Source organism: Bidens hawaiensis, unplaced genomic scaffold (genome assembly GCF_021521415.1).
Source record: "Bidens hawaiensis isolate Kalapana, Puna unplaced genomic scaffold, B.hawaiensis_p1.1 tig00000536_1, whole genome shotgun sequence".
Taxonomy (NCBI): domain Eukaryota; kingdom Viridiplantae; phylum Streptophyta; class Magnoliopsida; order Asterales; family Asteraceae; genus Bidens; species Bidens hawaiensis.
In genome coordinates, this window is record NW_027491034.1 from 5,376,560 (window position 1) to 5,448,648 (window position 72,089).

At 37.8% G+C, this 72,089-nt stretch overlaps 1 long non-coding RNA gene and 1 pseudogene across 1 annotated transcript; one reads left to right on the forward strand and one right to left on the reverse strand.

Annotated features, from left to right (window-relative positions):
* Window positions 1–35,239: 35,239 nt before the first annotated feature.
* Window positions 35,240–51,493, forward strand: LOC143635127 (chlorophyll a-b binding protein CP24 10A, chloroplastic-like; annotated as a pseudogene).
* A 741-nt stretch (window positions 51,494–52,234) lies between these two features.
* On the reverse strand, window positions 52,235–52,950 carry LOC143635677 (uncharacterized). The gene is made up of 2 exons (XR_013154106.1): window positions 52,752–52,950; window positions 52,235–52,641 (listed from the first exon to the last, which is right to left on the reverse strand). It is a non-coding gene; the product is annotated as an uncharacterized LOC143635677 (long non-coding RNA).
* Window positions 52,951–72,089: the final 19,139 nt, after the last annotated feature.

Genomic DNA, 72,089 nt, shown 5'->3' on the forward strand with positions numbered 1-72,089 from the left:
GTGACGTGGAGGTTACGCAAGGGACACGTAGCCTGCCACGTGGCGTGCCACGTAGCATGCCTAGGGCTAACTCAGCAAACCTATAAGGATTCTTCGCGATACGCGACGCCCTTTCCCATGGCCGTCGCATACCGCGACGGGGACCAAAATCAGCTATAAATAGGTTGATCATCAGACATTCTTCCTCGCTCAAAATCTTTTCTTTCTCTGAATTCACACACACATGTATTAATACACATATTAAGAATATAATACCAAGTTATCATAACGATACCCGATCGAAAGAAATATACACGAATCCAAAAGCTCTGACTGTTAAGGTAAGACATTGTGCCATCGTGTAAAGTTTCTACTCTCGTGATTATTGTTATGATTATTGGTTTTATACTAATCTAGAGATACTACATTGTGCTTATCCTAGGTGCTTAATACCAAGAGGCGTTTTCTTTAATTATACACCACTCACATTTGCGTGAGTTTTTGTACCACTCACATTTGCGTGAGACAATTTCCGACACTGTCATGATGATTTCAAAACCTATAAAACTCATGACATATGGTCTAAATGTTTTCAAATATATTTTTAAAGTATTTTAAATACATTACAGTGATTAAGTCTCTGTAGACTTATGGGATGGTTACTACTGGTATTGTGGGGTTTTGTATACAAGGCTTGCCTACTGGGCCATTACACGTTACTTATTGGACAAGTGTTAGCCAATAAGTAATATGGCCACAATCATAGATACGGTCGAGTGACAACTACCTTTCGGTAATTTATAAGCAGGCAGGTGTAAAAACATCTTAATGTTGTAACTGTAAAATGTGTCATTTACAAATGAATGTACTCATCAGTATTTCTTGCTGATCAAATATTTTAAACATGTTTCAGGTGACTTGTTAGAGACAAAGGAATGATGTCTGCAGGCTTCCAGCTTAAATAAGTGGCTTGTCACCAGAATAAAGAAACGTGTTTTGTAAATTAGTGTTTAACCCTATAAAACTTATGTTTGTATCAAAAGGGATTAAATTCCCGGTTTATCATAATAATAATCATGGTGTTTTTATAACTCTGATCATTTTTCCAAACTACTGTTCTGATGAAATTTCCTGCTGCAAAATAATTTAATAAACACCGATACCATCAATCAATGTTCACGGCTCCCCTCCCGTGGTATAGGGGTCGAGGGCCGTGACATCAGAGGTGTTAGATTATATAGAGGATTCGGTTAAGCATGTTTAATTAACGAGATTTGGTGAATAACTCGATTATGGAAGAAATGAATGCAAATCAACCAAATCCGTCCAACTTTTATAACAAGTTAATGAATTGATATAGCATAAACATCCACATACATCCCTTGGAGGTTACTTCCAAATATTTGGTCGAATGAGGATCAATCGCCGACAGCCCCGTTGGTCGCATAGCACGACGGGCTAAGGCTCTATCCGCCATGTAACTCGACCAACAAAATGTCCTGAGGAAACCTCGCCTGCTGTGTAGCGCGACGAGGAAAGAAAAACAAAGTTTTTGATTGTAAAGTTTTTAGCCCCTGGATTTAGATTAATTGCAATATTAGGCCAAAATTAACGAGTCTAGGTTCGATAATTGGTCCACATCTCATATAAACATTAAATAATAAACACACCAATATATACTCAATAAATGCATAATTTGATGCGGATAATCCGAATAACAAACCCAGGGTCGAGTATACAACACAAATACAAAATATGGAAAAACCGAAATGTTACAAAAGTGACGTTGAAGGCTTAGAATGGACCTAAGGATGTGAAACCGGTGTACTATTGATTACGATCTCAATACATTTACGGATCTAATGGATCTAGTCGATGGATATGATTACGATTTGTTCTGTTTGATATACGTTAATCGTGCGTTGAGAGAACAATTAGGCAGAGTAACGGGATGTAAGAGATACTAATAATAAGAACTCTGTTAATTTACTCAATACATTACAAGTATATATAGACGATGAACTCATTCGTTATACAAGACATAACGAATGAGCTTCATACGTTATCAAATGTTAACACTAATACTTTAGACTAACGAATAAGCACATTCGTACTCCTCATTCGTTAACAAGCCTAACGAATGGACCCGAATAAACACGCGCGGACACCTTCGTTATTATCTACGTTGACAAATGTGTCTTACAATAGCGAATGTGCTTTAATACAATTACCAAAATACCCTTATACTTTATACAAAGACCAATTACGTTAAATAAAGACCGAGACACACAAAATGTGTACTAACAAACCCCCCTCGTCTCGTGCTCTTTGTCATTGTCACATGAACCTCTTGGTCTTCCAAACTGCACAATTATGAATCCCGAATGCACGGCAAACACGAACCACGCGTTAAAATTGCATAGCAGCTTCATTAGCTTTAACATATGCCCAACGTATCCAATTCTTGTAAAGGATTTCGTTGTCAGATTCTGATAAGTTAACTAACCACATAGGGTTGATAACTCAAGCGAACTCAGACTTTAGCCCAAATCCCATCACAATAACGGCTTCACTTGTTCGATTATACTAGTACTACCTATTGAATTTCTTGTAAATACTTTGGGGGAAAGTCTTCATAGGAACTTTCTTCAATGTGTGGGGCGGTTTTACCTTAAGCACCAGATTCCTCCAACCCATTCTTGGATCGATCTCGTCGATGTACTTCCATGTCAGAACTTGCAGCTTGAATTACTTAAACCCATACTTACCTCGTGTAGCAGATGCCTAAAAAACCAATCAGCCATCTGGTTTCCACCACAATTACCGAATGGTCTATTGGCCAATGTACACAATCCCACCACAGCAGTGTAAGAACATCTGTAATACGCTGAATGTATTGTATGTCGTGTTCCCATTTGATAATACATACCTTCAACTCCGAATCTTATAACCATGAGATTATATCACCTTGCACCGTCTTAAGGCGACGAACTTCTTCATCTGATAAGCTGAAGCACGAGCCTTCAGTTGCTTATCATCCTCTTATTCTGCTTACCTTAACACACCAATAATCTTGTTCATTCTCGACTTATTATTCGTAAACATTCCCGCGAACATGTCTAAGGTTCTCGTATCCGCCTCACTTACTTTAGCTTTATCCTTCTTCTTCTTCTTTTCTTTCTCCAAATGCTCTTTGGCTGCTTGATAATGCCCTGTAGTAAAGAATGGAATTCCTTCATTGGTATTTGTACGAGTGTAAAATCAGGATATTCCTCAACCGTCACGTCTTCAACCTCCACATCATCATAATTAAACGACGTATTACTAGTTGGAATACTCGTGTCAAACCTCGCATCCTCATCATCCAAGACCTCCACGTCATCATCCTCTTTCTCTAACTCATCCATATAATTCTCATTCAAACCCAGAAGCAAGGAGATTTGATCTTTTGTTAACGAATGGTCAACAAATTCAGCTTCTTCAATCCTGTCCGTATTCACCATACTCATCACTATACCCTTATCACAATCCATAAACAGGATCATGTTATCCTTTACATAACCAATCGGTTGCACATTAGTAGTATCACGATACCCACTAATATCTTTCTACAAGCGTCTTCAACACCAACACCATATCCAGATGCACCAGCACCTGGTTGATGATCACCACTAGTACCAGCCTCAGGGTCTTTATCGTCGTTTTACCTTTCAGTTTTTTCAACATATCAACTTTACAAGTAAGCTGAAGGATACATTCATCATGTTTCTTGATTTTCTCCCCCTGAGTAGTAACCTGAGCACGTAATTCTTGGTTTTCGCGTTGCACATAAGATAGTTGGCTCACCATTTTTAGTTGATTGGCACGCATCTGCTCTTGAAATAAACGATCAGCCGCCATTTGATTTTCTTGCAGATGTATCAAGTTCAACAAATGCATCATCTTTTGCTGAATTGGCAAGTTGAAAAACATAGGATTGACAAGCTGCATTGGACCTTCCAGATGATTGAATAATATGTAAGAGAAGCCCGGTCGTTGAATAGGACTTGTAGTTGCAACAATTTTTTTGAGCAGTCGACCTCGAAGATAGCATAGTTTGTGGAATAGATGCGAACCTCAGATCAGTCGAAACCAAAGTTGATAATGTAACCACCAGGGTACTCGTTGGAGTAGTAACCACCGATTTTGTTTAGATGTTACATTAGTTTTTGGACGTGGTTGTGATTCCATAATTTCAAAACCAGAACCTCTACGGGTTCTACGTTTAGCAGGCTTATCAGTTGCCACAGCCTGAATGTGTCAGATCTGAATGAGCCTCTGTCCCATTCAGCAACAACAATGAGTCTGAATGATTCAGACCTAATTTTAACCATTCAGATGTTTTTTTGTTTGAAACCAAATAGTCTGAAGTCTGAATGAATCAGATGTTTACATCTGAATGGTTCCATTCAGATGCAAACACACAGCCCATTACCCTTATACTTACGTTCAACAGCTTCCCGAGCTGCACCACCATCATGTCCATCACAACCATCATTCCACCGTTACCGTTCCCACCTTCACGTTCGGAATCCGAATCGTTATGGATCCAATTATCATTAGGTGGAGCTACATAATCTACTTGAGCAACATGGCCGATTAATCTCTTAAACCTCGGCTTGTTTTCTAGAGTTTGACCATGATAACTCCTCAAATGTCTCATCGTCTCTTCACTCATATGATCCATAACCATAATATCATCAGTCAGCTCTGGGTCATTCACCAGATTTGGTTCTAAGTGGTCAGTAATCAGCTGCAAGAACCTTGGATACATTAAGAATTTGTTCTTCACATGGCGTGTAGTACAATTTTTCTTCAGATGGTAGAATACAAGCTCTAAGAAATTGAAAGACTTGTTTAGAACTGAAGCGACAACTGTATATTAAAGGATTATACGAAATTCATCGAAACCTCCTTTACACCCACCGAGACAATGTGTAAGTACATGTAAGAGATAGTTATAATGCGCTCATAAATACGCCTTGTTGTCTTGGGACTTCTCAAGCTCGCCTTTATACTTTAAACGTTTGAATAATGATATGCATCTATTTATACATCTCGAATCCCTTGTAAAGCTATGTTTATTTAATGTTTTGAGTTCGTTTTAGTTCGTTTTTTGTTCTTCTTTTATTATTTGAGGTTTTTGGGTCAAGTATTGTATATTTATCATGTTTTAAATCTATTGGTGTCTTGCATGTTAAGCTTTAATTATTTCTATCATTTCATGTGAAGTTTAAGTTCGTTTTTGCTCATCATTGGTTACATGATTAGTTCAGTTAGAGTTTTGATTTGTTTTCATGTAGATGGTGGCTTGCGAGTCAAGGAAAAGAAGTTATAGACAGTTCTCAACGTTGCTTGAAGTTCAAGAAAGAAATTTATCAAGATCTAGCATGTTTATGCAATAAATAAAAAGCAAAAAACGAAGCTCTCCCATAACACATGCCGCGCCGCGCGAATAGGGAGGCCAAGGCCCGTAGCGCGGCTCCTAGCACTTCTGTTCAGCCCAAATTTTGCAAACCAAGGTCCAGCTCGCGTTATATAAAAATATTTTAAACCTAAACGAAAAAACAAGCCATTCCAGCCGATTTTGAGAGAGAAACCAAGGTTTTGAAGGATTTTTGAAGCTAGGAATCAAAGAGGATCAAGAGTTCTTTCAAGGAGGTGTTCGAGGTCAATTACAAAGGGTTTTATCGCTCTGACTTTGATTCCTTGTTCATTATCATGTCTTTCTTCTTTGTTTTTGATACTTGCTTGGGATTGTTTTTAATAATGATTATAGGCTAGACTTCATGTCTACCTAGGTTTGATGAACATGTTTGATTCTTGATTCTTGCTTTAGATTATGTTTTGATTATGGATTTGTTGATTTAATAGAAAAGACTGGATTTTGCTTTCATGATGCATATGAGTATTTATTATATTGATTGATTGTTAACAATTGCTTCACATAGATCTTTTATTTATTGATTGTGTTCTTTAGATTTTGGGTTTATGTTTAATAATTACATGATGTTTTGATTATTGTGATTGAATAGGCCTATTAGATCATAGAAGCTTGTTGATAGTTAATTTAGGATTTTGAATGTTCTGCTAAATTCCAATAGCTGTAAAGTGAGGAGTTGTTCATGTGTCTTGGTCAATCGCATTCTAGGTTAGATTAGTGACTGTATTTTTTCTTGGTTATTCTGTTGATACTTGTTCATGATGTCATGATAAGTTTATCAAGTTATCTAGGGTTTAGTGTTTCATGAGATTGCTTGCTTTAGATACTATTAATTAAACCTATTTGATAACTGTGAGGAAATCAATATAACCAATTGCTTAATAATCTAATAATTATTCTTTGGGATTTCTTTTGATTCGGTCAAGGGTCCTATAGGGTTTGTTAGATGAATATGTTTAGAAATCAGTTTCCATATCATGTTATTTGTCCATTGCTTGATGATTGCTGATGCATGGGATTCTTACCTAGGTAGATTCCTTCTCTTATTGGTTTCAATCTTGTGTTTGATTGCTTGTTTTCTAGTTTACTTATTTATTTACTTTCTTAGTTTAATATTAGTTTAAAAACCCCTTAAAACATTAATAATAAATAGTCGTGTCTTAAGTTGAGTCTAATTAGTTAATTAACATAATTTATAGAGTCCTGTGGGTTCGATATTTGGTACTTATTTAGCTTTGGTACAATTGATCGGTTCACTTGCCGGTGTTTTGTGTAGTTAACTCTTAAGTCTAGTTTTTATTAATTGTTTAATTTAGTTAATATTTAATTGACTGTTTTTTGCACATCAAATAACCCTTTGATAATGTCCTTATCAAACTCACAATGATCATCCACTTTATCAGGAAACTGTAAGACCTTTCGTATCAAGCTCTAACAATCTTCTTTATCTGAATCTCCGCCTCAATCTGCTTCTCATCTGAGTTATACTTGCCAGTATTCCACAATGGTCGAATGATACTGAAGTATACTGGAACGTTTGTCGAGATAGCATAAAAGATCCTAGATCAATTGAGAAACACGATCATACATCCAAACATTGATATACTGAAGAAATCTTCATTTAAGAAGGCACAAATGTTATGCTTCTTGTCATACAGCCATTCAATAATTTAAGCTTCTTCCTCTGTTTTTTTAACAACAAGCTCTTCTTAATCAGGAGCATCGGCATGCATATCCTCAGCCATTTCTGTAAAACGAACTTATTAGTTTTGATTTTATACATTAAAATCCTAAAAATATCAACACTTGATAATCTTTTGAATTCTGATCAAATTGTTACCCTTTCATTCGTTAATATAAGTTACTCATTCGTTAAAATCATCAACGAATGGTCTCATTCGTTAAAAAAAATTAAACGAATGAATACATTCTTTAATATTCTCAAACGAACGAACACATTCTTTAACAATTAAGCCCCATTCGTTAAACAAATTACGAGTGACACGTATTCGTTACATATGACAACGAATGTGTATTCGTTATCAGTAACATGAATGAAATGTTCATTTGTTACTGAGTACGAATGCAAACGAATGAATGTTCTCTTTGACGTAATTAGTCAAAGAGTCAAAATTATCTAGCAAAATAAAAAGTCAAACATTGAAATTTGAATATGCAGTCCATCCCAAACATCAAATTTATACATTAAAACGGATATCAATAGCATCGTTATGACATAGATAACAAACCCAAACCATTGATTTGATTAATCTGATTAGTTTTAATGATTAATTGTTCAAATTTTTGCTCGATACGTATTTTGTTCAATTAACCTTCAATACTGGATCAAATAGTAAAATAAAAACATCAACGAACTTGTGTTTACCTTCTGATGCAGCGGTAAAATGAAAATGAAGATCAAAACACGTTGATTCTATGAATTCCCGTGTTGAACTTCCGAACTCCCAAATATCATCCAAAAGGCTAGGGAAAATGAAGAGAAAATATGTATTAATCAAAATTTAAGTCTGTCTTTTCCAATTACATAAGAAAGATATAAATAGACATTCTAATACGAAATGAGCCCAAAAAGGCCATGGGCCAAACAGAAACCCAAAATGAAAAAGACAAAAACCGACAAAAAACAATAAAAAGCCCATAACTTTATTTAGGACGCGTTTTTGGGCTTCGGACTTGGGCCAAGCCGCCGTCGGCGTTACTAAAATGTGTGCCTCGTCTCAAGCTTCGATTTGACCGGTAATGGGCTTGAAATGGAGCTTCGTGGGCCATGTAATGCCCATTTTCGTGGGCCACATTTGAAAGCGGGATCTTGGGCCTCCAAATACAACATGGCACGTTTTTCAATACTTGGGCCTCCATCACCTTCTGATAAGTATTCAATGACTCAAACAAGGCTAAATTAATGTTTACAAATTCTAAAAAAATTGGCTAGACTTTCTCTATGTTCTCTCAATTCTCAATGCAAACAGTTGTGAACGAATGGGAGTCTATTTGTTCATCTAGGGTTTACAGATCTCGTACAACTTGGCACAAACCCCTAGACAACGAATAGCCTCACTGGTTACTAATAATTAAACGAATAACATTTCATCCGTCTGTCCATTCATTAGCATGGTTAACAAATGTCCCTCAGTTGTTAAGAATAACGAATAGCCTTTAATTAGTTACTCATTCGTTAAAACATTTTAACTAATAAACACTCATTCGTTGTTAGATAGCGGAAGCAATTGTGAATGTGTAACGAATGTAATACATTTGTTGTTTACTTTCATGAATGGGTGCTTATTCGTTACTACAATGTAATGAATGGTGTGTTTACTGTTAGTGCACGGTTTCGGTGTCTGTAGCGATCGAATAAGTTATAGGCGGTTTAGTCTTTGTATTTAATGTATATTGTAAATATCCTATAAATAGGGAGCTCATGCTTATAATTTAGTAGAGAACTTGTACATAGATCTAAATTATCCTCTCCATAACTTATTATTCTCTCTAATGTATTCATCCATATTTATCAATAAAGTATATATTTAAAGTATCGATTTCGTATTGATGTATCGTATTAGCGGCCAGATCTTGGTCTCTATGACATTCTCTCATTTACCTTTAAAAAATTGATTTTTTTTATCATTTCAAAACAATAAATTAACCATCAACACCAAAGTTTTGATATATTTGCATTAACAAATACTTTAAAATTTACCCAAAGGTAAAAATTTTATGTTAAAAATTTTTACTTTAACAAACTTAGATTAAAATTTTGGAAAATCTTTTTCGTTTCAAACTTTTTATCCACTTAGCTCGGTAACCGAAAACGATCCAAAAATAAAACCTTTTTGAATTTTTAAGTATTTTCAAACTAAAACAAGAATAAAAACTAAGCATAAACGGGAAAAAATTGAAATGTAAACTACGAAATTAGTATATATTTTTTCTGAGCTAAGCATGGAATCATATTGATCAAGAAATTCGTCCATAACAGTTTTATATTTTGGCTTTATTATGACTGGTTTTAAGTCAGTCATTGATATTGTTATTCACTTAAATCTTATAAAAAATGTTTCAGTAATTTCTGTGATATGATTAAAGTTCAATTATGGCACAAGATATCGGAAACTATCAGCCTCAAATTTCGACTCAGGCTTAATTTGATTTTTACCATGTCACCCCAACTTGACTTGAACCTTGAAATCAATAAGTCAAAATTCATTGATTTTCAATTTTAGCAATCTAAAAAATAATCCCCACTACAAGATATACCCCCGTTATCAAGAAATACTTCGAGTTCCTTTCCCACGGATGAGTATGCACGATATAATCTGTATGGCTTACTCACACTGTATCCCTTGTGGTTCGTTTCTTATTGGTATTAAGACGCTAGCAAGGGAGGAATATTTGTATGAATCAAAGCTTGGTTTGATCAAGTCAGAAGTGAATGTTGTACAAAGTACATTTGTGATCAAGTTTAATGACTTATAATGGGCAGTAAAATTGCGAGTTCTCCTTTTGAGCAAAATAATATTCACAATGTCATTACCCGGATAGAAAACCGCATAAAGACCCAATGGAGTCCGAAATTCTCGAAGCATCCAATAAATACAGGATTTAATGCCATAACACCATACGTCGTTGCAGTGTTAACCAATAAGTAAACGCTTATTTAAAATTTTATTTTGGTGATCAAACAGATTTAAGGCTTGAGTATGACACAGCTATTACATTTCTTCCTTCATCACCAAGACTTTGTAAGAGACTATCACATCTTTCAATTTGGCAATGTTATGTTTATATCACATACTCTACCATACCCGTTTGTTAAATACCTATCAATGCACTAATACAGTTAAGCACACAATGTTTTGTGCATATTTTTTTACTGAATTTAGAATATAAATGATCAATGTACAATCATTTTCCCTTTTTGCTTCAAAACTCATTTTGAGGAGCAATTTTCAATGTTTTTGAATTTTAAAATATCTAAATGTTTTTAGATTTTACCAATATTTTTGGATTTTACATGTACAAACAAAATACACAATATTTTTGTATTTTTCCATTTTTCTCCTCCTAAACACCAAAATATTAAATGAATAACAAAATTTAAAAACAAACACTGTACAAAAACAATAAGATGATTTCTCGAGCTTAGGGTTATGAGAAAATGATTTTAAACCATTTAAACCAAGCAAAAAATTTTGAATCTCGTTTTATCAAAAGCTTTGGTAAAAATGTCTGTCTTTTAATGATTCGTGTGAACTTTTTCAATGCCAGTTAATTTCTTTTCCTAGCAATCACAAATAAAATGGTTTCAAATTTCTATAAGTATTGTTTTAGAGCGGTGCACAAGGTTCTTTGTGATACATATTGCATCAGAGTTATCAATAAAAATTGGAATAGTAAGAAACTTCAAACCGTAATCCTGCAGATGTTGCTGGATCCATAAAACTTATGAACAACGACTCGAGGCTGCCATGTATTCGGCTTCAGCGGTTGAAGTAGAGACCGTTGTATGCTTCTTACACTGGCAGGAAACAAGCCGGTTTCGTAAAAACTGAAAACCCGTCGTTGTATACTTGAATTTGATCTTGCATCCTCCATAATCGGAATCAAAGAAAGAAGTAAGATCAAAACTTTCATTCTTTGGATACCATAACCTGATGTCAGGATTACCCCTCAGATAGTGGAAAATACGCTTCACACCCGCCAGATGAGTCACTCGAGGACTCACTTGATAACTAGCACAATGACAAATAACAAACATTATATCATAACGCGATGCAGTTCAATACATTAACGAACCAACCATTGCTCGGTAAAGGGTCGAATCAATGGTATCCTCTAATTCGTCTGGTGGCAAATTTTGACCAACGAGAAGAGGAGTATATGGGACTTTTCCGGTAGTTATTTTGAATTAGCTCAAGACATCGTTCACATACTTCGTCTAATGGATAAAGATCCCATCAACAGACTTATAAACTTTCAACCCCTAAAAGAAACTCATTTCTCCCATCGAGCTCATCTCGAACTTTGTCTGCATCGAATTCTCGAAGTCCTTACATAACGTGCCGTTTGTTGAGCCCAAATATGATGTCATCGACATAAATCTGGACAAGGAGCAAATCTCCCTAATTTGAAACCACTATCGATCAAATGGTCAGCAAGTATGCTATACCAAGCTCTCAGGGCTTGGTGAAGACCATATAGAGCCTTGTTTAATCGGTAGACATGCTCGGGATAGTCAGGATCTTCAAAACCAGGAGGCTGCTTCACATACACCTCTTCATGAAGTTCTTCATCAAGAAACACACTCTTAGCATCCAAAATAAAGAGAAAAATAAAATACCGGGTGGTTATTTGCAAACCGGAAAAACCTGCTTTGAACCGACAAATGATAAGTTTGATGTACAATCTCTTATAGTTGTCGGTTTCTTCTTTAATTTTTCCCTAAAGCAATGTGGGATAGGAAATAGTTTCTTTTTAATCTTAAGATGTCAAATGATATAAATATAGTCTAAGTATGTGTCAAGTGACACAACCATGTCTTTAATAATTATGTTAAGGACTAGTAACCCACCACCCATAAAATGTTACATGTTTTTAAAATTTATTTTTGGTGTGTTTCATAAAAGGATATTATATGTTTTAAATTCAATTTTAAAGTGTGTTTTTTTCTAACAATTGTTTTATATTAGTTAATTTATTTATATATATACAAAATATAAAATAAATAGTTATAAAATATATAAATTGTTATAGATTAAATAAAGTGAAAAGTATATGATGAGATGGATGGTGAGATGACAGTTTGAAATAAGGACGTGTAATAACCAATGGATGAGAAATAAAAGTTTTTGTAGGTTAGTAGGAAATCTAATCGGGCATGTTAGGTTGATGTTTTGAAATAAGAACAAATTTGTTACATTGGAGATGCTCTAAATTCCTAAATAATTTATATTTATACGTACGTAATTTGGGTTTTTTCAAATTGTTGGGAGTGTGTGTTGATTGATAATAATGCAAACACAATGATAGAGGAATCATAGATTCATAGGATTGAAATTATTTTATTATTATTTTTTTTAACAAAAATGATCCTAATTTCATTATCAGCTTTGGGTCTTAAGAAGTTTTAGCCGGCCATGTCTTATAATTTATTTTCTAGAACGACTATTTTTCAACACCCCTAATCCTATTTATAAATCTACACATTGTGTTCATACATGAATAATTTAAAGGAAAATTTTTAAAATGCACCAAAACTAGAGTGAGAAAATCAAAATGGACCGAAAAATTTAAAAATTCCAGAAATGTCATACGAAATTTGGACCGGGGCGACGCATAGGGAAAACATCCGACGGGATATCATCCACGAATTAGATTCTACCACGTGTAAAGTTTCTAACATTTCCAAACGAAAAGTTTTTTAATCAAGTCTTAGCCGGCCATAGTCACCCCTTAAATTTTCTTGGGGGAAACCGTCTTGGCCAATTGTTTTCCTATGATTTCTTCCGGCCTTGTCCATATTTCAATAATCATCATCATTAACCTCATATCCTTCTTTTTCTTCCTTGTCTTCATCATCATCTTCAACTTCTTCTTCATCATCATCAACATTAAGATGGCGGGTGGTGGTGATAATGATGATGCTCCCCGTCCAAATTTCCGATGACATTTCAGAAATCTATCTATTCTAATAAAAGACTACCTATTTTTGCCACTTGTCATTCTCATAGCTCTCCTCATTTCTTTTCCAACTTATTTCAATATATGGTCCTTATTTTTTAAGCTCTAAGTCATTTCAATATATGAATTCAAGTTTGTTTTTATTAAATGTAAATCTTAATTGATTCATTCATTAACATTAATGGTGAAATAAGAAGATAAGGAAATATTAAGATTAAAGTTTTAGGTTAGATAAAAAGTTGAAAGTCACATGCAATTGCAAATTAAAGAAAGTAAATGTGCATCATTGTTGAAGAATTTGAATATTTTTGGTACGCTATAAATTATTTTTAAACTAGGATTTGAGCAATAGTGCAGAATTTTTATTTAAGATTAATTTCAAATTTGGATTTAAAATTTTCTCAAATGCATTTGAACTCAGGAAATGTATATTTTCTTAATTTTCTCCAAACATCTTGTATAAATATTTCAAACATGAAGAATACCTATTATATATATATATATATATATATATATATATATATATATATATATATATATATATATATATATATATCTTGGTGTTTAGTATTAAATTATTGAAGTTGGATATCATTGTCAAACCCCATCCTACGGCGGACCAAGCCGGGCCGCGACATTTATTGTATCATAGCTCAGAAGATACTAAGTGAAAAACACGTTTCAATATCTAAATTATTCATTCATATATCAAGTTCAAAAGCACAAACATCCTTTCAAATGAAATACCGTTACAAATAAATATTCAAAACATAAATAACTTAAAATAAAAGTTTTTTTCAATCATCAAGCAACCTAAGGTCTCATCTAACTTCCAATACTTGGTTCATCCGATAAAGCTACCTGCGCCATGCATGAAAATATATATTTTGTCAACATAAAGTTGGGCAAGTAAACCACAGTTTTGAGTATATTTAATAATAAAATACAATTCAATGCGATAATTGTAAATCGCTACAACTAGTAACAATAAATAAAAGTTGTCTTTTCACTCGAATCATATTGATAATGAGCTAGTTCGAAGGCGTATGATCATACTAATGAGGATGAGGATGAGGATGAGGATGAGGTACCAACCAACATTAAAATAAACACATAGTCATATTCACACATAACAATTAATCGAGCAATTACACTTATGCATATTACAGAATTGTAGTGAAAACAATAAATTGATTTTGAGCGCATAACGCCCCCAAAATTGTAAAGTGGTAAAAAGGTAGATGTGAATTTACTTACCTTATTGAGTACGGTAAACGAGGACGAGATAAATAAAGAAGAGTCTAGGATGAAAATGGTCAAGCTCCTCGAGATTCACCGACAAATCTTCCTAGATGTTAATAACAAGAATTAAATATAATCTTAGCGAAATACTAATATTTATGACGGGTTATGAGATTCGATATGGTTGTGTAATATTACAATATTATTAGGTACATTTTTGTTAATTATAAGGGTAAAATTAACGTTATTGTCGTTGTTGTTATCCTTATTATTATTATTATTATTAATAAATGTGGTAATAGAGATAATAATTTATAAGTGATATTAATAATACTTGTAATAATAAATATTAATAGTAATAATAACAGTTAACAAAACCCAAAACCGGTTTTAAGATGACGGAAAATGACTCAAAAGTCTCGATTTATAATGTTTAGTTGAGTAGATATTTAAAAATAAATGTTAAAAGAAATAAAGTAACAAAGAAAGAAGAAAAAAATATATTAAAAACAGGCTGGGTCGGGCTCGAACCCGTGACCCAGCCATGGTTATTTGTGTACCAAACCAACTGAGCGAAGCCTTAAATTTGTTAACATTACAAAAACGAAAAAATATAAACATAATTAAAAGGGGTTAAGATTCCTAGATTATCCAATTGGATGATCCATGTTTGATTATACCAAGTTGGGGCTATTTATCTATCACAAATCGCGATTCTAGCCATACCTCTTAATTGAATTATAACGCTTGGTACGATGGTGAACTTGATCCAACATGTTGCGGCCAAGGGAGGTTAATTTAGGTGACGGGATGCGATTGTAAATGAAATTTAGTTTAGGGGAAATGTTGGCGACGCGGAGGAGGTAGTTTCTGCAGGTCTAATTGATTCGTAACGAGGGGTTTATATAAGATCACAATTTAGGGTTTGTTTAGGCTTAAAAATGGTTAATTGGTCAAATTACGGACGAATTAACACGTGTTTACTATAACTGAGTGTCGGTTAAGCGTTTATTCGACGGAATATGCTACTTGCCAAAGTTAATCGATCATAAACAAGCGAGAATTGGAGATTTGAAGGATTTCGGGTGCGCGGGTCGGGTTTTTGGGTCAACTGGTTGGACCAGGAGGTGGTTTGGGTTATAATATATTATTTTAATATCAGAATTTACATATCAGATCCATGGATTTTATAGGTGGAAACGAGAATGAGTTATAGCTTAAGTTTGGGTGGAAAATGTCAAGTTTTGTAAGTTTGAATATTTAAACCATTTAATAATAAAACTTAAACAATTTAAAAGAAAATATACTCAATAAATGCGTCGATTTTATTAAATGAGTGACCTAAACCCTTAAACGGGTCGGGTATAATAAAAGAATATAAAAACGAAAACCCGAAATGTTACAGCATTAACTACTTTAGGAAATTTGGTCCCGAAATTAGGTATTATGCCGTAACGAAGAGATGCGGGTACTTGGACTCCATTTGATCTTTACGTTCCCAAGTGAACTCGGGACCACGTTTAGATTCCCAACGAACTTTGACAAGCGGAATACGGATACGCTTGGTTTCCTTGTCCATATGATCCATGATTTCAATAGGTTTTTCGACAACGCACATAGATTCATCAATTCGAACTTCGTAGAGGGGTATGTGGAGATTCCCCTAGGCTAAGCACTTCTTGAGATTGGAAACATGAAAAGTTGGATGAACACTGGAGAGCTCTTCGGGGATATTGAGACAATACGCAACTTTACCAACCCATTCAACGATCTCAAACGGGCCAACAAAACGAAGAGATAGTTTATTCCTTTTGCCAAAACGAACTACCCCTTTCCAATGAGATACATTAAGGAGAACTCGATTGCCAACATTAAACTCGAGAGGTTTACGGCGCTTATCGGCGTAGCTCTTTTGACGGCTACGAACGGCAAGAAGATTTTGAAGAATGAGAGCGATTCGATCGGAAGTTTCTTGAACAAGCTCGGGACCGGTGATTTGCGATTCACCCACCTCGTTCCAACAAATCGGGGAATGACATTTTCGGCCATAGAGAGCTTCAAAGGGTTCCATGCCAATACTAGTGTGAAAACTATTATTGTAGGAAAACTCTACAAGTGGTAAGTGAGTATCCCAATTTCCACCAAAATCTAGTATGCAAGAGCGGAGCATATCTTCGAGAGTTTGAATTGTTCTCTCAGATTGACCATCGGTTTGCGGGTGATAAGCGGTGCTTAGATCAATACGAGTACCCAAGGCGGTTTGCAATGATTTCCAAAAATGAGAGGTAAACCGACCATCACGATCTAAGATAATGGTCAACGGTGTTCCATGGCAACAAATGATGTTCTTGACATAGAGTCGGGCTAATTCGCTTACGGAGGACTTTTCACGGAATGGTATGAAATGAGCTGACTTGATCAAATGATCAACAATCACCGAAATACTATCATTGCGACTTTGAGTAGTGGGGAGTTTGGTAACAAAATCCATGGCTATGTCTTCCCATTTCCAAACGGGGATCGGAGGTTGCTTGAGCAAACCAAACGGCTTTTGATTCTTGGCATTAACCTTAGAGAAAGTGAGGCATTTAAATACATACACCGCAATATATTTCTTCATTCCATGCCACCAAAACATGGTACGAAGATCGTCATACATTTTATCCGCACCGGGATGAATAGAGTATCGTGACTTATGAGCTTCATCGAGGATGAACATGTGAAGACCATCACGATTGGGGACCCATAAACGGTCCAAATAATAGAGTAAGCTATTACATTTGGTTTCAAGTTGGAGTTCGGCGCCACACGACATCTCGTCATGTAAGTTACCATCGGTGACGGAGACGTGTTGTGCGTCGAAGATGCGGATTTGGAGGTCAGATTGGATGGTGACACAATGGAGCAAGACGGATTTAACATGACTCTTTCGACTAAGAGCATCAGCCATGACATTCGCTTTCCCGGGGTGGTAGCGAATTTCGCAATCATAATCGCTTAACAATTCGGCCCATCGTTTTTGTCTCATATTGAGGTCCTTTTGGTCGAAAATGTGTTGTAAACTTTTATAGTCGGTGAAGACCACACATTTCGTACCGTAAAGGTAGTGTCTCTATATTTTCAAGGAGAACACGACCGCACCAAGTTCGAGGTCGTGCGTCGTGTAATTTTTCTCATGCACCTTGAGTATACGCGAAGCGTAAGCAATGACCTTGTCTCGTTGCATAAGAACACGACCAAGGCCTTGAATAGACGCGTCACAAAAGATAACAAAATCTTCATTGCCCTGGGAAAGAGCAAGGATTGGAGCATTGCAAAGCATGTCCTTAAGAGTTTGAAACGCTTCCTCTTGATCGGAACCCCATTCGTAAACTTTCCCTTTGTGGGTTAGTGCGGTAAGGGGCGAAGCAATCTTCGAAATGTTGCGGATAAAACGACAGTAATACCCCGCTAAACCAGGAAATGAACGAACCTCCGTTGGAGAGGACGGGGTCATCCAATTTTTAACGGCCTCAATTTTAGCAGGATCAACGTGAATACCCTTGTCGTTAACGATGTGGCCCAAGAATTGAACTTGCTTTAACCAAAATTCACATTTGGAGAACTTGCGTAAAGTTGTTCTTTTCGTAACAAGTCGAGAATGGCGCGCAAATGGTCTTTGTGCTCGGTCTTGAATTTAGAGTATATCAAGATATCGTCGATGAAAACAATCACGAACTTGTCAAGGTAGGGATTACAAACACGATTCATAAGGTCCATGAAAATGGTAGGAGCATTAGTCAACCCAAAAGGCATAACTCGGAACTCAAAGTGACCACAACGAGTACGAAAGGCGGTCTTGGGTATGTCATCTTCGTGGACACGGAGTTGGTGATAACCCGAACGGAGATCAATCTTAGAGAAAATGCGGCTCCTTGGAGTTGATCGAAGAGATCATCGATAAGTGGAAGGGGATAACGGTTCTTGATAGTAAGCTTGTTAAGCTCCCGATAATCAATACACATATGAAGAGTACCGTCTTTCTTCTTAACAAACAAGACAGGTGCGCCCCATGGAGACGAACTCGGGCGAATAAACCTTTTTCCACGAGTTCTTGGATTTGGTTGGAGAGTTCTTGCATCTCCGAATGTGCAAGGCGATAAGGTGCTTTGGCTACGGGGTTTGCTTCGGGTACAAGATCAATACGTAACTCCACTTGGCGAATGGGAGGGAATTCGGCAACGTCATCGAAAAGACTTCGGGGAAGTCACGGACAATTGGGATGTCAGAAAGTTTCTTCTCTTAATCGGTTTTCGAGATGACGTGGGCTAAGAAAGCGACATAATTCTTGCGTAAGTAACGTTGGGCTTCAAGACACGACATGTGGTTTAGCTTTGAGAAGGGTCTTTCTCCGCGAACGTTTAGAATCACGCCCTCATCGATAGGGGTTCGAATGGGTTTCTCGAAACATAAAATTTCAGCATGGTGGAGGGAGAGCCAATCCATACCAATAATAACGTCGAAGCTACCCATTTGCATAGGAATAAGATCGATAAGGAACTTTTTCCCATTTAGAGTAATCGTGCAATTCCGAATGACGGAGTGAGTGGTGATCGAACTACCGTTGGCTATCTCTACCGTGAAGGGCTTAGATAATTTACTACAGGGCACATCAAGTATGTATTCAAAATCAAAGGAAATAAAACTCCTATAGGCTCCCGAATCAAATAGTACCGAGGCATGATGCTTATTGACCAGAAACGTACCGTTCACCACATCATTTGAGTTTCGGGATTGATGAGCGTTGATGGTGAAAACTTGACCTTGAGTTCTTTGAGGTGCTTGGATTTGAGAAGTTGAAGCTTGAGGGGTTGGAGCTTGATAAGCTTGCATGACCATGGGTTGAGCTTGAAGAGTTGGAGGAGCCATGAGTTGGGGTACTTGGGGTTAATAAGTTTGCACTTGATAGGCTTGGAAGGTGTAGTAGGGTTGTGGTGCAACATGGGCTTGGTGAACTTGGGCGAGTCGAGGACACGCGTTGCGAAGGTGATTTGGTTCACCGCAGTTGTAGCAAGCCCTTGCGGGGTTAATGGTTGGAGCACGAGGGATGGCTCGGTTGGGTTGGTTTGATGGTGCGAACCGCAATGGAGTGGCTTGCACACGAGGTGCCTCTCGACAGTATTGGGTATGGTGGCCAAATAGATGGCAATTGGTGCACACCCGACAAGTGGCTTGGGCCGGGTGGTAGCGTTGGCAAGTGTTGCAATACGAGTGTGGGCCTGTGTAGGGCTTCTTGTTTGGAGGGCCTTGTTGGGCTTGAGGTTGGGCTAAGACATAATTTTGGGAGTTGGGTTTTCTCTTGTTGTTGCAGTAGTGAGATGAGTTATTGTGGTTGTTATTCTTGGAGGATTCGGTCTTAGAGGATTCGGGCTTGGAATCCTTAGTGGGCTCAGGTGTGGGCTTATCATTGAGCTTCTTGGAATTCTTGCGCGTCAAGGTCCCGGCCTTAACGTGGTTCTTGGTGAGGGTACCGTCTAAAGTGAAGAATCATGGAGGGTTTGAGGGTCACGACTTAGAACGGAATCTTGGATTTGCATAGGCAAACCCAGATGTACTTATCGATTGCACGTTCAAGGGGAGTGACCATGTGGGGAATGAGAAGGCTTAGTTCATGGAAACGATCGTTGTAGACGGTGTCATTTCCACTTTCTTGTTTCAAGTTCCTAAACTATTCTTCCAACCTCCGAAGCTTAGGTTTCGGGAAAAACTTCTTGAGCAGGAGTTTCTTGAGGTCGTCCCATGGCAAGGTCATGGCAACCTACCCGCCAAGCGTGCGCTTCTCACCGTTCCACCAATTGAGGGCATTCTTCTTAAGCATGCTCGAGGCGTCAGTGGTCTTCTTGTCCTCGGGACATTCACAATGGAGGAATATGCTATCCATTTCTTTGAACCATTAGAGGAGAACGGTAGCACCATCGATACCGAAGTATTCGGGCGTGTTGGCACTCTTGAATTGTTTGAGGGGGTAAGCAATTGGATTCGGAGTTGTGGGTGATGAAGATTCATGCACAGTTTGCAATTGAGAGATGATCGTTGGGAGGGCTTCCACGATGCCCTTAGCAATGCGGGACGACATGTGGCGGCCAGAGTTGCCGGTGCGACGGCTACGGTTGATGAGGCGAGAAGACATACTGCAGGGGTAAAAGGTGTAAAGTTCGTAAGACTCGGGTGAATGTAGCAAGTATAAATAATTGATGAAATATAGAAATCGTGCATTGAGGTTGGGATTGTGTTTGAGGTTGAGAATTTCATTACTTACAAGACTTGATTGTATAACATTTGATCATTTTTAACATTTTGAGAAAAAATAGATTTGTATAACAACATAACTTGAGTTAAAATACATGGGTTCATATGTCGGTTAAGGCTTCATGAACCACCATGGGTCCTTCCAACAAATGAAAAATATCAAACACCAAATAAACAAAATCAATCGAAAATCGAATTTGAGGGGGGTGTTGAGGTAGATGGTTGAAGTAGTTCGGGAACCACCCCATTGAACATACTTCATCCATCCGATCAACAAAACACAATATGGAAAAACCGAGTTTAGCCACGACTCACCGTGAATTCGGTTATAAATTTAAGGATGTGATCGTCACATGACCACATTGATACAATGAGGGCAGTAGATTCGGGTACGTTTGGTGTGATATGCTTTGGCCTAGTAAGTTCCACACCCTTACCGAACATTCCAGGAAGGCAACCAGGTCTCGCGGTTGATGGAGATTTATGCGCATTGCACTTCCTTAGGCTCGCAAGCCTTAGTGTCAAGGGTTCGATAAACAAGTGTGTCCCTCTTCCATTTACTATATATCCGTCCCACGAATCATCCTCAAGGAGAGGGGAGAAAAAAGGTGGGATTTCCTAAGGAATTTTCCAATAAAAATCGTCCTAGAGTTTAAAAAAAATAATTTTGGAGGGTGAGGCATAGCCTCAGATTAAGTGTGTGCTTTTATATACAATTGAATATGATGAACAATATAAATATGCTAAGTTATGTAAAAAAAAATTAACAAGTAGGGTGCACGTATAGGAACACGTATATGGACCCTAAACATGCTACTAGGTCGTTACGTCTAACCACCTATCTTATAGCCTTTGGCTCTGATACTAATCTGTCACACCCCAACCTACGGCGTAACATGCCGGGGCGCGACAATGATTGTATCATAGCTCAGAAGACACTAAGTGAAAAACACGTGTCAATATCTAAATTATTCATTCATATATCAAGTTCAAAAGCACAAACATCGTTTTAAACGAAATACCGTTACAAATAAATATTCAAAACATAAATAACTTAAAATAAATGATTTTTTCAATCATCAAGCAACCTAAGGTCTCATCTAACTTCCAATACTTAGTTCATCCGATAAAGCTACCTGTGCCACGCGTGAAAATATATATTTTGTCAACATAAAGTTGGCAGGTAAACCACAGTTTTGAGTATATTTAATAATAAAAGACAATTCCATGCGATAATTGCAAATCGCTATAACTAGTATAACAATAAAAAAAGTTGTCTTTTCACTCGAATCATATTGATAACGAGCTAATTTGACAGAGTATGATCATACTAATGAGGATGAGGTACCAACCAACATAAAAATAAAAACATAGTCATATTCGCATATAACAACTAATCAAGAAATTACACTTATGCATATAATGGAATTGTAGTGAAAACAATAAATTGATTTTGAACAACGCCCCCAAAATTGTAAAGCGGTAAAAAGGGGGATGTGGATTTACTTACCTTATTGAGTATGGTAAACGAGGACGAGATAAATAAAGAAGAGTCTAGGATGAAAATGGTCAAGCTCCTCGAGTTTCACCGACAAATCTTCCTAGATGTTAATAACAAGAATTAAATATAATCTTAGCGAAATACTAATATATATGACGGGTTATGAGATTCGATATGGTTGTGTTACATTATAATATTATTAGGTACATTTTCGTTAATTACAGGGGTAAAATTAACGTTATTGTTGTTGTTATCCTTATTATTATTACTATTACTATTAATAATAATAATAATAAATGAGATAATAGAGATAATAATTTATAAGTGATATTAATAATACTTGTAATAATAAATATTAATAGTAATAATAAAAGTTAACAAAACCCAAAACCAGTTTTAAGATGACGGAAAAATAGTTCAAAGTCTTGGTTTATGATGTTTAGTTGAGTAGATATTTAAAAATAAATGTTAAAAGAAATAAAGTAACAAACAAAGAAGAAAAAAATATATTAACGGGCTGGGTCGGGCTCGAACCCGCGACCCAGCCATGGTTATTTGTGTACTAAACCAACTGAGCCAAGCCATCAATTTGTTAACATTACAAAAACGAAAAAATATAAACATAATTAAAAGGGATTAAGAACCCTAGATTATCCAATTGGATAATCTGATCCATGTTTTATTAAACCAAGTTGGGGCTATTTATCTATCACAAATCGCGATTCTAGCCATAACCCTTAATTGAATTATAATGCTTGGTACGATGGTGAACTTGATCCAACAGGTTGCGGCCAAGGGAGGTTAATTTGGGTGACGAGATGCGATTGTAAATGAAATTGAGTTTAGGGGAAATGTTGGCGACGAGGAGGAGGTGGTTTCTGCAAGTCTAATTCATTCGTAACGAGGGGTTTATATAAGATCACAATTTAAGGTTTGTTTAGGCTTAAGGTTAATTGGTAAAATTACGGACAAATTAACACGTGTTTACTATAATTGAGTGTCGGTTATGCGTTTATTCGACGGAATAAGCCACATGCCAAAGTTAATCGATCATAAACGAGCGGGAATTGGAGGTTTGAAGGATTTCGGGTGCGCGGGTCGGGTTTTTGGGCCAACAGGTCGGACCAGGAGGTGGTTTGGGTTATAATATATTATTTTAATATCAGAATTTACATATCGGGTCCCTGGAGTTTATAGGTGGAAACGAGAATGGGTTATAGTTTGAGTTTGGGTGAAAAATTTCAAGTTTTGTAAGTTTGAATATTTAAAACATTTAATATTAAAACTAAAACTTTTTAAAAGAGAATATACTCAATAAATGTGTCGGTTTTATTAAATGAGTGACCCGAACCCTTAAACGGGTCGGGTATAATTACTGTAAGTCCCGAATCTAGATCACTACAATTATGATATCAATATAACAAGTATAGGTGCGGAATACCTATACTCGGTGATTCAAGAACACGAAGTTAACACAAGACGAGAACACAATATTGCTTCAAAACACATGTATATATTTAGAAATACGTCGGGTGCTTAAGCACTTACAATACTTGATCACAATAACTAGGAATGAACAACCAAACCCTATACATCATAACACCTATATATAGGGATACCAACAACCTGGCCGGCCCAAACAACCAAAAGCCCACCGAGAACACATAGGTGTTCTCGGCTCACATACAAACCCAAAACCCCAAGCCCAAATAAAGTTAAGCTAAATACAAACTAAGCTCAAACCACAAAACTAGGCCCAACAATCTCCCTCATGGTTTGTAGCTTTGTCCTTTAATCATGCTCCATGTAATCAATGTCAGCATCTTTCAAAGCGCCTGCCCAAAACTTACATCGGATAATAGTGGCTACCATACTTATGAATTCTTTAGCAGCCGTTTCAAAAATCAGATCAGCAACTATCTGAAAAGTACTAAGCGTCTTGATGTCTCTTTCTCCCAGCTTCAATAAGTCTCTTGGATCAACAAATCGGTATTGACCCTTTCCATTTACCATCTTAATAACGACAGTGGCAATAACACTATCATATATCCAGAATCACATGTTATCCAACGTGCCATCTGGAATCTTTTCAGGAACAGGAATGTGAGTAGCCTTGTCCGTGGCAGGCCACATGACATTTACCATTGTCTTCCCTGTCTTTGGATCTTGAACTCCTTTTCCCTTCTTCAGAAAAGACCCAGTTGTCTTCATATCAGGGAAACCTCTGTCGACTTTTCTTCTTAGAAAATTCCAGAAATTCAAACCACGCTTATCATTTGTCGGATTGGTGAATGGAGCATTAATCAGGTCACTAAGATCTACTTTGGTCCAGGAACCAAAGTTTTTCATTTTCTGGTAGTATTCAATTGCTCCTGACTTCCTCTTAACCCACCACATATTCTTATCTGCATCAAAACCCCACGACAGAACTCCCGATCGATCACCATATTTATCATTAAAACCCTTTTGAAATTCAATGACAAACTTGTCTGGATGATCTGACGATTCAACATTCTGATTTGAGTTTTTCATTACATGCAGCTTTTTCTTTCCCTTTTCGAGAAGATTCTTTCTAATTCTGTCATATTTCTCTTTGGAGACGGGGGGGAGCATCCAAATACTGTTGCAGTGATTCCGAGTCATCAATTTTTACAACAGGGCGAGCAGCAGAACTGCCACCTTGACTCTCGTTGGGTGCTTTAGAAACTACATCATCACTTCCTTTAAACTCATCTCCAAACTTTTGAAACAAATTTTGTTGGAGGTCGTGATACAAGGCCGTTAGTTCTCCCATGTTTGACTGTAGTTCTTTAATCTTGGAATCTTTATCAGAGTTGCCTGCTTCCAATTCTTGAATACGAACATCTTTGACTACCGAATCTTGTTCGAGTTCAAAGACTCAACGTTATAGTGCATGAACATCAACAGGAGCATCTTCAAGAACCACACCTTTACCTTTATTCCGAAGGTAAGCTTCTTGCATGGCCAGAATCTGGGCAACCTTGTCTGATGTACAGGAGCTTGACGGGCCTTGAGTGTCTGGTCCAGATGAACCAGAGGGAATATCTGTAGCGTCGGTGTGTGGAATATCAGTCTCAAAATCAAAATCATAATCATCACTAAAATCACTAGTCAATAAATCATGGAATGATGAATCATGGAATGATGGTTCTGCAGGAGATGTATCTTGTTCAGCTTGTATTTCTGGGGCAGGTGTCTCAGATTGAGCTGTGTGTTGAACTGGGTTGTTTGTTTCATCTATAGTTGGTGGAGCGGTTGTTTCAGATTCACTAATCAGTATGCCATGCCTCGGGTCTTTCTTTCTTCGCTTACGAGGACCGAGGTCTGCAGCTGGATCCTCAGCTATGCCTTCTTCATCAATTTCAGCAACAGTTTGAGGAGGCTTCAGAGCAGTTGACTGTAACAAAGCTTTCACAGCTTCCAAAGCACTTAAGTTTTCAGTACTTTGAGGGGTATCCGACTGACGGTGTTCAGTCTCATCATCTTCATCATCAGAAATCTCGAAAGTTGCAATACGCGGTTGAGCTGGTGTCGCGTGTTCGTCAGCAACCTGAGCTAAGACAGGTTCAGCTTCTGTCTCAGAAAATCATCCAAATTTTACCAGATCAGGAAGACCCCGTTAAACAATTTTGGCGCCTTTCCTATTTTGCTTCATCAACCCAAAGGTGTTGGGTCCCAATGACTTCATATCCATGGTATCAACAGATTTCACAAGGTCTGGAAAGTGAGAGTCAAAAATCATCTGAAGGAACCTTGAATACATAAGAAACATCTCCTTCTTCTTCCATTTCAGATTGGTCATCATTTCATTGAAAACGAACTTAGAATAATTGTAATCCCAAACCATGATCAGAGCAGCAATAGCGGACATCTGAGTGTGACTAATCTCATCAGAGCCCCCTTTCCTACCGGACACGCAAGTGAAAAACGTGTGAATCAAGAACCTCCAATATGGGTGAAACAGTTTCTTGATTGCCGGAGGATAGGTGCCCTCGTAACCCATCCTTGTAAGAACCTCTGTGACAGCCGCAGGAGAATACTCAGTCGGGTAATCAGGTTGATCACCAAACAATAACACCTCTCTCACAATCGCCTCAGTGATGCTAACTGGCTTCTTCTGTATTTTGGAATCTATGGATATGACTCTGTCTTGTCCGAGTGGATTGATTGAGGCGTTGTTCCAGAAATCAGTGATCATCTTATTGCAAATGACAGGATTTTCTCGTAGTGCACGAGATATCCTGCATGTGTTGAGGCCGACAATCATAGAGTTGAATTCCTTGTGAGTTAGAGGTGGATCATATAAGTATCCAGCCACGTTGTGTGAGTCAGCAATCGTAATCTTCAGTGATTTGGACGTGGGAGGAGACGAGTCCGCCTTTTTCTCCTGTTTGGGTTTAGTCTTAGTGTTTATATTAGAATTTGAATATGATACATCCTTTCTGACCATTCTTTTGGACATGTTAGGTTTGGTCTGATGAGGACTAAACCTGCCAAATTTGTTTAAATTCCAATCATCGTCAAAGGAACTAGCTGGAAAATGCCTGAACCCTTGTCTGTACACATTATGAGGCACATATGGCATATTCCTTTGATAAACATGACCAGGAGTGCCATGTGGCACATTATGAGTCACATATGGCATATTCCTTTAATATGACCAGGAGTGCCACAGTTAAAACATGTCTGACGTTTTATGAAAAACTCATTCTGGGCAGCTCCTTGTCTGGACTGGTTGTGTGGACCAGTCTGCTTAGATTTGCGAGAATTCATGTTCCCATTTTTGAACTTATCACCTTGTTTGTCATTAGAGCATCCCTCCTTAACAAACTTAGGTGCAACATATTTTTCTGATGTTTTTGAAATTTTTGAAGTTTTAGTTTTATTAGAAACCACATTATTAAAGTTTAAAGTTTCAACCGAATCAACCACACAAGTATCCTTGCTCTTTAAAACAGAGCCCACACAAACAGTCGGAATAACATAATTCAAAACAGGAAGTTCTAAAGAAACATTAGAAACAAAGTTATTATCAAAATTAAATCTAGGGTCGTCATCCTCATCAGTCCACTCCTACACAATTACTTTTTCTGCACATGAAGTAGATACATTAGAATCGTTCATATTTGAGGTGGACGGACCGGCACTCGCAGAACTGGTCTCACTACCTTTGTTTTGTTTACCATACTTCATATCCTTTATCTTTTCTTCCTGTTCCTTGGTGACAGGGGTAGGAACATAATTGTGGTTATACGGTGGGGGAACTTGACTGAATTTTATCCCCTCACCTTCATTTTCTTTCCACCACAGTTGGTTTTCAATCATTGAGTTGACTACTTTACTGGAGCCTTCAAATTTTTTAAAATTAAACTCAGACTTTTCAAATTTGCTAGTTAGATTTAAGATTTCTGACTTGGAGGCTTCCAGTTTAGCAGTTAATTCAGCGATTTCTTGTTGGGCATCTAGATAATGACAGCCTTTTATACTAAGATCAGACTTAAGTTTTTTAATATCCTTGTTTTGAGCTTCTATTTTGTCTATAAAACCCTTTTCATCTTTCTTATGTTTAAAGTTCTCTGATTTTTTTCTTTCCATATCTCTACTTAGACTGTCATTATGAAGCTTGTACATACATTTCTATTTTTTCACCACAATTTAAGGAGCATGGTTGAAAACGTACCTCTGATGAATCCGAAGAAGTGAACGCCATGTATGCAAACTGGAGCTCCTTGACCTTCTCCTCAAAAGTGTTTTCTTCTTCAGAGTCTTCTACCATTGCGAAATTTGCAGTCTGATTTCAAATGTTTAGTGCAACCATCTGACCTTCCCAAGAAAACGTTTGAGCAACCATACCTCTTTCTCCATTACCCGAACTACCTCCAGCTTCACCCCGAGCATTTCCAACTGGAACCAAAGCCCTTTCCGTATTCCCGTCCTTAGCTGGATTAGTGCATTCACGAGCAAAATTACCCGGCTCGTAACAGTTGTAGCAAGTCTCTTTGTTAAAGCATACCTTTTGATTATTTGGCATGTTCTAATTATTTCTACCCGTCCTTTTGGTAAACTTCTTTGCACGGAAAACTGCCTTGGCAATTTGCCATGAGATGTCCATTTCTTCAACATCATCAGGATGAATATGATCTAGTTCAGCAGTGTCCACAGGTTGAACCAAGTCTCCGGCCAGAAAAGCATGATAACAATTAATAAAAACCGCCATTAGAGCTATATTCTCTTGAGTCTCTTTTGGTATGGTGGGAATCTGGCTGAATTTCTGACTTGGAGTGGTTTTACCAGAGTCATTTGTATACTGACCAGATTTGGTGAAAATGCAGGAGCTGGATTGGGCGAGTTGGATGATGATGATTGACCTAGAGTGGATTAAAACATCTGAAAATTTCCCTGTGGTGTTTGCTGAGTAGGCTTGAACAGTGAGAAGCTATCTTGAGACATAAGAGCACTGTTAGAAGCAACGTTATATCCCGCAGCACTGTAAGAACTATCGTGATTTCTTGCTCGCTGTTTATCGTCCATATCACAGGCTTTAATAGTGGCTATCATTTCAGTCATACTCATTCTGTTCAGATCCTGGTCTTTTTGATAACCACAACATTCATGTCCCAATTTTTCGGCAGAGAGTTCACCAACTTGTTGTTAATTTCTGAGGTTTGCAGAAAGATTCTTGCAGTTCTCATTTCAGTTACGAGAGATATAAACCTTTGAAATTGGGATTCCAATGTCTCTCCTAAAACAAGATTGAACATATTAAACTTTTGTCGCAGCAGATCTTGGTGACTTCTCTTCACATCCTCATTTCCCTCAAAAACTTCTATTAGTGCGGCCCACAACTCTTTAGCAGATTGAAGTTCTCCAAATTGAAGGGAAATTTCAGGTGAGACTGCCATGGTTAGAGTGGAAAGGGCTTTCTCATCTTCTTCAACTTTAGCAAAATCATCATCATCATATTGAGCAACCGGTTTCACAAGAACCTCATTAGAACCATCCCTTTGATAGGTGATCCATTAAGGTCCCCTCACAATGCTTTTCCAAATTTTTGAATCTTTCATCTTAGCGTAGTGTTCAAAGCGAAATTTCCATTCACTGGACCCCTCATGTGATAATAAACGGGGTATACGAGTGGCAGTTCCCATGACGGAGTTAAGTTCCTAATGAAGTGACGAGTTGGTGGAGTTACTAGTATTAGTTAACTGGGCCATTTCAACTAAATCCAATTAAAACTAAGTCCAATTGAAAGTTTAAAGTCCAATTAAAATTCAGTCCAGTTTAAAAATCCAAGTCCAAGACGAACAAGCCCAACACAGTAAACTGGGCTGAGAATACGATGAAACACGTTGACCGAGAACATAGTTTTTGACCAAGCGTTAACCGAAAACACTGAGCTTTGACCGAGATCCTTTAACGTTGACCAATCCTTGACCGAGAACCAAGAAATTGACCAAATCTTGACCGAAAACTGATGTAAGCCGAAAACAGTTTGACCGAAAACAGCCAGTAACCGAAAACAGGAGTGAAAGAGAACTAAAACCAGCCGAGATCTCAATTTCTTTCTAGAGAACACTGAGAAAAGGTTTGACCAGTGAATTTAGGCAACAGTTTAATCCCTATTTTAGTGGGATTCAAACTGTTTCCAAAGATAAGTAAATCTTTGGCCAAATTTTCTCCCTTTATTCTTCTCCGAAAATATGCTCACCGGAAAAAGCACTGTGACCACCGTAACAGCTGATCTTTAAATCGTTTATATCACAATAACGAGCCTAAATAGGTCTAAGGCTCTGATACCAATTGTAAGTCCCGAATCTGGATCACTACAATTATGATATCAATATAACAAGTATAGGTGCGGAATACCTATACTCGGTGATTTAAGAACACAAAGTTAACACAAGACGAGAACACAATATTGCTTCAAAACACATGTATATATTAAGAAATACGTCGGGTGCTTAAGCACTTACAATACTTGATCACAATAACTAGGAATGAACAACCAAACCCTATACATCATAACACCTATATATAGGGATACCAACAACCTGGCCGGCCCAAACAACCAAAAGCCCACCGAGAACACATAGGTGTTCTCGGCTCACATACAAACCCAAAACCCCAAGCCCAAATCAAGTTAAACTAAATACAAACTAAGCTCAAACCACAAAACTAGGCCCAACAATTACAAGAATATAAAAACGAAAACCCGAAATGTTACAATCATAATTACAATCCATATGTATACAGATTTACTATATGAAGTATATGTCATTTATTTATATAACTTTTTTGTGTAATATAAAGGGTTTTATAGAAATAAGAAAATCAATATTTAGTTTTCAATATTTTCTTTTATAACTCAGACAAAAATGCTTCAGAAACACATATTCACATTAATTTAAAAAAAAAATAGTTAATCCGGTTAAAAGTTATTTGCCATGCTTCCATAAAATTCTGAAATCTTTGCTTTTTTTCATATAATTTGTTTAAATATAAATATATATATATATATATATCGATTAATAAAATATTCCAACAATTTCCATAATATTAACTAATAACACAGGATTAGTATTCAAAATTTAACCATTCATTATCTAATATTTTCAACTATTATAAATAAAAATCACTACATTCACTTTATGCAACTTTAAATCATCTAATATTCTGTTAACTCAGAATAATCAATGTTATTTGAACATGACTTTAAGGCCAGTATGTCTTTGTCATTTTCCACTAATATGACATGAAAAAAATCATTATGTTATGTTTTAATTTCATGTTTTATATGTTGCTTGATTATGCAATTGTTTATTGTAAAATGTAAAATCAAGTAAAAAATTGTCGTACATAGACTATTAATGACACCAAATTTATCATGATCAATTAATTTCAAATTCTAAGATTATAAGGATGACTATATCATCTAAGAAAAGGTAATCTGGTTTTTTGGTAATCATATTTTTGGAAAAGACATGAGCATATGATCTCAAATGACATTATATTAATTGATTAAAAGTTATGATATTTAACGTGTATGAATACTTTTTTTTGTTAGTTTCATGGATATGTTATCCTTTATTTAGGGTTGATATGTACTTGAAGAATCTTATTTGTCACACTTAAAACTATACGTGGCTATATCAAGAGTTATAAGCATATCTATATGTTACCTTATCAAGAGTTACAAGCATGCATGAACTAAAGATTTTGATTTGTGATAAACAATGCATACCAACCACAATCACAAATGTAGTGTACAAGAAATTAAGGTTTTACCTATTCGGAACATATTTTTGTAATATTAGTTACGTAATTTCTGTAATTTTAATGTAAATTGTAACTATATAACATATATGATCATTTTGTTAGGCGTATTTCACTTAATGGTTAAAGTTTAAAATTTTCATTAATTACCCGTATAATACACGGGCTTCAAACTAATATTAAAATATTTTTGTATACTTTAATTTTATCACTCTAATTTTGGTCCATTTTAAGAATTTTCCTATAATTTAAACTCTCACCTCTACAAAGAAAAAAAAATTCTAATACTTCATACATGATGCTAAAGGCAAAGGTGTCTTAGGAGTTAGTTATCCATAAATTAATAGTAAGTTACAAAATTGTTTTATCTAGAAATTATTTGTTTTATCTGGGCGTAGTGGCATATAGTTGAGCGCTAAACATGCTGACGTGTTTGGCCATTCCTCGTTAAAGACCACTAGTACGCTTGTTCCAATTCTGTCAGGTGCTATTTAATTTAATTTTTCCACCAAGCCCAAACGGGCGCTCCTGGTTTTGGATTACAACATATTTTAAGCTTTGATTGCTTGTTTTCAAATTACTTACTATGTATAACTTTGGAAAACTACAAGAAATTCTTTTTTTTTTATTGGAAATGCCAAAAAAAAATAACTACAAGCAATTGAGTTATTGTTTTCATTATACCAATTTAAAAATTATAATAAAAAAGGTTGAGGTGAATTATAAATATACAGTACCGAGTAAAAACTTATATTTGTTTTCACCCTACGGTTATTAGAGTATTTTTTTTTCTCAAATAACGATTTTTTATTAATATATGCTCGTTGCCTTTTCATTTATTAATAAACTACTAAGTTACCACCGCATGTTGCGGCGAGAATTTGAACGATATCTATCTACTCAATAAATTGCAGTGTTGATACGTTACCAGTGTTGATACGTTACCTGAAACTCAATTTAGCAATCGAAAGAAAAAACCCACCAAAAAAATAAAAGCATACCTTATTTACATTTCAAAGAAAAACGAAAAAGAAAACTCAAAAAATAAAATACTAGTATACCAAAAATATCTTGACACGTGTTCAGTTTGTGAAAAAAGTTAAACTAAAACCAAAGAAAACGAATAATTAAGCAAAGACAAACAAAAATGAATTAAACTACAGCCATAAGAAAACAAATAATTAACTAACGACAAACAACAAAAACTAAACTAATTTTGGTGAACACGCGGTTTGTTGCAAAGAACTCCCGGGGCTTAAATATAGACATGATTTGATCAGGTATGTCCTTTGTGATGTGTTAAAACGGGCTGGAATCTCGGCAAGAAAAGAGGCTCCTGTGAATTTCTTGTCGGATCCGCGTGAAGGAAGGCCTACTCTTCGACCAACGGACATTCTTTTGTTTGGATGGGCGGGGAGAAGCATGCTTGTGTGGACCTTACTGGGGTGTCCCCTCATGTCGGGCTTAGGGACACCGGGTTTGTTGCAAGGCAGGCCGTGCTAAAGGAAGAAGCATGAAAAATTGCTAAGCACGAGAATGCGTGTGTAGAGAATCAACACGCCTTCATTCTTTTTGCTTTTGACACATTTGGGTCTCTTGCCCCCGATGCTGCTACGTTTCTAAAAAGAGTTCAGCGGTTCGTGCACAGTAACTCATCGACGCCGAAGAACGATAATTTTGTTTTCAGTAGGATCGGTTTTGCTATTCAACAGGGGTGACAGCGCAGCTTGTTGCCCGCTTCCCTGCCTTTTTATTGCAATTGGATCCCTTTATTTTTAGTTACAATTTGTATACTAAATGTAATCAATTATAATAATAATTTTAGTTTATATCAAATTTAAGTTTGACAGCTCTCATTACCCAACTGTAGCAGTTACATTTGCCATAATATATAGCTAGAGGTTGCCATCGGAGTGTTGCATCGGGGTTTTTAAAACTAACAATAGAAATTGAATACTACTTTACCATCGCATCACCTTATTTTTCTGTTGCTTGATTTAGTATGGAATATATAAATACATAGATCTTTAAAAAAAAGTTGAATGGAATATATAAATACATAGATCTTGAAAAAATTTAATGGAATTGATGTGTGTATAATGATGCTCTCACAACTAAGCTTTAAATTTATTAAACGAAAATCCTAATGAATCCACACACAACCGGCAAGTGTACCGATCACTAATAGTATAGACCTAAGGAAGTCCGAGTGTCGAACACAAGGACACGTGAACACGTATCTAATACTTAACCCTAAATAAAACTCACCTAAGAATAATATATTTTAAATTGATTTTTATATTATTAAATACTTAACCTAACTTAATTTAATTAAATTAAAAGACTTAATTTAACTTAACTAAACTCTTAACAAAACTTGGAAACTTAACTGCAATTGGAGAAAACGTCTACCTAGGTAAGAATCATATTGAAGGTACAATAAGATAATGGATTGAGAATTCTCACGACACCGATTCCTAAGGATGACACAACTAAGGTTCACTCAAGAAAGCTAGATCACCTCTCAGTCTCACTAACAAACTCTAACTTACACTTAGTTGATTTTAAGAACAAACCGAGAAACGAATTTTTAAAGTGCTCTAATGTCGAATCTCCTCTCGGTCTCACCGACACACTACCCTAATGGAGACGAATACTACGCAACCAAGGATAGAGGAACAACTCAGCTTAACTTAAACTAGATCAACTAATCGCTCAAAAAGCCAAACCCGACAAGAACCGAACCAGCGATCCTAAATCCAAACAAGCAAAAGCAATGAGACGAGTTTACTTCCTATCACCTCTCGGTCTCTAAGAAGGTGTTCACCCGCTGATTATATTCAATTAAAACACTCACTTAAACCCTACGGTTGATCACCCCGCAAACAAACCCTAAACACCAAGTAAAGAGTTCTAACAAGCAACAATCAATCAAAACGTATTCAATTAATCAAAGCAAGAGGTATATGAGTGTAATTAATAAATTCACATCCACTAAACACAACCTAATTCAATATTAAACCAAACTTTTCATTAACAATTCAAGCCATGATAATCAACAATCCATATTACTCATTAAAACCTAACAATATTCATCTAACCTAGGTAGAACTAACAAGTTTAGCCGAACATGATATTTGGACAGCAGCTATACATCAAAGTAAACATCATATAACTCAACATAAACATAATTAAAATCATTCAAGAATCAATCTCAATCAAGCACAAGTCAATCTTCAAGTTACTTGCAAAAAAATTCAAGTTAAAGATCAAAATTAACTAGTTATGAATCTTGAACAAGAACATAAAGTTTATGGATGAATACTTAAGATATATAGCTGAGTTTCTTGATGAATATGGTCCCTAGCTGCTGTACCAAGTTGTCCGAAGCCTCCTTCTTCACTTGGTCACACAAGATGCAAAAACGACTTTCTTTGAAACCCTAGATGCTGCCAAACGGAAGTTTTATGGCTGGTTGATGCTGATTTCGGGATTTAGGGGCTGTTAGGGTTTTTTTTTTCTTTTGTTTAATTAATATATTATGCATGTAAGGCTTCTAACTTGCGGGCTTGGGTCGGGCCTTGAGTTGTAGTCTTCAAAGTTTCTCAAATAAGCCCCTAGAGTCTTCAAACTTCATTCTTTTTCCACCAACTTTCATAACCTACAAGTAAATATTCAATTTTGTAAAATCAAGCATAAACAAACCATAAAACTTAATAATTAAACTAAAAAGCAATTAAAACATGATAAGAATGATACAGAAAGCAAGTGTGTTATACAACACATCAGGAATATATAAATACATAAACTTAAAAAACTAAAATTTAAAAAAATAAAAAAAAAAAACTTAAAATCAGCCAATGATAGGTTCAAACTCAGGACCTATGGATTATAACATCACAGCCACATCACCAGCCTCTATTTTGTGTTAAATTGTAGTCTTAAATCAATAACTAATAAAGTAATATTGGAAATATTCAAAAAAAAAAAAGAATTAAGTGGTTGACACATTGCAATCATTTATTGGGCCTGCACTAAAACACTGTAGCATTAGGTTTCTTTTTATATATAGTATAATGTTCTAGTATTATTTTATAGTATTGTTAATTAAATTATTTTGTTTATTTAATAATAAAATATTAAGTATATAAAAAATTATGTAATTAGTTAAAACCATTACACTTGATTTAAATAAACTTTAGTGAATTCATATACATATTTGCCTACTTGGCATCTATGTGGCATTTTAGCTTAACAATTAGTTAATCCAATACACATAGTCTAATTAGTTTTCTGCCATCAAAGGTGACGGCAATTTAATCGACCCAAGTGGCTCGATGGCTCCTAAGTGTCATTGATTGCTTAGTTACTTTGTAATTATATTTGAAAGATGATACTGAATTTGGTTAACTAAAGGTTGGGGGAGTTCAGGCTTGACCCGCTCGGTCTAGGCAAGCGCTCGACATTTCTAAAATGGTACCGAGAAATCGAGATGATTCACGGGCGGTGGCCATCGTGATGGTTCTTAGTATCTTTGTAGGCCAGGCATGGAGCAGCATCATGTGGTTTTAAACTGGGGCGGACTCTGGTGCAATCACCTCGTTTTCATTTGGGACTTTGCTTAGGGCCCAACCAGGGGCGGATCTAGTATGTGATTTGCGGGTTCACGGAAACCCACTGAGTTTCAAATTTTTAATAGAACGCCTATAGAGTTAAGGTACCAAAAAAGACCCAAAAACCCTTAAGTACTACCCGCGGGTCAATTAAGAGCTCTTCACATGTCACCCGCGGGACATACGGATCACCCGCTAAACCGTCTAAGGAAGAAACACCCACATGACGTATGCAGAAGCATCCGGGCATCCTCAGAGGTCATCCGCAAGACGGAGTATCCGTCCGACCGGGAGGCAATGCTTAGGACAGCTGTAATTAACTAATTACTTTCTAGAAGATTTACCAAGTTGCTTTCTTGGGCAATACGTGACCTCTCGGCTAATGAATAAAGGACACCTGGCAAGGCCGTTATAACCGTGCACATGGCCAAGGTTATTTATCATCCTATCGCATGAGGACACGTGTCCAGGTTGTTATTCATGCACATGCGACGTATACTTGAACCTATCATTTGAGAACACGTGTCCAGGTGGTTATGAGAGCATCTTCTGAAAGGGACAGCTGGCCCAATCACCTTCCTACATCCTTCGGCTATAAATACCCTCTCAATCTCCATGAGGTATTCATTCACTCTCACTGTACTTACTCTAAATGCTTCAGTACTTTCACTCTTAGGAGCTGTACTGATTCTCACGCTGGAGGGTGGTTATGGGAAGAACCCCCCCTCTTGTCCTTCCCGTGACGAGACTCACGGTGTCTGTTTTGCAGCTTCCGGTCATTGGACTTTGGGAAGTTGTACTCATATTGTGTTGGTTGTTATCGTATCCTACCATGTGGACTCATTGGATCCAGGACCCTTTAAGGGGATCGGATCCGTGTTTCTTCATTGGCGCCATCCGTTTTGGTGTTAGAACTGCATAAGTTTTCATTGGTTTTTTGGTTCGTTCAATATGAGTAAACTTCCTGAGGGGCCGACGGGAACTCCTGCACCTACTTCACATGTTACTAACACAGAAGCACCTGAAGGTTTTACTTCAAATGTTTTTTCACGTATCACAGCTCCGGGTTCACGAATCAGTGATACAACACCGGGTGGTCATACCCTCGAGCGTGTCACAACACCAACTGGGCCAACCCCCACCGATTTGGGACGCGTTACGGCACCAAAAGGTTCCAATCTGGGTGACCTCGGACGAGTTATGGGAGAAAATTGCCGAACTCTATCAGTATTGGGTTTGGATAACGATTCAGGCGATTCTGATCTGGCGAGGACTCATCGACATAATTCCAGATCTTGAGGACCACTGTCTCTAGAAGAGTGGCTCTGCATACAGCAAGAGAGTTTGGAAGCTGAATATGAGCGTAGAGTGCGCAACGAACGTTTTCATGCCCGCACTCTGACTTATGAAGAATCTCCCCGGAGATCTTTTTCTCCCCCACCAACAATGAGAGGAAGTAAAATCCGTTATAGTCAACAGACGGAACAAGAGTTTGGTGAATTACGGAGGTTGCGCCCCCGTCCTCGTATGGACATGCGGATGCCATCTTACGTAGACGAATTCGACAGTTATGATTCAAGTTATTGCCCAAGAGACTTCAGTTTTTACACTGGTGACAGCAGGATGTGTCCGCGTGAAAGAAATAGTTGCCCACAGGATATAGTCCGCCACACAGAGTATCAGAGCGACGCGGAAGAAGATTTCACTAAACCGTATCGCCCAACAGCTTTTGCTGAGAAATCGAAGTTCATTACAAGCATCGCTACAACACCTTTTCCTGTCAATGCTAAAATACCTACATCGGTGGGTAAATATAACCTTATGACTGATCCAAGCGATCATCTTCAAAACTTTGTGGCGGTAGGTGGTGTTAGCAGATGGACGCTCCCTTATTGGTGTCACATGTTCGCATTGACACTAACAGGGGCAGTGCGAGAATGGTTTGAAAAGTTACCTGATGGTCAAATTTCCAGCTGGGATGATCTGGTGAAAAAATATTCTCAACAATTTAGCTAGCAAAAGAAGCATACTCGTGACCAGTCAGAAATTTTGGACGATATCCGCCGAGATAATGAATCCGTGGAAGATTTTATTACTCGATTCAACGACGAGAGTCTAAACATCAGCGGAATCAGCAAAGACATGCTTCGCGGTGCCTTCCGCAAGAATGTCAAATGTGATGCGTTGATCCACACACTAACAAGTAGAGATGGAATGCCACAAGAATGGGATGATATCTTGACCGCAGCGAAGTTATATGCCAGAACGGAAAAAACTTTGGGGTATAACAATCCAAAGCAGAAGTTAAAAGTGGAGTTCCAAACTCTACGACCTAATAAATAGGCAAAGGGGCCAATCTGGTCAAGACTTTAGCCGAACACGGAGGTGTCAAAACCATTCGACGCGAGATCTCTCATTGTCAATAAAAACAAAGCGGGACCCTCAAATCAAGGTCCCAACAATTGGACTCCACTATCAAAGACCCCCGCCGAAATCCTCACCACAGAGAATGTGAATTTCAGGAAACCACAGTCACTCATGAGGAGGTCGTTCCTCGATGCCAAGAAACATTGTCGTATCACGACGACATCAGTCACAACACGAACGAATGTAATGCTTTGAAAACGAGATTGAGGCGGCTATGAAGTCCGCGAAACTTGGACATTTGTTGAAAGGTGGATAACCCAGGACTGATAAGGCTCCCGCGGGAGATAACCAGGGCCCGCCAAAAAAGCAAGTCAAGGACTTAAATGTTCATATGATCCAAGGCGGACACAAGGTTAGGGGAAAGAGGCGAGAGTATGATGAAGTAGAATGGAAAAAATGAGCCTGTGATTTTTCCACATATTAAAGGCGGACCTTGTAACAAGAATCCTTTGATAATAACTGCCCTCTTCGGCCATTATCGTACGCAATATGTTTTCTTTGACACTGGTAGTACATCTGACATTATGTACGAACAGTGCTTTGAGCAACTCGATGAGGAGGATAAAGAGAGGTTGAAACCTATTCATGCTCCTATATCCGGATTTGGAGGGGAAGTAATGCTCCCGCGAGGGGTAATATCCTTCCCGGTTACTCTTAGCGATGAGATTCATACAAGAACCGAGGAAGTTGAGTTTTTGGTCCTTCCAGCAACTTCCAAGCATGACATCATCTTAGGGTGAAAAGAAATCGGTGACTTTATTGCTCACCAGTCCACAGCTCACGGCGCGGTATGGGTTCCAACCCGCACCGGTGTAGCGATAATTCATGTTAATCGACATTGCTTCACAACAGAAAACTCAAAGCCCAGCAAAATTCCAAAACAAACTCAAAGGACTGAACCCGAGAAATGGGTACTAAACAAGAAATTTCCAGAACAAACTGTAACAATTGGACCTGCTATCTCTGAGATAGTAAGGACTTTTTTGAAACAGTTGCTAACAAAGAACGTTGATGTCTTCGCGTGGCAACCCGCGAACATGACCAGGGTTCCGCGACAGATTGTAGAGCACAAGCTGCGAGTGAACCCGGCGTTTATTCCAATTGTACAAAAGAAACGTAAGATGGGTCCGGAACAAACAAAAGCAATGAATGAACAAGTTCAGGACCTCTTACAGGCTGGGATTATCCGTCCAATCCAATATTAGACTTGGGTCGCCAATCCGGTTATTGTCACTAAGAGCAATGGGACATGGCAGATGTGTATAGATTTCAAGGATCTAAACAAGGCGTGTCCCAAGGACTGTTACCCATTTCCGGAGATCGATCATAAGGTTGACGCCATAGCCCAATTCAAATTCAAATGCTTTTTAGATGCCTACAAAGGCTATCATCAAATCAGCATGCCGGCGGGTGATGAGGATAAGACAGCATTCAGAATAGATTAAGGCACATTCTGTTACAAAATGATGCCGTTTGGTTTAAAGAACGCGGGGGCAACATATCAGCGATTAATGGATATAGCATTTAAAGAACAGATCGGTCGAAACTTGGAAGTTTATATGGACGACCTTGTGATAAAAATTATTGAGGAAGATCAAATGTTGAGAGATATCGAAGAGACATTCGAAACCTTAAGGGGGTATCAACATGAAGCTGAATCCAGCCAAATTTTCGTTCGGGATGGAAGAAGGAAAATTTCTTGGAGTAATTGTTACTGGTGCGGGCTTCAAGGCTAATCCGGATATAATCCAAGCCGTAGCCCGCATGCCTTCTCTTTCCTCCCTCAAAGAGGTTCAGATGCCTAATAGTCGATTGGTTGCCTTGAATTGTTTTTTGGCGAATCATGCAGCTAAATCCTATCCGTTCGTCTCAACATTGAGAAACTGCCTCAAGAAGGCACATTTTAAATGGACCACAGAAGCTGAACAAGCTTTCTTGGAGGTCAAAAAATGTTTGATGGAACTACCCACGTTGACAGCACCTTCCGCGGGGGAACCTTTGACGTTGTACTTGTCGGCACTAGACATTGCCATTGGGGATTTACTCCTGACGGACAGAAAGAATGTTCAGACACCGATCTACTACGTCAGCAGAACGTTGTCAGACCCGGAGACCAGATATTCAATGCTGGAAAAACTTGTTTTAGCAATGGTCTATGCTGCCCAACGCCTCCGCAGGTACTTTCAGGGGCACCCCATCAATGTGTTAACTGAATACAAACTCAAGAACATTCTGAGTAAGCCGGAATTGTTTGGGCAATTGGCGAAGTGGGAAATCGAGCTGGGTGAACATGCAATAGAGTATAAACCCATGCCAGCAATTAAGGGGCAGGTGTTGGCGGACTTTGTCACTGAGGTTCCACGACACAAAGAGAAAGAATGTTTGATTGAGCAGCAACCCCGAGCACCTCCTGAACAAGGACAAATTTGGTTAATATTTATGGACGGAGCTTCAAGCAGCGAGGGATCTAGCGCATGCCTCGGACTATTCAATCTCGAAGGCCACGAATTTACATACGCCATAAAGTTAGACTTTAAGAGTACTAACAACGAGGCAGCGTATGAAGCTTTTCTGGCGGGCCTGCGGATAGCTAAAAAGCTCGGGGTGAAACAATTGGAAGCCCGCGTGGATTCCATGTTAATCGCGAGACAGATCAATGGCACGTACGAAGCAAAAAAATGATGTAATGGCTTCATACGTGTCACAGGTGAAAGATTTGATGCTTCAGTTTTCTTCACGTAAAGTAATTCACAAAAGAGAAGCGACAACAAATCAGCGGATGCCCTTAGTAAACTGGATTCGACGAATTTCAAACACTTTGCTAAGGACACCCGCATTGAAATACTGGATCGCCCATCCGTCCCGCAACATCAGGTTTTGGTAATTCAAACTGGAGTAGAATCTTGGATGACACCTATCATAGCATACCTGTCATCAGGAGCTCTCCCGGAAGAAATAATTGCGGCTCCGAAGATAAAACACAAAGCCTTGAACTATCAGATGCATGACGGTTTTTTATACTAACGTTCCTTCCTCGGCCCACTACTTAGATGCGTGGATGCCGAGGACGCGAACTATTTAATCAGAGAAGTTCATGAAGGCATCTGTGGTCTTCATGCAGGCCCGCGTATGGTCGTAGCAAAGCTGATGAATGCCGGATATTAATGGTCGGGAATGCATCTGGACGCTGTGCAGGAAATCAAGAAATGTGATTCTTGCCAGCGTCATGCTCCCAACACACTATGACTAAAGAATAACTCGTTCCAGTCACTTCCGCCTGGCCGTTCCAGAAATGGGCTATCGACATAATGGGACCTTTCCCTGAAGCCCCGGGACGCGTCAAGTTTTTAATAGTAGCCATCAACTACTTCACAAAGTGGGTAGAAGCCAAACCAGTTGCATCCATAACAGCAGCAAGTGTTAAGAAATTCCTTTGGGAATTCATAATCTGACGGTTTGGTCTTCCACTAGAACTTGTTAGTGACAACGGTACTCAGTTCGTGGACAATGGGCTACAAGAATGGTTGAAAGAACTGCATATCTCTCAAATCTTCACATCCGTAGCCCATCCGCAAGCGAATGGTCAGGTTGAGCGAACCAACTGGATAATTAAGGAAGGGATCAAAGCAAGGTTAGGAACTAAATGGACGGGTTGGGTTGATGAGTTGCCCCATGTACTTTGGGCCTTCCGCACCCAAAAGAATTCTAGTAATTCTGAGACCCCCTTTAGTTTGACCTATGGCACCGAGGCCATGATTCCAGTCGAAATTGGGATCTCGTCCGCAACAGTTTTATTGATTGATGATAATGATCATGAACTCCAGATGAATCTTGACCTCCTCGAAGAGAGGAGGGAACTGGCATCGATCCGCGAGCACAATTATAAACGCCAATTGCAGAAATATTGTAACTCGCGGGTCCAAAAGTGTGAGTTTGATGTGGGAGACTTTATTTTCTGCAACAATGAGGCCTCCGGGCAAGTTGGCCCCAACTTGGGAAGGACCTTATAAAGTTAAACAAGTTTTATCTAAAGGTGCTTACAAGTTATAAAAGTTGGACGGGACTGAGTTTCCTAAAACTTGGAACGGGGCCTAATTGAAGAAGTGTTACTTATAGTACGTTTTTCTTTTTGGCCTGCGTGCCTAATTAGATAAGCACAAACTATGTAATTTCATCTTTTGTAATATGGCTTTCGCCTGATCTATGAAAATTTTATTCTAGTCTCATGTGTTGCTATGTAATCGTTTATTGACAAGCAAGAAGATCCTACAAACACTTATATTATGAAGAATAAGACAAAGTGTACTGGATGAAACAAGACTTCTTTATATATACAAATGGGATTACAGCAAAATTGATGAATTAGAAAACAAAAAAAAATATATGTAGAGGAAGCTATGCCTATGATGCCACGCCTTCATGTTCCACATTTTCACCTTCCGCATCGTTCTGGGCGTCCTCATCTTCCTCAGCAAGACCAAGGAAATCCTTTAACTGATTTGTACCATCCTCCTTATCAGCGAGCTCAGATATCTGCTCCGCAAAAGAAAACTTTAAAGTACCAAAAGTTTTTGTTTTCTGGATAAGTACGACAGCAGTATCCTGGTCTTGCAAAATATGTTCTTCCGGAAGCTTGGCTTCTGAAGCAAATTTGTAGCCTTCCTGGAAGCCTATTTGACAGCCAGCTTGTTTGGAAGCATTCAAAAGTACGGGGACACAGTTCCCGAGTTCATCACTCGCCCGAATATGGGTAATAACCTGGTAAATAAAATTGTAAGTAAGTGTTTCACAAATGATCATGATAATATTGAGAAACACAGTTACCTGGGGAATTCCTTCTGCCAATAACCATTTTTTATCCACCTGAGCTCGAACAAGCTCCATCTTATGGCCAGCGCATTCCAAGGCCTGTTCTTGGTTCTTGGAAGCAAGGTTGCTAAGGCGTTCATCCTTGGCCGCTGATTCAGCTTTAAAGCTTTTATCCCGAGTTCATCCAGCTGCTGCTAGAGAACGACTTTGGCTTCCTCAGCGATAGAATGCGCAGCTTTTTCTGCTTCTAGAGCTTGAAGGCTCTCCTTAGCCTCATCCATAGCCCCAAGGGCTTCTTTCTTTGCTTCAACCACCTTAGCTTCATGGTCCTCCCACGCCTTATTCATAACCAGCCAGTCTCGGCATATCTCCTGACTGGTGGAAACCGCATTCTCCGTGCAATAAGAATGAGTGTTCAGCAATTCTTGGCGAATGCGGTTGCGTTGGCGCTCCCGCTCTGCAGGAGGAAGGCTTTCCTGCAAATATTCGAAACATACGTCCGAGTCGCTAAAGTTGAATTTTGGCGTAGAGACCATTGCGGATGATGTATTGCATCCTCTTCCTTACGAGGAGGCGGAGACTCTTGACGCCCATAGGAAAATGCACTAACCCCTCCTTGATCCTTGAAACGATGAACATTGAAGGAGGGTGACATAACGGGGTCTTCGGAGTTATCAACCTCCTTCTCCTTAAAAGGAGAGGTATCCGTCACAATGATCGGCTCCTCGGCGGTGTTGAGCGATGACGAAGGTGGATTGGGAGGCAGAGTTGAACCTTTAAGACCTGAAACACCCTCAAAAAGATCTTTCAGGGCTACTGTAAGACAACATTCGTTCGTCAAAAAATACGTTTGATATAATATAATTGTCAAATGTGAAGAATGTTAAATTTACCAAAAGAAATACCCTCGGAAGAAATCTGCTAGAGGCGGGCTTCCAAGTTTACTGTTTTTTGCTTCTTAGACGGGGCGACCTTGGTAGGCTTAACTTTACGTTTACCAGCCGCTTTGGAAACAACCGCGCCAATAGCTTGAGGTGCTACCTCGATGCTAACATCACCAGCAATCTATCGGTCATCCTTAGCAGTGGCATCGGCGTTCTCGTCACCCGCCACTTGGCTGGTGGTGGCCTTATGATCTTGCTTGCGGGTCAAACCTACAGTTGAATGCATGGTATTAGTAGCATCAACTGTTAACCTTTCTTCGCAGAGTGATGACTCCTCGCTAGACGAAAGGAGTACAATCACTCCGCTGGAAGTAACAGCAGTCACGGGTCAAGGTTGTAAAATGCCCCACCTTTCTGAACAAACTCCTCACCTTTAGCGTACATCGTCTCGGAAACCATGGGTTCCGAGGGAAACGCAGTGGGGAATAAAAAATTGACGCGCGTACGCTCCAAGGTAGGCGCGTCCCTCGAATTGATTGGACGGCGCACCATCAATCCTTCTTCAAGGTCTAATAGAGTATCGAAGGCGGAACCCCTTACCTGTATAAACAAAAATAAAAGTCAGGAGTCAGGCACTTATCAATTGAATATTGAAACAACACTAAACTTACTTTTATTTGGCCTCTCGTAATAAGGCTCCAAATCAGGGAATGGCCAAAAACGGCTCATCTTAGCACTCACAATCGCCCCCTCGTGTATTGGGCGCATGGGAGTTGGTGGTGCGGTTAATGTTGTGAACCAAGGAAGATTCTCATGGGCAGCATCGGGAACCACCGGCATCTTGTCCTCCGCCTTACAATAAGCCATCGCAAAGGGAATAACATCCTCTCGGACCCAGAGAAACTTCGGCTTCCAGCCATAGAGGCTACAGATCCATTCAGTACCGATAGCTGCCTTCCCAGTAGTAGCAAAGCTATACCAACCGTCGAGGTAGGTCATCTTGTAAAACACAGCAAACATACCGACGGACGGTTTAAAATCATGAGTTTGGCAACATAATTCGAAATGTCGAATTCTTAACATCCCAAAAGGATGGATCTGTGATATATGAATTCTGTATGTTGTCAAGATGGACTGGACAAACCTCATCACTGGAACCCAAAAATTTCCCGTTGTAAAACGATCTACATAGACAGCCATCTTCTTCACGGGTGGTTCGGTCGCAATAGAACCGTCCGCCGGACGCTCCGGCTCTCACTCCGGCGCCAGACCATATATATTTACAACGTCGTTATAATCCTTCTCCTTGAGGTTCACGACAACCTCATGAATAGCAGGAGCACTCTTCTTATCTCCCGCCATCTAAAATGGACCAATATGTTAGATTCTAGCAAAGAACTTATATTGGAAGCTTAAAAAGATGGAATGAAGAAATCTCAGATTTGCTTTTGAAAAGAGAATGGAAGAAATCTGTAAATGATAAAGATTGAATGGAGGTGGATATGGTCTATTTATATGCATCGCAATTAATGCGACTGACGGACTGCCAACGGAGAGAGAAAAAGTGGACCAGTGGATGATGGACACGTCAGGCGGGAAAGACGAAAAAATGGGAACAGGCTGTCAAAAGGCGTTTCACACGTCTTGTCAGTTGCCCAATGTCATTCTCTTTCCGCCACGTCATCACAACCATCCCACTTGCAAAAATTCATATTATTCATAAACCAAAGATATCTCACAAAAGATATTATCTTACATATAATATAATATTCACAAGACAAAAATTTCACTTTCATTCATAGTCAAAGGATAGTTACCAAATATGAAAGAAATTACAAGTCTTAGAGACTAAATCTAGCCTAAGAGTTAGGAGCTGATGTATCTTCCAGAGGTGTTGATGGAGTGTCCTCAGGAGGAGTGGACGGAGTGTCCTCGGACTCATCATCCAGAATGTTCCTCAACTGTTGCACACCGTCGTCGGCGGAAGCAAACTCCGGAAGCATACCCTGCAACGGAAACACTAGATCATCATATTCTTTGATCCGCATGCCATATTCTTGCTTGACATCAAGGCCATGAAGCGGATGATCCTCAAAAGAGCGACTGGTCTAGGAATACATCATTCCTTCATTAAAACCCGTCACGCGGCCAAGCTGGGTTGAAGCAGCAATCAAAAAGGCAAAGCTGTCAGTCAGCTCCAGACTTTTCTTAACGTGTCGAATTACCTAACAAAGGAAAAATAGTTCATAAGCATAAACAAAATTAAGTAGGTGAGGAAAGATATGTAAGAGAAACTCACGAAGTCAATCCCTTGACCCAATAACCAGTGGCGGTCTTGCTCAACACGCTCCGCCCTTTCTTGAAGCGCCGGAACCCGTCAGCTGCGCGGGATTCCGCTTCGTCACGAGCTTGCAAAAGCGAGTCATAAGCAGCTTGTATTCCAGCAGCGCTTTTGTCCTTAAGTCAGCTTTCTCTTTTTGCAACTTAGTTCTGCTTCAAGCTCTTGAATTTTGGCACCTTGGCGGGTCACTTGGTTCTCCAAAGCTGAGTTAGCCTCAAGTGCCTTAGCTAGGTCCTCATTCTTCCGCTGGGCATCGCCGCGAGCAGCTTTGAGTAGTGAATTTTGCATCTCGCAGGCTTCTTTCCACTGGCGGGCAGTAGTAGCATTCCGATCTTTCTCATTCTTCAAGGCAATATTTGCATCAGATAATTTCCATTTCTCATTAATTGCCACGACACGATGCTCCTCAGCTTCTTTCCTAGCATCCTCCGCAGCTCGGGTCATCTCGCCCAGCTTCCCACCTATCGTTCGCCATTTGCATAATATTTTTTGTCCGCAAGCCAAAGTGTTGGCAAAGGACGAAGAAAAATCAGTGTGAGGATCATGACGAGAACGTCCACGCTGGTGAACTCATTCCGCAGGAGGCACGCACTGATTAACGAACGTCATGCAGACATCCGGGTCAGTAAAACGAGACCCATTGACAATATCCCAGTCAGGGACAAACAAATGATAGTCCTCGCCCAGATTCGTTTCTCTGCAATAATCAAAACTTGATGCAAGGAGGCGAACGGGGATTGAGGAAGATTGTTGAGGAGCACTTCGTGTTGCTACCTCCACATCACCTTGAAAGGATTGCCCAAATGGAAAACTTCTTCCCCCACCCTTGGGTGGAAGCAAAAAAGTAGCAGAAAGTTGTGGAGGAGGATGAAGCGGGGATTCCTCTGTTCTGAAGCCTTCCTCATTCACGACAGGATTTTTTTCCTAAAAACCGGTAGCATCCCTATTCTGAAAAAGATAATCCAGAGAATTATTACCCTCCGATTGGAGGTTCAGACCTTCTACGTTTGCCTTCGCATGAGGAGTGGGAGGCTTATCTTCCTTCTCCTTCTCCGGAGGAGGGGACGGTTGCTTCTCAGAAGTAGGTGTTGGCAACGGTAGCTTGTCTGACACAACACTCCCGCCAACAACCATAGATGGATCTGCACAGTAAAGTAACATCTAAGTATCGATCAAGATAATGAACTGTCAAAAGATAGTACTTACCAGCCAATGTTTTCATGCGCTCAGCAAGATTGACCTCCTGCTTTTTGGGGCGATGGGTCCGCCGCTTCTTTTTCGCTGATCCTTCTCCGGCATCCGCGGTACTTGCACCCGCATCACTTGCCTGAGAAAACCGAAGAGTCCTCTTGTTCCTCAATTCTGCCAATAGGTAGGAGACATATGAATATTCGGGAGCATCGTCAGAGTTCCTCCTCTTCTTGGGTCGCAGAATCGTCACTCGATGATAGAATGACGACCACCCCATCAGAATTAAGGGCGTTAAGAAGAGGATGGCTTAAAACATACGCACCTGATTGATAGGTAGCGTCCAAAACTACTGGTTCGGCACGCACCTTCACAGGAAAAAGAAATTGATCTTCTGTCTTTTCAAGGGTAGGTTTATCTTTCGCATCGCGAATGCTCTTCCTGGTACAACCTCTATCCTCAAAAAGAGCATATAACATGGGACCCGGACCTGAAAGAGAAAACAGGAAAAATCAATCATAAAGTTTCAAGCAAGACAAAAATAAATAGGGCAACCTACGTTCATCCGAACCGATGAAAACAGGTTCCAAATATAGAGATGGCCATAAACGGCTCATACCGCCCATACAAGGGCTTCCTCAGGCAATGCCCGCATTTAGGTTGGTTCCGAAACTAGAGCGCGAAACCAACCCCGACCCTCATGAGGGGCCGTAACAACCTCTGGAATCGCCCCACCTACAGGGCGACGGACCATAGGGACCGGAACAACGTCTTCTGAAATCCAGAAGAACTTGTGGTGCCAATCTTTGGAACCCCCCTTATGCAGAGTGCCAATAACCCTATCTTCTCGGGCATAAAACATAAACCACCCACCGCGACTGGCCATCCGGTAGAACACCGGGAAACGATCAACACATGGCAACATCCCCTTCGCCGTACACACGAATTCGAAATGACGAATTAGCATAACAGCGAGAGGATGTAGTTGAGATAAATGGACCCCATAGGCACTCAGTACCTTCATGAAGAACTTCGTCATTGGAAACCGGAAATTTCCATACTCGAAGTAGTCAGAATATACGACCATTTTGCCAACCGGAGGCAAGCTAGCCACAGATCCGGCAGTAGGGAACTCGGGCCCCCACTCCGATGGGATTCCATAAGTACGAAGTAACGCTTCGTACTCAGATACATCCCACCTAATCTCCGTAGTATCTATAGTTGGTGCTACAGATCCTGCACTATCAGCCATCGATTCGTTTAAAAATGGTAAGCAACGAGCAATCGTGACGAAAAGTAAAGATATGGCTAAGATATATTGAGAAACACGAAGAAAATCCAAAGAAATCAAAGGCGATAAAACTTTGAAGAGAAGTTAAACTCCACTATTTATACCCATCGCAATTAATGCGATGGGATATGAACAGTGGAGAGAAGACGTCGAGATCCAATCAACGGATGCCACGTCATGCGGGAAATTCGAAAAAGCAAAAACGTATACAGTCGGCTACAGTGACAGCCGGCATAAACGTCACATCTTCTGACACACACGCCTGCAAGCTGTCACCTCGTACTCTTGCATGGTTATCCAATACAAAATAAAATCACCACAACTTGTAAATTTCAGAAATTCCCAAAAAACACCCTTAAATCCAAAATTTCACCCGCATAAAGTACTTCACGCAGAAGAAACACTGGACTAGGGGGACTTATAGAGGTAGGGTACCAAAAAGACCCAAAAACCCTTAAGTACTACCCGCGGGTCAATTAAGAGCTCCTCACAAGTCACCCGCGGGACATACAGATCACCCGTTTAACCGTCTAAGGAAGAAACACCCACATGACGTATGCGGAAGCATCCTGGCATCCTCAGAAGCCATCCGCAAGAAGAAATATCCGTCCCCACAAAATGACCGGGGGGCAATGCCTCAGGACAGCTGTAATTAACTAATTACTTTCTAGAAGATTTACCAAGTTGCTTTCTTGGGCAATACGTGACCTCTCAGCTAACGAATAAAGGATACCTGACAATGCCATTATAACCGTGCACATGGCCAGGGTTATTTATCATCTTATCGCATGAGGACACGTGTTCAGGTTGTTATTCATGCACATGCGACGTATAACTGAACCTATCATTTGAGGACACGTGTCCAGGTGGTTATGAGATCATCTTCTGAAAGGGACAGCTGGCTCAATCACCTTCCTACATCCTTCGGCTATAAATACCTTCTCAATCTCCATGAGGTATTCATTCACTCTCACTGTACTTACTCTAAATACTTCAGTACTTTCTCTCTTAAGAACTGTACTGATTCTCACGCCGGAGGGTAGTTACGGGAAGACCCCCCCTCTTGTCCTTCCCGTGACGAGACTCACGGTGTCTGTTTTGCAAGTTCCGGTCATTAGACTTTGGGAAGTTGTACTCATATCGTGTTGGTTGTTATCATATCCTACCATGTGGACTCATTGGATACAGGACACGTTAAGGGGATCGGGTCCGTGTTTCTTCAACGCCTATATAAAAAATTAGAGTGAACCCATATATAAAACCTTGAGTAAACCCATAAACAAGTCAAATCATGGTCTAGTGGTTAAGACTTTGCATTTGAACTGAGAAAACCCGAGTTCAAATCCTCTTTGAAGCATGGTTTTTTCCTTTTCTTATCTTACTTAAAATACTAAGCTACTCCAAAGCGACCTGCTCTATCCAACTTTCTGGTTAGTGTTCTTTTTTTTGCTTTTACAAAATTTACACTTACTGAAATTAGTTGTTGAAACTTGATTCTCTACTATGAGAAAGTAGTCGAATTCATGGCATTCATGGGTTCTCCCAACGGAAGATGCCATGAGGTCCGCAACAAGTGTTTAATGATAAGGGAAGAGGTTTTCGTTCTATAGAATAGGTTAGGGTATATCATAATTGTTGATTATTTATATTGCTCATTGTTCATATTTGTCGAGTCATTCTTCATACAATGTTGATTATGATACAATAACAGTATAAACTCCCTTGAAATCTGCATTGATGTAGCAGCGATTGCAATTGTGTGCTAGTCCTCAAAGTTATATTTGATTTGATGAATCTGCAAATTTAGTTACCTGACTTGAAACTTAACTATTAGTTTTGTATATCTTTAACTTGCTGATTTAATCATTTTAATGCTTCTTTCTAAGTTGACATGTGCTAAGTTTTTTTAACAACTCATTCCAATCCGAAACAAATATATCATATTCTAAAACTACAAACTGTGAGTACCCGCACAGCCCATTTTCCCACATATAATCACTTGTCTTTGTCTATACTACAAAGGGATCTTTGGATTACCTCACGTAGAACAGTTTAACCGACCCAAAGTTTTTTATGCCCGGTCTTTATGAAAATTGTGAACCTACGTGAAAAAAATCTTGGATTCGCCACTGGGCCTAACTCATGCTAATGGGGTTGGGTTGAGAGCAAACGGTGGGTTGGCTTTTTCAACCCTAAGTCCCGGTCTGTTGACTGGGCGACCGCGGAGTATTTTGCCAACGCCACTGGAGAACTGAATTATCCATATGGCAAATTTTTATTTGACCCGTTATGCTTCGCAAGTACGATCCAGAATGGGATTTATGTTCTGGGTACCGAGAAGCTTGAGAGGTTGAAGTTGTCTGAGATTACGCATGCAAGGATAGCAATGTTGGCAATGTTGATATCCTATATTTGAGGCAGGACAAGGGAAAACACCAGCTCTTGGGTTGTAGGAATTTAAATGATTGTGTTATGTAACATGTAAATTATTTATTTAGAGGGCTCTTAAAAGCTAAGCTTGGTTTGCTTTGTGTTTTGAAACGAATAAACTTCTAAAACAATGTGTTTCTGAATCAAGTGAAGTCGTGTTAATCGGTTTATGTAGCCAGCATGCTTCATTGTTAAGCTTTAACTGAAACTCTCTCATTAAGGCTCAACACAGGTCAGCTCGGTTATTAGCTAAAACCGAATTTATACTTGTGTTTTCGTGTTAAGATTATCATAAAAGACTTGTTTCTGTTATTGGAATGATGGTTCGGTTAGTGTCGGCTAGTGCTAACTTAATTAACAAATCTAATTGTATTTTGGTTTGAATAAACAACTAATATGATTTACAAATATTATACGAAAACATTTCCAACACATAACATAATATTTATAATTTTTATATGAAATAGAGATATAAATGTTGCTTTCAATGTCAGTTTGGATAATTCGGTTAGTTATACACATATAACCATAGTCCATAACTGAACAAACCAAACAATCTGTTTCTCAATTGTTTCACCTTACTTTTGTTATCACGGTTATGATTTTGGCTATTCGGCTTTTTTGCTGATCGCCAACTTTTATACATACGAGATACAGGCTCGAGGGGTACCCTTTTAACGGTTTTCTATATCTAAGCTTGGGAATACAAAGACCTACCCAACCATGATCCTCTTAACCAAACTATATTGCTTCAAATTTCAAAATGATCAAGTCCCCCATTCAAATAATAAACTAAAAACAGCAAGATTCCATTTAGTTCTTACACGCTAATTCATGCAACAAAAACCGCTGAATACTTAAATATCAAACATTACACAACAAAAAAATGGAAACCTGAAAATCAGCTCAGATCAGGTTAGCTAGTGTTACCCATGGCCAGTATGAACTCACCTTCACAAACGACTTCACCCCCGACATACGCCTTCCCGTCCATCTTTGCAATTCAAAAGCGTTTTTGAAGTTTTGTGAGTGTCATTCTCATGACCAAAGTATCTCCGGCCACCACTGGTTTTCTAAATCTAACCTTGTCTACTCCAGCAAACACAAAATTGTCACGCGACCCGCCCACTTCTGGTTGCAGCATCACCACACCCCCAACTTGTGCCATTGCCTAGAAAATATTTAAATATATATTAGAACACGCCATCAATGTCAACCAACAAATATGGCAACAATAGACTGAAAGGAAGATAAAAGTGTAAGTGTAAGACGGTAGGGTACCTCAACCATAAGAACACCAGGCATGATGGGTCTGTCTGGAAAATGACCAGGAAAGAAGTTATCATTAATAGTGACATTCTTGATCCCAACGGCAGAGACACCTGGATTATACTCAATCACCCGATCCACCAAAAGAAACGGAAACCTGTGGGGTAAGATTTCACGAATCTGATTAATATCAACCGCGGTAGGAAAGGCAGGGTATTCTGAAAATCATATTCACAATGAAAGAATGAGTTAATTAAAAATAGAAATATTAAATTGAGTGGCTGTCAACTTCTGTGGTGGTGGTGGTATCAACGACGGCTGTTGGAGTACAATTGGCGATGAATCTGGTGTTGTTGAGTTGAGTGGATAACAAGATAGGAGATCTGGGGAAAGAGAGTTGGTTGAATGAGAGCTTTGAGTTTTGAGTGGTTGGGTTGAGAATTGGGGAGATGAGTGAGTGAGTAAGAGCCATTATTGTTGAATGAATGAATGAAATCAATGAGAGGTGGTATGTATTTGAGGAGGTGAAGAAATTGGGCGGAGAGTTTGGGAGATGGATGGCTGGCGGAGATGTCAAGAGTGTCAGTGTTTGGGAGTCTCACTTACTTAGGAGGTGGGCGGGACTTTGTTGGAGAGTATATACCACCAGCTTTAGCTTTAGAGATATCCCCAGATGATCTAAAATATACGTATATTAGGGCACCCGGGCTGGTGCGTGGTGAGGAGCCGTGATGGCTATCAAGTTGTGAGGGGGGAGTTTTCGAGAAATGTGAACGTTGGAGGAGGGAGCCATTGGATTGAATCAGATCTGCAATAAATGTTATCATTGGGGGAGAATTGACGACCGGAATTATACGACGATGGTGGAGTGGCGGTGGTGGACGACCGGAATTAGATCTGCGGTGGACGGAGTGGTGGTGGACGGTCGGAATTATACGAAGGTGGTGGAGTTAGAGTTTTGGATGAAGTGGCGGAATGGTGGTGGACGGCCGGAATTTTACGACGGTGGTGGAGTTAGGGTTTTGGATGAAGTGGCGGCATGGTGGTGGACAGCCGGAATTATACGACGTCAAAGTGGGTTTGGGTGGGTGTGGGTTTGCAAGTTATACCTTCACACCACCATTGGATGTGGTGTGTGAGGAAAATGGAACCACCCCCCCCCCCTAGGGGACTCGGGGTGGAGCGTGGTTATTCTTTCTAGTCGAGCCTCTCCCATCACGCGTGATGGCTTGGCAAACACCGTCGAAGGCCCTCTTATCACGCGTGATGAGAGGATTAGCGTGATGGCTATCACGCGTTTAAAATCCAAGAAATTGTACCGTTGGGGATTTTGACGGTTGGGGGGGGGGGTTTAAATAAAAAAAATTAAACAATATAAATAAACAACCATTTCAATCTAACTCAAAACTAAATCCAAGTCAAAACACTCTCAATCTTACACTTCATTCAAAACAAAAAAATATGGAATTTCCGAACAACTTGGTTCCCTTAGACACCGACAGCTCTTCGTCTTCGGACGATGACATTGCCGAATGGTTCCCGTTGTTATATAACGAACTTGAAGGCCCGAGCCGTCCAAAATTAAAAATGGTGGATTGTGATTGTATATGCCCACGAAGTGCTAACGAACGACTATTTTGTGGAGGAGCCGAAATACAATGACGAGACGTTTAGGGAACGCTTTCGTTTGCCGAAATCTTTATTTTTAAAGATTGTAGCCGACGTCGAAGCAAGCGAAGAATGGTTTCAAGAATCTTACGACGCGAGGGGCAAACGAAGTTTTACGGTGCTTCAAAAATACACATCCGCTATTCGTCAATTAGCGACAGGTATCCCACCCGACCAATTCGATGAATACTTACAAATGTCTGAAAGAACTTCACTTGAATGTCTACAATTCTTTTGTAACGCGATTATTAAATTGTATGGCAAAGAGTTTCTGCAAAAACCAACAAGACACGACATTACACGTCTTTACGCCGCGCATGAGGCTGGATGGCATTTTCCAGGATGCTCGGTAACATCGATTGTACACATATTGAATGGAGGAATTGTCCACAGGAGTTTCAAGAGGCGTATGTTAGGGGTGATATCAAACGACCGACCATCTCACTTGAAGCGGTTGCGTCAAATGATTTATGGATTTGGCATTCTTATTTTGGTGTTCCCGGCTCAAACAACGACATCACTATTCTGTACACATCACCATTGTTTCAGAGCGTAACATATGGTACCGCACCTTTATGTCCGTATTTTGTCAACGGGAGATATTGCAGACGTGGCTACTATCTTGTCGATGATATCTACTCGCAATGGTCTGTTTTTGTGAAAGTCTTTTCGTTTCCTGTCGAGGACAATGAAAAAGCGTTCAAGAAGTTGCAAGAATCGGCAAGAAAAGATGTCGAGAGAGCTTTTGGTGTCTTAAAGGGTAGATGGTGCATACTCAGTCGACCGGTTCGTACAATGAAAAAACCCACGATCTCTAGCTATGTATATGCATGCATCATATTACACAATATGTTAATAAAAGAAGATGGACGTGCAATTTCTCCTGATTGGGTACCGGATCCTCCTACTCAAGTTCCCGTTCCTGATGATGTGCAATTAGACTTGTGGGATGACAATATTCACCATCGATTGAGATGGGATCTAGTTGAACTTATAGGTTCTTTAGGTTTGGATTTTCCTGATTCAGACGAGGAGTAAATGTTTATTGTAACTTTTATTTTTTAATTCTAATTTTTAAGTTGTATTATGTTCTAGTAAAATATTGTTTATATTTTTTAAGTTACAAAAAAAAAAAATCCTATCACACCGCACCACCACCCCTACTAAATTCCATCACTAGTGATGGATTTGGTTGGGGTGAAGTGTCACCATCCCATTGGGTGTGATGGGCGATGTAAATGAAACCAACCCCCCCCCCCCCCATAAGTAAAACAAATAATTAGATAACGTCTAATGAATATTGTAACGCTACACCATGTAAAAGATTTTGATAAGTTTGAGGAATTCTCGACTTTGTCATAATGACAACATAAAAAATAACATGTTAACTCATTCAATTTTGTGAATATTTTTCTTCATTTGAGTATAGTTTTGCATGACATGCTTCTCATACAACATCATAATCCCCATTGAAGGAAAATTTATTACTAACACAAATGTTTAAAATTTGATAAAAGTTACAAGCATTGATAGACACGTTTTCTTAAAGTTTAATAGTCGATAGGAAAATAGTCAATTTGTCAAATCTCGAACCTTTTGATTACTTTCAAAAATGCCCTTGAAATAAATTTGAAACCAGAATGATGTCTAAAATTTTAACTTTCATCTGTTTGGCATCTTCAAGTCAACACTTTAAACCCGTAACAAATTTGACGATAAATATGTTTGCATTCCCAAACTTTAAAATACTCAGATACCTATTTTTGACCCGTAACAAATTTTAATCCAAATGTAGTTAACTTGTACCAAAAATATATTTACTAACTTTTGACCCATAACAATCAAGTTTAAGTTCCACAATAAACCTGAAACAATCCTTGATTAAAAAACCAAGAAATTAAATATGATAAACTTTGTTATATATAAAAGTGATCGATATATAATATTCTTACATTTTAGCATATATATAGTTTACTAAATTAACCAAAAGAATAAATGAATAGAGTTAAAACATATATTTGTAATTTATAAACTTATATGACATTTATAAATAATAATAATAATAATAATAATAATAATAATAGATAAATGGATCGATTTTATAAAAAATGATCGACTTTTATATATATATATATAATTTAATGATTAAAAAAATGGCACTGTAAATGAAAGCATGTTCGAGTTTTGTTTTTCTTTACAATCTTCAACAATATACATAGTATAATATGTTAATAATAGTATTTGAAATTATATTCTTTTTAATATTTAACAAAGATGGTTTGTCGTTGATTTTTGAATTTCACCAAGTGATGTGGTGAAAACAGTAAGTAATAAAAACTAGACCTAAGACTCAACTACACAAAACACCGGCAAGTGAACCGGTCAATTATATTAAAGCTAAGTAAGTCCGGTTATCGAACCCACAAGACTCTATAAATTACGTTAATTAACTAATTAGACTCGACTTACGACACGACTATTTATTATTAATGTTTTTAAGGGGGTTTTTAGACTAATATTAAACTAAGAAAGTAAATAAACAAGAAAACTAGAAACAAGCAATTAATCCCAAGATTGAAACCAATAAGATAAGGAATCTATTTAGGTAAGAATCCCATGTATCAACAATCATCAAGCAATGGACAAATAACATGATATGGAAACTGATTTCTAAACGTATTCATCTAACAAACCCTAGAGTACCCTTGACCGAATCAAATGACATCCCAAAGAATAATTATTAGATTATTAAGCAATCAGTTATATTGATTTCCTCACGAAACACTAAACTCTTGATAACTTGATAAGCTTACCACGACATCATGAACAAGGATCAACACAATAACCAAGCAAGAATTATGTCACTAATCTAGCCTAGAATGCGATTGACCGAGACACATGAACAACTCCTCACCTCACAGCTATTGGAATTTAGCAGAACGTTAAAAATCTTAAATCAACTATCAACAAGCATCTATGATCTAATAGGCCTATTCAATCACAATAATTAAAACACCAAGTAATGATTAAATATAAACCCTAAATATAAAGAACACAATCAAGAGATATAAGATCTATGTGAAGCAAAAGTTAACAATCAATCAAGATAATGAATACTCATATGCATCATGAAAGCAAAATCAAGTCTTTACTACTAAATCAACAAATCCATAATCAAAACAATAGTCCAAAGCAAGAATCATGCATCAAAACATGTTCATCAAACCTAGGTAGACATGAAGTCTAGCCTAGAATCATTATTAAAAACGAACCCAAACAACTATTAAAAGCAAAGAAGGACCTGATAAAAATAATGAACAAGGAACAAAAGTTTAGAGGGATAAAACCCTTGTTAATTGATCCTTGAACACCTCCTTGCAAGAACTCTTGACCCTCCTTGATTCCTAGCTTCAAAACTCCTTCAAAACCTTGGTTTTTCTCCTAAAATCGGCTGCCACAACTTGTTTTTTCGTTTAGGTTTGCAATCCTTAAGTTTATATAACAAGAAACGGGCATGGGCTACAAAATATTGCTGACCAGAACACCTAGGCACCACGCGAAGGGCTTGGCCTCCCTGGTCGTGCGGCACGGCGCACACCAGGAGGCAATCTCCGAATTTTTGCTTTCTTTTATTGCTTAATCGTTGCTAGATCTTGTGTAATTCTTTCTTGAACTCCAAGCAACGATAGAAATCTTCTAGGCCTTCTTTTCCTTGACTCTCAAGCCACCATCTATATGAAAATATAACAAAACATTATTGAAGTAATCATGTAACCATTGATAAGCATAAACGAACATTGACTTCACATGAAATGATAGAAAGAATTAGGTTTAACATGCAAGACACCAAAAGATTTAAAACACGTCAAATATATAATACTTGACCCAAAACCTCAAATACTAAAAAAAGAACAAAACACGAACTAAACCGAACTCAAAACAATAAATAAATATAACTTTACAAGGGATTCGAGATGTACAAATAGATGTATATCACCAAGTATTTTGGAATATATAGTAACTAGTTTTAGAGCTCGTGTAACACACGAGATTATCCAAATTATAAAATTATAAGTAAAGAAAATAATTACATATATATTAGTATATATACTATGTGTATATAAATTGATTTTATTTATATCACAAAATGATTTTTTTATATGAATTTAATAAAAAATGCACGTGCAAAAACGCCCAAGAATGATCCTTTGATTAAAACCTTCATTGTCAGTATCATATATGTGTAATTGAAAGAATTCAGGAAGAAGACTTCTAATACAATAGTAGTTCTGACCACTCGGCCTAAATACCGAAGAAGCGTTACCTTTATTGATATATTTATCAATTTACAACCCATAAAAAGAAAGGAGAACATTTAATTATAACGACGGATGTTCTTCAAAAACTATGTTTTTCTAAGCTAAACCATGAAAGATTTTGATAAGCTTGACATCATAACAAATAACATGTTACCCATTCAGTTTTGTGAATATTTTGCTTCATTTGAGCTTAGTTTTGTATGGCATGCTTCTCATACAACGTTCTGATCACCATTGAAAGAAAAGATAATGCTGACACAAATGTTTTAAATTTGATACAAGTTAGAAGCATTGATATGCCTGGGGTGGTATGTCGTAAGTGTTCACTATCAATTCTTAATTTTTAATAGTCGAGGGAAAATATTCAATTTACCAAATCCCAAACCTTTTGACTTGTTCCAAAAATGTCCTTGAAAATAAATTTGAAACCCAAATCATATTTAAAATTCGAACTTTTATCCGTTTGATATTTTCAAGTCAACACTTTGAACCCGTAACAAATTTGACGATAAAACTAATTGCATTTTCAAACTTTTAAAAATACTCAGATTTCTCATTTTTTAACCATAACAAATTCTGACTCAATGTAGTTAGCTTGTACCAAACAATCTTTTTACCAGTTTTATACTATAAAAAACCAAATTATAAACTTCAACAATATACATAGTAAATTATGTTAATGATAACATTTGAAATTATATATATTCTTTTTGATCTTTAACAAACATGGTTTGTTGTTAATTTTTGGATTTCACCAAGTATTTTGGAATATATAGGAAACTAATATGTTAATAATTATTTTATAAAAACATATAAATATAATATAAATAAAATGCAAAAGGAAAGTGAAAATAGACATATATTAGGGTCAATTAAGATCTCAGTTTTGGAGGGGAAAAATGTAATGTTTAACCATAAACTGAAATGTGTCACAATTATTTTAATTTATTAGAATAGATAGATAAAATATATTTATAATTATTTTTATAAAAATGTAAAGTTATAACATTAACTAGTTTTAGAGCACGTGTAACACACGGATTATTCAAATTATGAAATTACAAGTAAAGAAAATAATTAGATAACATATATGAAAAAAATGTATTACATCTATACTTGTATCTATATTGTGTGTATATAAATTGATTTTGCTTATATCACAAAATGATTTTTTTTAAATAAACTTAATAAAAAAATACACGTGCAAAAACGTACCCGATAACGCTCCTTTTATTGAAACTTTCATTATCAGTATTATATGTATATAATTGAAAGAATTCATGAAGAAGACTTCTCATACAATAGTCATACAATATTAGTTCTAACCATTCAGTCTAAATAATGAAGGAGCGTTTCATTTATTGATATATTAATCAATTTACAACACATAGAAGGAAAGGAGAACATTAAATTATAACGACGAATGTTCTTCAAGCACTATTTTTTAGCTAAACCAAAAAAAATTGATAAGTTTGACAACATATAAAATAACATGTTAACTTGTTCAATTTTGTTAATATTTTGCTTCATTTGAGTATAGTTTTGCATGACATGTTTCTCATACAACATTCTGATTACAATTGAAGGAAAAGTTAATGTTAACACAAACGTTTCAAATTTGATACAAGTTATAAGCATCAATAGGTCTGGGGTGGCATGTCATAAGTGTTCACTATCTATTCATAAATTTTAATAGTCAAGAGAAAAATAGTCAATTTACCAAATCCCGAACCTTTTGAGGTTTTCCAAAAAATGTCATTGAGAATAAATTCGAAACCTAAAGCATGTTTAAAATTCTAACTTTCATCCATTTGACGTTCTCAAGTCAACACTTTGAACCCGTAACAAATTTGATGATTTATCTATTTGCATCCTCAAACTTTTAAAAAAACTCAGATTTCTCATTTTTGACCCATAACAAAATTTGAAAGTTTGTACCAAACAATCTATTTACCAATTTATTACTGTAAAAACCAAATTTAAGTTCCACAAAACCCGAAACAATCCTTTGTAAAAAACCAAGAAATTAAATATGATAAACTTTGTAATATATGAAAGTGATTGATATATATTTACTAAATTTGCCAAAAGTATATAGTTTACTAAATTTGCCAAAAGTATATAGTGTACTAAATTAACCGAAAAAAATTGATAGATTTAAAGCATATATTTAGAACTTATAAATTTATATGACAATTTACAAAAATAATAACAATAATAATAATAATAAAAGATAAACGGATTGATTTTTAAAAAATGGATCAACTTTTAGGAATAGATTTATGATTTAATAATTAAAAAAAAATACTTTGTAAAATTAAAGCATGTTCGATTCTTGTTTTTTTTTATAATTACAACAATATACATAGTAAATATGTTAATGATAAAATTTTAAATTATATCTTCTTTTCAATCTTTAACAAACATGGTTTGTTCTTAATTTTTGGTTTCATCAAGTATTTTGGAATATATAGTAAAATAACATGTTAATATTTATTTTTAAAAAAAATGTATAAATACAATATAAACAAAATGTAAAAGGAAAGTGAATATGAACATATATTATGGTCAATTGAGATTTGGAGGGAAAAAATTTGTGAAAAGTTTAACCATAAACTGACATGTGTCATAATTATTTTACTTTATTAGAATAGGTAGATAGAGTGTAAAATGAAAGTCAATAATTATTGATATTTGTCATATTTTAGTGTTAATTAATATCTTAGTTTATGAGGGAAAAGAATTGTGAGGTTTAACCATAAAGAGACACATGTCACAATTATTTTCATTTATTAGAACAATATGATATGAATCTTTTTAGGTGAATGTTTCAATCAGTTATAGTCAAGACATGTTGATATTTTTAGAAATGAAACCATTTTTAACAACACAAAAGTTTCAATCATTAATTAAACAACATGAAAAACGATTATCGTTTCTTTGGTTGAAAATAAGGGGAAATTTACCGAGTTAGAGTGAGAGGCATGGTTTGTTCTTTTTCATTTTTAAAATCTATGGGTAATAAGGTGTGAATGTTGTAATTAGGTATAACTTTGATGTGTCTTTTCAATTGGTTTCTTGCTAATCTCATAATTTATTGATTTTGGCCGCAACAAAAAAAATGTTGGCTAGGCCTTTGTACAGTTGGAGTCAAACTCAATTTTTAGCTCGAAAACGGATACAAAAATCTTCTGTGGGTGATGTATATAAAACTATACATCTTTTTAGCATCAAATAATCTCTAAAAACTGCAACTTCTATCAAATAATATTGTTCAAAAAGCTACTTATCAGTGACCGAATTAACTAAGGAATTCTTGACCTCGTTTTCAATAAAAATGAAGGACTTATTCGTGTGGGACGAAGAAGCTATTGAGTTCAGGGTCGGAGGAGAGTGGTATAAAACTTTAGTCACGCAGCTCGGGGTTGATTTGGGCATCTACACGACTGACGAAATAGATCTCCCATATGGTATGAGGCCGGGACAACTTTTGCAGATGAGGATGGTAATGAATCAATTGAACCAGGGAACACCAGGATACAAGCATGGGAAAAATGAGTTATGGAGATGAGCGTTATTGTGCAAGAAGCACCAAGAGCACCACCTTATGTCTAATGAGGTACATTCACCGCCTGCTGAGCCACACAGTCACTCAGTGTGGCCAAAGCGTGGGGTATTAGGATTGAGGGATTTGTGTGCTCTTTATTGCATTAAGAACGAGGTACCATGAAATATCATGTACCTATTCTTTCAACTGTTTAAAACGAAGGCAAATGCAAGAAGCTCCAATACCCGATCTTTGGTGGTGCATGGACTTATAAGCTCTACAAAGTTTATGGTGCAGAAAGAGAAGGAACACTTAGCCCGAGCCCAATCCCACTCAATCACAACTTCTGTATTAGTATTCAAATGGTCCAGCAGATAGAACGAAACCCACAAAAGTGGAGGTTTCAGCATGCCCTCAACCAAGTTTGGGATCCTGAGGACCCCGCTGAGATGACCATCCAAGACATACCCGAGAGGAGGATCAGATCACCACTACGTCAGATCCCCCGCCGCACGTACTCTCAGCAGGGCGGGACATCATCATCAGAAGCCGGCCAAGGTCGTCATATCATAGCCAATACTCTTTTGAGGTGCTATATGGGCTCATTGACCAGTTCCAGACTCACACTACCGCTTCTTTTGACAGGTTATTAGGACAGATTGTTGCATCTGACGCACATCGTGCCATAGAGTATGCAGAGACGAGGCGGGAGATTCATCAGTTGGGTGAGCGTATGGATAGGCAGTGGGGACCCTTTGAACTGGAGAACCCGCGTAACTGACAAGCATCGGCGATGGTAGGTCTGGTATGGGCATGGGCATGGGTGGTAGTACTTATTGACTTTATTATTATTATTATTATTATTATTATTATTATTATTATTATTATTATTATTATTATTATTATTTAATTATTATTATGTTTGTTTGAGACAATTTCTATTTGGTTGTTTGTTTGTTTACTACTTATTATGGCCGAGGGTGCCGAGACATTTGACTATGGACTTATTTAGCCTGTGTGGGCAGGGTATGGATGATTTCATACCCAATTTTCAGTAGTATTTTGCTTTGGTTGTTTGTTTGTTGTGCGTAGTCTTTATTATTTAGGTACACTACAGGAAAACAGACAAAAAACAGGGGACACTCTGTCGAAATTTCTTTAACCCGTAGGGAAGTTCCTTTCCATTTTACCCACCATAATTCATATGAATCTTATTATGAATCTTTTTATGAATCTTTTCACATTGAGGATGATGTGAGATTCAAGTGTGGGGAGGGGAATTACTTGACCAATTGCTTGCTCAACTAATTATAAGATTCTCCAAAAACAAAACAATTTTAGCAAACGAATCTTATTATGAATCTTTTCACATTGAGGATGATGTGAGATTCATGTGTGGGGAGAGGAATTACTTGACCAATTGCTTGCTCGACTAATTATAAGATTCTCCAAAAACAAAAACACTTTTAGCAAACAAAGACTATTTTTATAACATAACCAAAAGAAAATAAAAAAAAAAGTTTTTTGCAAATGACCAACTAAAAACCTACAATAACTAAAAAGGTGAAAAAGTAAAAAGAAATTTTGTAATATTGAGAATAAATTTATGCAAAATATGGCGTTTATACTCAATTCCTCCGTTACTATGAAATAAACCTCATGCCATATAAATATTTTTTTCGGAAGATTTGAGTGAGTCATATGTTTCGTGTGATTTATAACTCCTTGCAAATGTTCATATCAAGACCGCATGAAGCATTGTATAAAGAAGAATGTAATATTATCACAATTCCCTCAAACCATTCTCAAAATTACAACACAATACCCAAAAACCTTACCACTTTATCCCTCTCACCGGTAAAATACAACACTGGTCTTTTATCAGCAGACCCTAAAGAACTGGAAATGCATTCTTTCGATTTCAATTTCCTTTGCTGCATACATTTCGCAAAACCTAGGTTGCCTCCAGAACTTAGGGAGAGAATCTTTCTCTTCGGCAATGAGGTGAGGAAAAACTGGCGCCAAGACGAACAAATGCCACCATTTTGTGAAGTTTCCAAAAGCGCAATGAAAAGAATAACAAAAAGATACGAACGATGCTTAGGATGCAAAAACTAGTCCCACGAAGAAAGATGTAGAAAAGGACAAACTCAGTCTCAACATGAATATACCGAACTAATGAGGGTGGGGGCTATTAGGCTCAAAGCCGAACAATCCATTAGAGTTGGGAGTTATGCTCAAAGCAGAATTAAGGAAGAACTGATTCACATCCTCGACAAAACTGGTGTTGACGATCTGACCTTTAAATAGTCACTAGGTCTCTAAAAAAACAATCGGAAGAAAAGAGACAACCATTGAAGACATATTAAGACTCCCGACAATCAGAAGAAATTTATTTACCATCCTCATCATCATTAACCTATACCCTTGAACCACCTCAAAATACCAAATCCCTACTCAAACAAAACCAACCCATATTACCTTCTAATCTATGCAACCCTTAACAAAGGTGGAGATTTGAAATTTTTACAAACTTATTTATCACATGTCACATTTTGGCTAAGAATGTCCACATACATACATCACATGTATGATTAGATATAAAACCGAGTATGAGTGAACAGTGTGAAAACGTGACGTTTTGCATAAATTGAAGCTCATAAAAACAAATCGCCTTTTTATATATGACTACATGTATTCCTATGATTTAAGGTTGGTTATTTTGTTTCCATTCTTTTAAAACTCTTTTGGGGATGTTTAAGCTATGGTACTAACTTGCTATTTTTAGATAATATTTATACATCTTTTTAGCCTAGAAGGTTCAAGTGTGGGGATGTTTGATGTATACAAAATTATACATCTTTTTAGCATCAAATAATCTCTAAAGACTGCAACTTCTATCAAATAATATAGTTCAAAAAGCTACTTATGTTAAAATGTATTTTCAGGTAAACCCAAGCCTCAAACAAAGAAATGAACGAAAAGCCAAATAAAACCCAATAAAACACTGAAACACGCCCCCATGCTCCATGGAACACGCCCGCATGCTTTTCTGTGCAAGAAAAGACAAAAATCTGCAAGAAAAGACAAAATACTGGACAGCTGGACACGGGGCCGTGCCCTGGTAGGCATGGGGCCGTGGTTACCTTTCAGAAAAGACAAAAAAAATATAAACAAATCACCCGAAACACGGGGTCGTGCTTCATGAAGCACGCTTCCGTGGTGAGTCAACATCTACGATCAGACCGAGCATTTAATGCGAATGGCCACCTGGACACGGGGGCATGCCTCATGAAGCACGAGGCCATGCTTGGTTGCCCAGACAGCCTATAAATAGAGGAGCATGTTGCACTCATTTTGTGTGCTTGAGGAAAACATTATATATGGGTTTCACTAATAAAAACACCCATATTGCACTCTTATTGAAGATCTTGTGGAGAGTTTGATGGCTTGGAGGTTATCATCATCATCATCCATCATCATCCATCACCACCGAAGAGGGAAGATTCATCCAATATTTGGTTAGATTGTTCTAGCTTGATCATGTGTTTGTTATCTTCATCTTTTTTGATGTTCATAACTATGCTCATTATGAGCTAAACTCCATTTACCATCTAATTTCTATGAAGAAGCTTTGTTTTACTTGATGATTATGTTGAACATGTGATTTAGTTTGGTAAAGCACATGGTTGTTTTGCAATTATCTTTTGATGAAAAATGTTTTATCACTTTAACTCAATACATCAAGGTTGATGATTAACAATCATTCATCATTCACTCATGTTCTTGGAGACTAGAAATGATAAAAAGAATACTTTGATAACTTATTCAAGATAAAATATGGATCCTTATATTGTACTTAGAAATGATGACATATAAACTATGATCTATTCTCTAGTTTTGATAATTCTAAAATTACAATGTTAACACGATTGCTTAGTTTATCATGCTAGTTAAATAAATCATATGTTAATGGAATGTGCAATTATAACCTAATTAAATCAACCAAGGGGAGGTAGTGTGACTAAACTATAACCACCCAAAGTTGGTTAGGAATGGTATTTGAGAAATCAAAGTCAATCCTAATCTTTCTACTTTACTAAACTGCTTGCCTATTTATTTTGACATTCTCGTGGTAGTATGAGATTAAGCAAGGGTGGACTTGAAAATATGCATGTTACTTTCTTGTATGTCATAGAATATGTTCACTTATAAATTAAGGACTATTCTATCAAATATTATTAGGGCAAGTTTATCACATGTTTATTTATTATCCATCAAGGAAGAATGGAGTGGATTCTTGATCTTAGATGGTAACTTTATATAATTGATTTACTAATTTAGAATTTCTCTTCTTGTCACTTATATATTATATATAAGTATTCTTATTAAAGTTTAAAAATCAACCCCAAAATGATTAAAACTCGCTGATTGAACTAAACCGAAGATTTATTATTAGAAACATTTGTGTCCACAGATTGATACTTGGTTCTTACCAATACTATTCTACATATACGATTGGTACACTTGCCTATTTTGTGTGTATTTAGTCTTAGTAGAAATTACTTTATAAATTTAAAATACGATCTTGTGCGAAAGCTAAATCTCCCATATCATATCTTTTAACCGCACGCACACGCACATCAGTGGGGTAGGAACAATTTGTGTTTGGTCAAAACAGGTCAAACTATAAAGTTAAACCAAAACCAAAATAAAAAAGGTTTAGGTTTTTGATTTAAATTATAACATTTTTAACTTTTAGCAAATCTTACTCATCTAAGGTTGAAGATGGCTTAACTAGGTTCGCTCGTGAATCATTCTAGTAACAAATTTCCCTGATATTCTCTATATGATTTAATTTGTTATTTAAAAAGACAACTAGGATTTCGACCACCCGCGTTACGGGAGGTTGTTAATTAACACAATGTCCAAACAACATAAGCAGACTTTGTCATAAAAGCCATTTTCAGAATTAGTCATAAAAGCCATTGGAAATGGTATACTCACGACCACCATTAAATCAATGAAGATTTAAGCAATCTTGAACAAAAGTTATAAAAATGTTACAACTTCTGCATCTTACCAGATTTGCATATAATGCAATTTATGCACAAACTTCATACATGCATATTAATTCAACTTGTACATAACACATCTGCATATTAGATTTTGAACCACAGTGAAATAATCCCCAAATAAATAAAAAGGAATATGCCCAATTCAAAGATTCAAAATACCATAATTCCAAAGACATAGAAGCTCCACATGTTACCGGTGCCAATATGATTCTAGTCACCAAAAATCCCTTTCAAGTTCACCACTTTTTGACACATGTATCACAGTACATAGAATGACACATACCAATATGGAATGCCTTTACAATGTAACATCCCGTTTTTCAAGTTTTGGTTAATAAAATGAAATATGAGTTATTATGAGTCGGGCTAGTGTCGGGTTAAATGGATATGGATTATGGACTTGGGTTATGAAGGAAGGAAGGAAAGACCATGGGCTTAAGCCCATGATCCATAATTATATAAACCTTAAATCACCCATTTAATTCATTTTACATATATTCCATACACCACCAAAACACAGACTTAAGCTCTCTCTCTAGTTTCTCTACTTCTCTAGTCGATCCAAGATAGAAAAACCGATCCCGATCCAAAGTAATTATAGTATGATGTTGTATGAACTAAAACCCGTTAGATTTAGTCACGAAACGACGAGCCGACACCGTTAAACCGTTAGAGTCATGAGATCCGGGTGGAATCGGGTATAAACTGAACCTAAGATGAGCTTAGGGGTCACCCTAGCTCAGATCTGGATCGAACGGGGCGAAAACGGAGAAAACGGTAGAGAAATAAGCTGGATCTCGCTTTTCCGGTGAGATCCAGGTTTTCCAGCAAAGGCGGCGCCGGAAAGTGGTACGAGGTTAGAGGAATGTCTGAGAATGTTCTGACATTCTCTGACCTAACCCTAGGTCGTCAACGGGAAGCTAACGAAATAGGGGCGATTCGCCTTGAGGTTCGCTAAAGAAAGTCTAACGAACCAGAATTATTTCGTGTTCAATTCGTTAAGGGAATAAGATGATGAATTACCCTTGATTCGTTAAAGTAGGTAACGAATTTGGAGGTACAATTCGTTACATGGACTGATTCGCTACCTGAACTGATTCGTCAAAGGACCAGTTCGTTATAATGTCCAATTCGTTTAAATAACCAGTTCGTTAAAGGGTTCAATTGATTACAAGAACCAATTCGTATGATATCCCAATTCGTTAAGAGTCAAGTAACGAACTAGAAGTTCAACATGATGACAGAACAGTCCCTAGACTCAAAAAAATGAGATAATTACACAATATACCTTGGACTTTGATAATTTATGAAAGAAACCTTTAAAGTTTAACGAGTAACGATTAACTAATCGGTAATGATCCAAGGAAGTAAAAGCGACTTAGATACATGAGATCAATTAATTAGATGATAAGAAGAGCTAGAGCAGTATTTAGTATTTGTATGATTATACAGTTAGTCGTGCTCAGCTCAGGAAAGGAATAACTATAAACGGTGAACGTAATCGCGTTCAGGTGAGTTTCTAGCCCCACTTCCATGTTATGTTTTTGGGGCTGTGTGCATACTCGATGTGATAGTAGTACACTTACCTTAAGTGGTAAGTGTATGCCTAGTATGATTTATGTATGATGATCGCTTGATGGCGCGTGAATGATCTTCGGATATTGCATGTACCGTCAGGTGGAAGTTAAAGCTATGATTGATATATATGATGTATGGATGATGTATGTGTGAATATATATGATGTATGAATAATTTATGTATGATATGTTGATGGTACGTGAACGATCTTCGGATATTGCACGTGTTGTCATGGAAAGTATGCAAATACGGGTATGGTACAGTTGCACGAAACAAAGGGACCAGGCCCTAATAATATCTGTGTGGATAGGGACCAGACCCTAATAATATCTGTGAGGATAGGGACCAAACCCTAAAATATCTTTGAGGATAGGGACCAGAACCTGAGAATATCTATGATGGTAGGGATCAGACCCTAATAATATCTGTGATATTAGGGACCAGACCCTTATGATATCTATGAGGTTATAGGGCGGAAGGCTCTTTAGATAGTATGGATAGTTATGTATGTAAAGTAGAGTATGAATAAAGTGCACTCATTCGAGCACGTGTACAAGTATGTGAACAGATTGTATATTGTATGAGTAACTAGAACTCACTCAGCATAGCTGACTTTTAGTATGCACGCAGGTGAGTATACTGAGGCAGATCGCATGAGGGGAAGCACATGGCAAGATCTTGAAGAAGCTGGCATCTCAAGAAATGTTATGTTATCTTAACAGACAATGTTTTATGTTTAATTGATTTGAATGCTCGTTAAGACAAGGATTAATGGTCATGTAATGTAATGGTTTGAATGTTTTTAATATTCCATGAATGTTTTATTAACTCTGATGATTAGAACTTTGTTAATGAGTAAATCCAACATCCAAATGTGAGGCACCTGTAACGGGGCCTTACAAGTTGGTATCAGATTAAAGTTCGAGAGATTTAAGCATCCTACATGCTTAAACTCGAACAGAGAATGTGATTAAAGTAAGAAAAGAAAGAGGATGCCAATACGAGAATGCCATGTGTCACTCAAGCAAGCTAAGTGAAGGTAAAGTACGTGGTTGATTTCACGTGTAAAATAGAATAATGTATGAATGCTAGCTTAATTGCTAAGGATATGAGTATATGATGATATGAACTTTTTGATTGTCTAACTGTTAGAAATAGAACTAGCACAAAAAGACTCATAAGAGGAAGTGTATAGGACACAGAAAGTTACATGAGCAGCTAATCACAACTGGCCACTGTTATTACCTGTTAGCCTTACTATCCTTGTACTAAATGGTTCCTTAAGTGATGACGTTTGTGTTTCCTTATATAATACGAATGGCTGGAGCTAAGAAAGCTGCTGGAAGGGGAAGACGTACGGGACGTCGTGGTAGACCACGTGTTGTCCAAGAACCATCAGTAGAGGCAGCCACTAACAATGAAGTGAAGGAAGTGCAGCTGGTCAAAATCCGAGTAACAACGAGGGATTTCAACTAGATCCCGCAATTCAAACTGCCATTGCTCAAGCGGTAGCAGCTGCTGTGAAACATGAATCCCGAAAAGTCTACTAGGGGGCGTGAAGGAACCGCTGAAAGGGCGGAAGGAGATGGTAAGAAGGATGATGAAGGGGAGAGGGAAGAATCGAGCGTGGTTAAATCAGTGAAGTCTGATGATAAAAAAAGGGGCCTAGGTGGATGCAACTATAAGTCTTTCAAAGGCTGTGATCCACCAAAGCTAACTGGCTTGGGAGACGCAATCGCTACTCACCAATGGATAACCACGATGGACAAAATTATCCGAATTAGCGAATGCCGTCCCGATCAAGCTGTGGATGCTACCCAATCATTCGGTGAGGAGGCCATGTACTGGTGGGAGTGGTTTGAGCAGAGGAAGAATCGAAAAGAGATCAAGGCCTTGATATGGGACGATCTGAAGGAGTTAGTGATGAAACGATTATGTGCTGATGCTGAGGTTGAGAGGGTTGAAATGAAATTTCTGAGTCTGAAAGTGGGTAAGATGACACATTGGGAATACCTGACTGAATTCAACCGTATGTCAAGGTTGGTGCTGGACATTGTGAACACTGAGCCCAAGCGGATCAAGTGTTACCTTAGGGGATTGCCGCAGAATATTCGAATCTTGATCAAGGCTGGTAGACCAGGTACTTTTGATTCTGCTGTAGGGCTGGCGAAAATGGTTTATGATGACTTGTTGATGGATGAGGTGGTAGTGGGAGAAACGAAGGATAAGAAATGGGTCGCTCCTGCTAAACGACCTGGTACTCGGTTGTGGAACCCCAAGAACAAACAACCGAGAGTTTGGGAGAAGAGGTCGTGTAAGACCTGCGGGAAAATGCACGGTGGTGAGTTCAAGTGGGGTAGAAGTTCTGATGTTTGTACCAAATGTGGAAAGGCTCATGGTGGGGAATGCAGGATGGGGTCTAATGCGTGTTATAAGTGTGGAAAGGTAGGGCATTGTGCCAATTAGTGAAGTGCAAAGCTAGCATGTTATAAAAGTGGCAACACAGGCCATATGGCAAGAGAGTGCACCGATGGTGAGGCTGGAGGTAGTGGGAAGAGGGATGCTGATCAAGCAAGGCCGAGGACTAGAGCCTACATGCTGACCCAGGAACCAGCCCGACAGATCCCTGATGTTGTAACCGTTACGTTCTTAGTAAACGGTATTTCTGCTTCAGTATTATTTGATTCGGATGCGAATAGAAGTTTTGTAGCTACGACATTTAGTACACTAGGTAATATGAAATGTTGCTGAGTGACTAAAACCTTCGTAGTAGAAACCGTTAGTGACACCTCGGTGAAAATAATGAAAATGGTTAAGAATTGTAAGATAGAATTAGAGGGACATGAGTTCCCTGTTACCTTGTATGTTATGACATTAGGAGAGTTCGATGTAGTTTTGGGGATGGATTGGTTGTCTGAATACAAAGCTCAGATAGTGTGTAAGAGTAGGATAATAAAGCTAATTCCTTGGATGGTAGTGCGGTGATAGTTTATGGTGATAAGGAAAGTTCAGGGCTTAACGTCATTTCAATGATAAAAGCCAAATGGTTATTACGACGAGGGTGTGGTGCCTACCTGGCGTATATTGTCAACGCTACGGCCGAGACGGAAGAAATGAACGATGTTTCCATCGTGTGCGACTACCCAGAAGTATTTCCTGA